At 44.8% G+C, this 66,331-nt stretch overlaps 1 protein-coding gene and 1 long non-coding RNA gene across 2 annotated transcripts; both read left to right on the top strand.

Moving 5' to 3' along the window:
- Positions 1–6,594: 6,594 nt before the first annotated feature.
- LOC134759339 (uncharacterized) lies at positions 6,595–38,938 on the top strand. The gene is made up of 3 exons (XR_010135477.1): positions 6,595–6,869; positions 36,575–36,857; positions 38,601–38,938. It is a non-coding gene; the product is annotated as an uncharacterized lncRNA (long non-coding RNA).
- A 9,998-nt stretch (positions 38,939–48,936) lies between these two features.
- Positions 48,937–52,663, top strand: APLNR (apelin receptor). Its single transcript, XM_055355366.2, has 2 exons — positions 48,937–50,457; positions 52,392–52,663. Exon 1 carries the CDS (start codon positions 49,245–49,247, stop codon positions 50,385–50,387), a length of 1,143 nt encoding a protein of 380 aa, XP_055211341.1. The 5' UTR covers positions 48,937–49,244; the 3' UTR covers positions 50,388–50,457; positions 52,392–52,663.
- The last annotated feature ends 13,668 nt before the right edge of the window (positions 52,664–66,331 follow it).

Raw genomic sequence — 66,331 nt, 5'->3', positions numbered from 1 at the left:
CTCTTTTGCATATGCCCTTGAGCTTGGCTCCTTCCTGGAAGGCAGGGTGTGAAGGCTTTAAAACATGGCCTCCAAATTCCTTAATTCCTTGACATTCCTCTGCCTTAGTAGCTGGAATACTGGTGCTTGGAGCACTGGGCCACTAAGTAGGAAGTCTCAGTACTCTAAGGCCATCATGCATTGAAGAAGCCAAGCTGCAGGGAGAGACCACATGTAGGTGCTCTGTTGTTAATCCCAGCCTTTGAGTCTCCCATCATATGAGCAAAATGGCCCCAGATAACTACAACCCTAGCCATCAAATCATTCCTTGCCTTTGGGTCTTTCTGGTTGAGGCCCCAGATTATGGAACAGAGACAAGTCATCCCTCTGGTCATCTTGTTCACCCCATGCCCTGCCCAAGTTCCTGACCCACAGAATAAAGGTGCATAATAAAAATGGTTATTTTAAGATGCTAAATTGTGGGGTAATTTGTTATGTCACAGTAGTAACTGGAACACAGGGTGAGAAGTGGCTGGACTTGGGAAGGGTAAGTTTAGCCTTCTCACTGGGTGGCTGTTCCACAGTAAGTCTACTGGCTGATGTACAGCCCTGCCTTGGCCTCATCCTCTGGTCCTGTCTTCAGAGCTTCTCTTATTCACTTTAGGCCAGTTGTAAATTGTCTGCCCCATTTCCCTCTAAAGCAAAAGGCATCTTCTAGTAAGGCTGTGATTTTTCCTGTAGACTGTTGCCTTCCTATCAGAGTCTCCTGACGAGGTGGGCACATGGAATATTTGGGCAGGACAGATAGTTTCTGGCATGTGCAAGTAAATTGCTTAACACAGTCCCAAGCACACAGTCCTCAAGAGACGTGCCTACCAAAGGCATTATCCTTCCCTTCCATATAGTCTGTTCTTTCATCACTAAAAAGAAATACCTGAAGCTAGGTAATTTATGAAGAAAAGAGGTTTAATTGGCTCATGGTTCTGTAAGCTGCAGAGGAAGCATGGCACTGGCATCTGCTCCTGGTGAGGGCCTCAGGAAGCTTACAATCATGGAGGAAAGCAAAGGGGGAGCAGGTGCGTCACAGAGCAAAAGCAAGAGCAAGAACGAGAGAAGAGGGAAGTCGTAGACTCTTTTAAACAATAAACAATCAGATCTGGCAGGGCATGGTGGCTCACCCCTGTAATCCCAGCACTTTGGGAGGCCGAGGTGCGTGGATCATGAGATCAGGAGTTCAAGACCAGCCTGGCCAAGATGGTGAAATCCTGTCTCTACTAAAAATACAAAAATTAGCTGGGTGTGATGGTGGGCACCTGTAATCCCAGCTACTCGGGAGGCTGAGGCAGAGAACTGCTTGAACCTGGGAGGCGGAGGTTGCAGTGAGCTGAGATTGCGCCATTGCACTCCAGTCTGGGAGACAGAGCAAGACTCTGTCTCAAAAAAAAAAAAAAAAAAAAAAATCAGATCTCGCATGAACTGGTGGAGAGAGAACTCACTCATTACCAAGGGGATAATGCTGCGTCATTCATGAGGAATTCACCCCCCATAATCCAGTTGCCTCCCACCAGGCACCATCTCCAACATTGGAAGTCACATTTCAACATGAGATTTGGAAGGGACAAACATCCAAACCATATCATTCCGCCCCTGGCCCTCTAAATCTCATGTTCTTCTCACATTGCAAGATACAATCATTCCTTCGCAACAGTCTTCCAAAGTGTTAACTCGTTCCAGCATCAAGTCCAAAGTTTTAAGTTTTATCTAAGACTCACTCTTTCTACCTATCAGCCTATAAAATCAAAACAAGTTATTTACTTTCAAGATACAATGGTGGTACCAGCATTGGGTAAATATTCTCATTCCAAAAGGGAAAAATCAGCCAGAAGAAAGGGGCAGTAGGCCCCACACAAATCTGAAACCCAGCAGGTCAGTTATTAAATCTTAAAGCTACAAAATAGTCTCCTTTGATACCATGTCCCACATCCAGAGCACACTTATGGAAGGGTGGGACTCTAAGGCCTTTGGAAAGTCTGCCCTTGTGGTTTTGCAGGGTGCAACCCCCATGGCCACTCTCAGGGATTGGAGTTGAGTGCCTGAGGCTTTTTGAGGCTCAGGATGCAAGCTGCTGTTGGCTGTACCATTGTGGGGTCTGAAGAGTGGTGGCCCCTTTCTTACAGCTCCACTAGATAGTGCTCTAGTGGGGACTTCGTGCGGAGGCTCCAACCCCGCACTTTCCCTTTGCACTGCCCTAGTAGAACATCTCTGTGGTGGGGTCCACCCCTGCAGGAGGCTTCTGCCTGGGCTCCTAAGCCTTTCCATGCATTCTCTGAAATATAGGTGGAGCTACCAAGCCTCCTTCACTCTTGCATTCTGCACACCTACAGGCTTAACATTATGTGGAAGCCACTAAGGCTTACAGCTTGAGCCCTCTAGAGTGGCAGATTGAGCTGTACCTGGGCCCCTTTGAGCCAAGGCCATAGCCAGAGTAGGCCTGAATCAGGAAACAGTGTCCTGAGGCTGTGCAGGGCAGCAGGTGCCCTGGGAGTGGCTCCTGAAACTGTTCTTTCCTCCTAGATTTCTGGGCCTGTGATGGGAGGGGCTACCTAGAAGATTTCTAAAATGCCTTCAAGGCCCTTTTTCCCATTGTCTTGCTTATTAGCACTTGGATCCTTTTTTAGTCACACTAATCTCTCTAGCAAGTGGTTGCTTTGCAGCCGGCTTGTATTCCTCCTCTGAAAATGCTTTTTCTTTCTTTACCACATGGCCAGGCTGCAAATTTTCCAAATTTTTGTGCTCTGCTTCCCTTTTTAAATACAAGTTCCAAACATAAGTCATTTCTTTGTCTCTGTATTTGATCGTAGGTTATTAGAAGCAGCCATACCACATCTTGAATGCTTTGCTGCTTAGAAATTTCTTCTGCCAGATACCCTAAGTCATCACTCTGAAGTTCAAACTCCCACAGATCCCTAGGGCCTGAACACAAAGCAGCCAAGCTCTTTGCTAAGGTGTAACATGGGTGACCTTTGTTGACCTGCACTCTCCAATAAGTTCCTCATTTTTATCTGAGACCTCATCAGCCTGGACTTCATTGTCCATATTTCTATCAGCATTCTGGTCACAACCCTTTAACCAGTTTCTAAGAAGTTTCAAACTTTCCCTCATCTTCCTGTCTTCTTCTGAACTCTCCAAACTCTTCTAACCTCTAACTGTTACCCAGTTCCAAATCTACTTCCACATCTTCAGATACCTTTATAGCAATGCCCCACTCCTTGGTACCAATTTTTTTTATTAGTCTGTTTTTGCGTTGCTATCAAAGAATAAGTATTCCTTGAGACCGGGTAATTTATAAAGACAAGAGGTTTAGTTGGCTCACAGTTCTGCAGGCTGTACAGGAAGCATGGCACTGGCATCTGCTCCTGGTGAGGGCCTCAGGAAGCTTACAATCATGGAGAAAGGCAAAGGGGGCACAGGTGTGTCACATGGTGAGAGTGGAAGAGAGAAGAGGGAGGTCTCAGACTCTTAAACAACCAGATCTTGTTGCAGGAGGTCAGGGACCCCAAACGGAGGGACTGGCAGAAGAACGTGGATTGTGAAGATTTCACAGACATTTATTAGTTCCCCAAATTAATACTTTTATAATTTCTTATGCCTGTCTTTACTGCAGTCTCTAAATTGTGAAGATTTCATAGACACTTATCACTTCCCCAATCAATACCCTTGGGATTTCCTATGCCTGTCTTTACTTTAGTCTCTTAATCCTGTCATCTCGTAAGCTGAGGAGGATGTATGTCGCCTCAGGACCCTGTGATAATTGTGTTAACTGCATAAGTTGTAGAGCATGTGTGTTTAAACAATATGAAATCTGGGCACCTTGAAAAAAGAACAGGATAACAGCAATGTTTAGGGAACAAGAGAGATAACCTTAAACTCTGACTGCCAGTGAGCTGGGCAGAACAGAGCCATATTTCTCTTCTTTCAAAAGCAAAGGGGAGAAATATTGCTGAATTCTTTTTCTCAGCAAGGAACATCCCTGGGAAAGAGAATACACGCCTGAGGGTGGGTCTCTGAAATGGACCCCTTGGGTGTGGCCGTCTTCTATGGTCAAGACTGTAGGGATGAAATAAACCCCAGTCTCCCATAGCGCTCCCAGGCTTATTAGGAAGAGGAAATTCCCACCTAATAAATTTTGGTCGGACCGGCTGCTCTCAAACCCTGTCTCCTGATAAGATGTTATCAATGACAATGGTGCCCGAAACTCCATTAGCAATTTTAATTTCACCCCGTCCTGTGGTCCTGTGATCTCGCCCTACCTCCATTTGCCTTGTGGTATTCTATTACCTTGTGAAGTACGTGATCTTTGTGACCCACACCCTATTCGTACACTCCCTCCCCTTTTGAAAGTCCCTAATAAAAACTTGCTGGTTTTGCGGCTTGTGGGGCATCATGGAACCTACTGACATGTGATGTCTCCCCCTGACACCCAGCTTTAAAATTTCTCTGTTTTGTACTCTGTCCCTTTATTTCTCAAACCGGCCGACGCTTAGGGAAAATAGAAAAGAACCTACGTGACTATCAGGGCAGGTTCCCGATAAGATCTCACGTGAACTAACTGAGAGAGAATTCACTCATCACCAAGGGGATGGCACTAAGCCATTCATGAGGGATTCATCCCCATGTTGCAATGCCTCCTGTTAGGCTCTACCTCCAATATTGGAGGTCACATTTCTTTTTTGTTTCATTTTGTTTTATTCTTACTGCTTGTATAACTGCAGAATGGAGGTCACATTTCAACATGAGATTTGGCTTGGAGGGAACAAACATCCAAGCCATGTCACCTTCACATGCCAGGTGTCCTGTCTGTGGCCTCTGGATAGGGACACCACTCAGGGGGAATGATTTTGGTACCCTGGTGATATGGTTTGGCTGTGCCTCCACCCAAATCTCATCTTGAATTGTAATCCCCATGTGTCTAGGGAGAGACCTGGTGGGAGGTGATTGGATCACGGGGGTGGTTTCACCCATACTTTTCTAGTGATAGTGAGTTCTCACGAGATGTGATAGTTTTATAAGGGGTTCTTCCCCCTTTGCTCACACTGTCTCCTGCCTGCATGTGAAGAAGGTCCTTGCTTTCCCTTCACCTTCTGCCATGGTTGTAAGTTTCCTGAGGTCTCCCCAGTCATACAGAATTGTGAGTCAATTAAACCTCTTTCCTTTATAAATTACCCAGTCTCGGGTATTTCTTTATAGCAGTGTGGGGACAGACTGATACACCTGGCTCTCAGGACTCTTTTCTGAGGGCCCAACTCTGTGTCAAGCTCTTTATCTACTTATGAAATGTCACTCTTGCTATATGGATAGAGTACAGTATGACACTTAAAATGATGACTTGGGCATAGTGGCTTTGCCACTTGCTAGCTTTGTGACAATGGAGAAGTTGTCTGACTTCTCTGAACCTCTGTTCCCTCATATCTAAAAATGGCATAATAGGAAATCATTCTGGATTTGTCCAGGATTGCAGTGAAGACTAACAGAGATATTAATGCCTGTACAGCATTTGCTTAGTACCTAGTAAGCCTTCAATAAATGTTAGCCCAACAAAAGAAAATAAACTGGGGAGGGGAAGAGTGAGGGCAGCTTACATGATAGGCATTATTATTGAATTTTTTAAAAGATGAGTATATGAGGTCATAGAACTGATAGATAGAAGGGACGTGGTGCCAATTTGGGTCTGTCTGTTGCCAAAGCTCATGTTGCTTCTGTTCTGTCTCTGTCTTTAGAGCAGGTGTCTGTGGGTCTGGAGCCCATGTGTGACCTGGCAGAGTTTATGCCACACCCGGCCTTACAGCCATACCTGGTGGTAGTAGGGCTGTGTTACTCTCTTTGGTACGTGGTGTCAGCCGGTTACAGTGTATCCTCCAGCTTCAATGGGCCTGGCCATGCTGGCCACTAGCAATGAGCTGCTGCCAGGACTGAAGAGCCCTCTGGGCACTGAGGGTCGCAGTACAACACAACTCTCCTGCCTCCAGCCTCCAGAGGTCCTGATTTTGTTTTCCTTCTGTGATTCATACTGTTGGGAATACAGGGGCTTGGAAACAGCCCTTGCCTCAAGCATGTGTACAAAGAAGAGCTTGGTTTATTTTACTTTTTTAACAGATTTATTGATAAATAATTTACCTGCCATATAAGTCACCCATTTAAAGTGTACAATCCAATGGCATTTAGTATATTCAGAGTTGCGCAACCATCATCACAAGCAACTTAAGAACATTTTTATCAGCCCATAAAGACCCCTTGTACCCCTTAGCCATAATTGTCTACCCCCACCCCCAGCCTCACACCTGCACCAGCCCTAGGCAACTGCAAATCTACTTTCTGTCGCTATAGACTTGCCTATTCTGGACATTTCATTTCATTTCATATAAGGAGAATTATGAAATATGCGGTTCTTTGTGACTGCTTCTTTCACTTAGCATAATGTTTTCAAGGTTCCTCCATGTTATAGCATGTGTTGGTTCTTCATTCCTTTTTATTGCCAAATAACATTCCATTGTATGACTATAGACATTTTTTTTTTTTTTTTTTTTTTTTTGAGACAGAGTCTCCTTCTGTTGCCCAGGCTGGAGTGCAGTGGTGCAATCTCAGCTCACTGCAACATCTGCCTCCCAGGTTAAATTGATTCTCCTGCCTCAGCCTCCTGAGAGCTGGGATTACAGGCTTGCGCCACCATGCCTGGTAATTTTTTTGTATTTTTAGTAGAGAAGAGTTTCACCATGTTGGCCAGGCTGGTCTTGAACTCCTGACCTCAAATGACCAGCCCGCCTCCGCCTCTCAAAGTGCTGGAATTACAGGCGTGAGACACCGTGCCCTGCCGACTATAGACATCTTATTTGGTGCGTATTTGGGTTGTTTTCACTTCTTGGCTGTTACGAATGACGCTTTTATGGGAACTTGTGTACATTTTTTTGTGTGGATATATGTTTTCATCTCTTGGATATATATAACTAGGAGTGGAATTGTTGAGTCATACTGTAACTCTATAACTTTTGGGAAGCCTCCAGGCTGTTTTTCAAGAAGTTGCATCCATTTTCCATTCTCCCCACCACCCCCTGGAAGTGTGTGAGGGTTCTGGTTTCTTCACATCCTCACCAACACCTGTCTTTTTGATTTTAGCTCACCTTGTGTGTATGAGGTCGCATCTTTATCATTTTGCTTTGCATGTCCCTGATGGCTGATCATGTTGATCACCTTTCCATGTGCTTATTGGTTTTTAAAAAATGTCTATTTGGACCTGATATGGTTTGGATCTGTGCTCCTACCAAATGTCATATAGAATTGTAATCCCCAGTGTTGGAGGTGGGGCCTGGTGGGAGGTAATTGAATCATGGGGCCAAATTCTCATGAATGGGTTAGCACCATTCCCTCGGTGCTGTTCTCCTGATCGTGAGTGAGTTATCGTGAGATCTTTTTTAAATGTGTGTAGGACCTCCCCACTCTCTCTCTTCCTCCTGCTCTGGCCATATGAGTTGTTTGCTCCCCCTTTGCCTTCTGCCATCATTGAAAGCTCCCTGAGGCTTCCCCAGAAGCTGCTATGCTTCCTGTGTAGCTGGGAGAACCATGAGCCAATTAAGCCTCTTTTCTTTATAAATTATCCTGTCTCAGGTATTTCTTTATAGCAATGTGAGAATGGACTAATACAAAACCTTTTGCTGATTTGTCTTTTGATTATTAGGTTGTAAAAGTTCTTTTTATTTATTTATTTATTTATTTATTTTTTGTAGAGATGAGGTCTCACTATGTTGCCCAGGTGGGTCTTGAATTCCTGGGCTCAGGTGATCCTCCTACCTTGTCCTCCCAAAGTACTGAGATTACAGGCATGAGCCACAGTGCTCTGCCAGGTTGCAAGGATTCTTTACATATTCTCCATACTAGTCCCTTTGGCTGGGGTATTTTTAAGGATCTTTAGAAAGGTCATGTCATAACTTCCTTGTTCCTGTGTTTACTGGCTGAAGAATTGCATCAGAAACAAATCACTGGCTCTCATTCCACGAGGTGGAGCTGACACCCCTTGGAAGCACCAGCTGACATGCATTCCTAGTGCTGGTGAAGACACACAGGATCCTTTTGACTCCCTTTCCCCTTTTCTCTCTTTTCGGCTTCACTGAAATCAGACAACCTCAAGTGCATAGAGTGGAGGGCACGCCAGGATCCCCTGCGGGATTGTTTCAATCCCCACAGTCTCGCCTGCCTCCAAGAGTTGGATATGTTTTCCTTTTCCTCCCCTGCCCCCACGTCCCACTTTCTTTTGAAAACCACTGTCCCAAGGAATACTTTGGAGAGTCATCCTGGCATGGCATGAAATGGCCTCTGGGTGGCAGCAAATCTGAGACGAAGACCTGGGATTGGCGGCAGTGACCAGTGCCGAATCTCAGACAAAGAAAAGAACATTCTCTTCTCGCTGGCAGTTGCACCTGAAGCCGGGTTAGGTGGTCAGTTTGTTCTCCAGCTGAAGCCAAGAGTGTCATGTAGTGAGACACGATCATGCCCTGAGGGAGGAAGGAAGGAATAGTGGCATCTTTTTGTCTCCCAGAAAGATCTTGGCAGCATCATTCAGTGTTTATTAAGTTCTAATGTTGAGCCAGGCATTGTGCTACGCATTTTATATTCCTTGTCTCATTAATCCTCACCATAATCTTATGGGTTAGGTACAGTGGATCGTTATTTTCCAAATAAGGAAAGTGAGCGCAGGTAGATTAACTTGCCAGCTATCACCCAGCTAGCAGGTGGCAGAACTGGGATTAAAACCCAGGCCATCTGACTTCAACACCTGTATGCTTAAACAACTCCCTCTTGGTGCACAGAGCACCCAAGCTTTTGAATTCAAATCCTATGGATGTTCATTTTCACATTGTCGATTTCCATAGAAATTTGCATGAGACACAGCTGAACTGTAGAAGAAAGAGCCCCTAGCATGTATTAGAAAACCGGCACTGAGATGTATTGCAGCACGCACAGGTTTTGAGCGACTTCGGTCAATTACATCATCCTTCTCTAAATTTCCTTATTGCACAACAGACGTAGAGATAGCATACCCACGTCATAGGGTTATTGTGAGGGTCAAATGAGATGATTGCTGTATGATTTGGAAAATCTAAAGTTTGAAAAGTCAGGGATTGTTATTCTTACTGCATTGTTCAGTTAATTCAGGTCAAATCCTGTAATTAACAGCCATAAACTTAGATAACAAGAGTTCTGAGTCTTAGCCAAGAAGCTTAGGGTTGTCTTACTTGTGAGCAATATTCAAGACAATAGACATGGGGTACCACCCAAGTGTTGGGTGCTTTGTACCTGGTTAATTCTGGAATCCTATCTATCTCTCTCCACTCCCCAGTCACCAGCTTGAATCTTGGCTCTTTTTTCCTCCCCCCACCCTCCGAATTTGTACTGACTGGGCTGGCTGAGCCTTTATCTTCTGCATGACCCCTGGCAGGAGTGTATGGTTCTTTGCGGCAGAGATGGGATATGTTCGCCAAATGTCCACACACTAATTGGTTGGGTGAGTGAAATGTGAGCAGGAGTGACATGTGTTCCCTTTAGGCTGAGGCAGCAAAGAGCCAGTGCTCCTCTTCCACCTCTCCCTTCCCCTGTTGGAGGCCTGCTATCAGATGGAAGAGGGCCACTTGCCCCACATTAGTCCATAACATGAGCAGGACATAAATCTTGGTTGTGATAAGCTACTGAAATTTGAGGGTTTATTTGTTCAGAGTGTAGCTTAGTGTTACTTTGATGAATGTATTCCTTGATATGAGTCTACAAAGAGGTGAGGAGGAAGACCTTATTCCATGAATCAAGATATGACATGTTCAAGGGAGAAGGAGAAAATTGGTGTAGACAGGGCTGAGGTTCGTGTTCATAGGGCCCTAGAAGATAGTGGCTAAGGTCACACACTTTGAGTTGTGGCTCTGCCATTGACTGGCTGTGTGCCTTGGACAAGTTCCTGTCTCTGAGCCTTGGTTTCCTTCACTGTAAACTGTAGACAATAACAGCATCCAGACAATGGAATTGTGGAGACTGAATGAATACTTAGCTCAGGGTAAGTGCCTGGATAAGAATTAACCATGTTAAATATCAGTCATTGTTATAATAACAGAGGGCTGGGAAACTGATTTCAGGACAAGAAAAAGGGCTTTCTATATTTACAGTAATCTGGAGCCTAGGGTGGTAAATATGAGAAGATGAGAAGATAGAGTGTTCTGAGGGCACTCAGAACCAATTCATCCACCTTTCATTGCACTCCTCCATCTGTCTATCCACTCATCTATCCATCCATCCATCCATCCGTCCGTCCATCTGTCCATCTGTCCGTATATCCATCCATCTATCCCTCCATCCATCCAACAAACAAAACAATTAATAAATTGTTAATTTATTAATCTGTCAGTGAGTCTAACCAACAGGGAGATAGAGCCTGAAACACTAGCTTATGGGATAAATCTTTTATGGACCTGTTGCCTCTTTAACAGGAGGTAGAAAAAAATAGAAAAGTCAGGAAGGGAGCCAAGGCCAATGACGTCTCAATGGGAAGGGCAGCGACAGGAAACCAGCATCAAGGCTAAGTGCTTTTTCTTGGTGTGGGTTCTCTCTGGAGGAGGAGCGGGTGAGGGGAATCTCCAACCCAGGGCACCTTAGTCATGGAGTCTCTGGCTTTCACTCCACCAGGCTTCTGGGCTGGTGGAAGGAGAGCAGGATGATGGAAAGCCAGGCTATGCTCCACTCAAGTGAAATCTTAGAGCCACAGTGAGTGGGAAATGTTACCATGCGCAGCCTGTCATGGCCTCTGCAGCAACATCCCTTGCAGACTCTTCGGTGTGTTTGGACCTCCAGTGAACAGAGCTGTAAAGTCTGGGCAGAGTGAATGTGGTGGACTTTATGTGCTCTGTGTCCATTGCCCTGTCTCCTGGTTGCTGAGCCCACTTTAAACCCATAGGTTCAGTGGGACTGATTCTATTTCCAGCTCCAGGAATGGGCAAGTGATGTATGTTTGATAAATTACAGTGTTGATTCTTGAAGGCCACAGTGATTGGCCCAGGGGTGGGCATGTGACCAAACTGGTCCCATGAAATTCTATTGGTAAGCCTTTTTTTTTTTTTTTTTTTTTACTATAATAATTTTGGCATCTATTGGTGAACTTTTATTTGAACTATTGGGGAATAGAATCTCTCTTAATAGACTCATAGTTAGAAGGATATGACCTAGAGCTTTTGGAAGTTAGTAAGTATAGATAAAGCCTGCCTGAGAGTGAGGCTAACACAGCAAAGCATAGTGTTGAGAGAAAGACAGAGGCCACATCCTGCAGCCATTACATGTGAGACCCTGGATCCCACCATACCTGAAGGCAGCTGACTTTTTCAGTTATTTGAGAGTTCTGACTGGTACACTGGCATGGTTTTCTAAAGAACATCTTTGGCTTTCTGAACATGATGAGATGGAGAATCTCACCACTAGCATGCATATCCACATTCCATCTTTCCAAGCTTCCACATTTTACAATGGACAAATTAGTCTGCACCAGTTTCGGAGCTGTGCTCCTGGGATAGAAAAACAAACAGGACCTGGGCCTTATCACAGTCACAGTTTAGAAGGGGTGACAAACATAACCAGAACAGTTCAGCATAAGATGATAAGAGATAAAAACTAAGTGTCCTGGGAACTAAGAAGAGAAAGAAAGCCTGAATCTCAGAGGGAGAGGAGTGTCAATTAAAGCTATTTAGAGGAGATAATATTTATTCATTCATTCAATAGGTATTTACTGAGCATCTACTGTGTGCCACAAACTGTTCTAGGCACTGGTGTTATAGTGGTGATCACAGACAGATATGGTCCCTGACCTAAAGGAACTGATAGTCTATGAGAACAGGAGCATCAGATTTCTCAGAATAACCCTGGGGGCAGGGCAGGAATATGGTGCTATGAGAATAAATAACAAGGGAACCAGACTTGACTTTGGGATCTATGGGAGGCTTCCCTGAAGATGAAATGCTTCAGCTGATAGTTGAAGGAGAAGCAGGAATTAACTAGGCCAAGTGGAATGAGTGTGGAGGTGGGGAAGCATCCTTAGCAGAGGAAACATCACCTCCAAAGGTTCTGTAGAAGGAAGGAGCAAAAGGTGCAAGGGAAGGAGCAAAAGGTGCAAATAACTATTATAATAAGACCCATGTGTCTGGAGCACAGAGCGAGGAGAGGGTAAGAGATGAAGCTGGAGAAATAGACAAGAGTCAGACTCTAAGGGCCTTAAAACCCATTGCCTTCCTATGGGTTTTTGGTCTGTCTTTGATACTGGATCTGGAAGGATAAATGAGCAAATGGCACACCAGGAGGAAGAAATGGCATGTGCAAAGGCAAAGCTGTGTGAGGCTTAGAGATCACCCCATAGCTATGTGTGCTTGAAGTGCCAGGGAGCATCATGGGGCCAGACTGTAAAAGACCTTGTCTGCCCAGCTAAGGCTCATGATATTCTCTTGCTGGTTCTTGTCTTGACCTGCCCTCCCTACTCCCTGCCTGTTGATGACATATCTTTTTTCTAACATACCTCCATAGCTCCTCTCCCTCCGAGTAGTATTTCAACTAACTCTTGATGCAAAATAAGCTATCCCTAGATTTAATGGCTTAAAACAACAATGACTTATGCTTTCTCATTATTCTTTGGGTCAGGAATTTGGGCAGGGTTCAGCTGGGTGGTTCTTCTGCTCTAGTTACTCACTCAGTTGCATTTATCTGGAAGCTGGGCCTGGGATGGGAAGCTTAAGAAGGCTTCAGGCATGTATCTGGTACCTTGGTACTCTTCCACTTGGCTTCCCTCTCTCTCCATGTGTCCCTGTCCATAGCTACCTTGGGCTTCCTTGCAGCATGGTGGACCCAAGGTAACTAGACTTTTACATGGTGGCTAGCTTTCAAGAAAGAGGTAGCAGAGCTGCTAGTCCTCTTTGGTCTGGGTTCAGAATGGTCACAGTGTCACTTCTGTCATATTTCAGTCACTAGAGCAAATCAAAAGGCCACCCCAAGTTGAAGAGGAGGAAAAAAAGACCTAACTTCTTGATGTGAGGAGTTGTGAGCAAGAGCAGAGAGGGAAGGAATCTATGGCACCATTTTTATATACTACTGACCACACCCAGAACCTTTCAAACTCCATCTCTACACCCACTAAGCAGTGTGACTGCTGAGCCTACTCATTCCAGAACTCTGCTCTAAGATCTCTGGGGTAGTGGGATCTTTTTCCAGTTACCCCTTCTGCATGCTAATGTTGAAAAAACATGGATGCATCAGCACCAGCTCTGCCATATGCTAGGTGGTGACTTTTGATGAGTTACTTCATTTCACTTTGCATAGGTTCAGCATGAATGAAATACCCTTTTGTGTGTGTGTGTGTGCGTGTGTCGGAGACGTTTTTGGGTATAGCAATAGTTTTTGTTTATTTTCATACTCAGAGTAAAGCTTTGTTATTAATTTTACATAATCACCAAACAAATAGAATGAATTATCTGGCTTTTTTTTTTTTTGAGATGGAGCCTTGCTCTGTCATCCAGGCTGGAGTGCAGTGGTGCTATCTGGGCTCACTGCAACCTCTGACTCTTGGGTTCAAGCAATTCTCCTGCCTCAGACTCCTTAGTAGCTGGGATTACAGGTGTGCACCACCACGCCCAGCTAGTTTTTTGTATTTTTAGCAGAGACAGGGTTTCACCATGTTGGCTAGGCTGGTCTCAAACTCCTGATCTCAAGTGATCTATCCACCTTTGCCTCCCAAAGTGCTGGGATTACAGGCGTGAGTCACTGTGCCCAGCCTGATCTGGCTCTTATCCTGAGAAGTTAGGACCCATGATCCTTAGCTCCATGGCTTCCTTAACCCAGATGTTTTAAAAATCACTCTGAGTATCATTTTTCTTAACTATAAATGGGATAATAACACCAATTTGTTATCACAGGCCTGTTGTGGGGATGCAATGAGAAGGTAGTCAGTAAATTTCAGTGAATTAAAAAAAAAATCTTTAGAGACAGGGTCTAGCTCTGTTGCCCAGGCTGGAGTGCAGTGGCACAATCATAGCTCACTGTAAACTCAAATTCCTGAGCTCAAGTTATCCTCCTGCCTCTGCCTTCTGAGTAGCTAGGACTACAGGCACACGCCACCACACCCGGCAATTTTTATTTTTATTTTTGTAGAGACAGGATCTTGCTATGTTGCTCAGGCTAATTGCAATGATTAATAATGCTTCCCTTCCCCACAGGCCCATCCCCATCATCTCAGTGGACAGTGGTTTAGGCTGTCATTTGGTCTCCAGAGTTCCCACTTTCATCAACACTCCTTTCCACTCATCAGCTCCTTACAGTTCTGCCCCCAGAACCTCGCTCCCACTGACATCTCCAGGTGGCCAAGAAATGACTTGAGCAAGAAGGATGGAGGCAGACAGAGGGTGTTATGGGATGAACTGTTCCCTATGCCCCCCAATTCACATATTGAGGTTCTAACTCCCAGTACCTCACACTGAGACTGTATTTAGAGATAGAGTCTTTAAAGAGGTCATTGAATTAAAATGATATCATTAGGGTGGGCCCTGATCCAGTACTATCGGGGTCCTCCTAAGATGAGATTTGGATATAGACCTGTACAGAGGGAAGAGGATGTGAAGACATGGGAAGACTGAGGCCATCTACAAGCCAACAAAATGGGCCTGGGACAGATCTTTCCCTCATGGCCCTAAGAAAGAATCAACTTTGCTGACATCTTGATCTGGGACTTCTGGCCTCCAGAACTGTGAGAAAATAAATTTATATTGTTTAAGCCCTCTGTTCTGTGTTGCTTTTTTATGGCAGCACTAGCAAAGGAATACAGGGTGATAGTAAGAGGCACAGAAAGGCACCTGTGTCCCCCAGCAATCCCCTGAGGCTGGGAGAGGGGCTGTACTCTCCTGTCCTTGGATGCGGGTGAGAGAAGGAGATAAATAGGCCCTGGGAACAAAGAGCTCTGCCCTCCTGCTTCCTGCATCTGTCCTGGGATGTGGGCAGGTTAATGGTGACATCTCTGAAGCCAGGCTGGAGTCAGACTTCCTGGGCTCTGATGTCCTGACTCCACTACCTCCTGGCTGTGTGAGTTTGGGAAAGTTGCTTACCCTCTGTGTGCTTTACCTTCATCATCACTAAAATGGGAATCATATGTGTACCTACCCTACTGAGTTGTGGAGATTACAGGAGAGTGCCTGGCATACAGGTAAGACCAAAGAGGACTAGCAGCTTCACCACCTCTTTCTTGGAAGCCAGCCACCATGTAAAACTCTACTTACCCTGGGTTCACCATGCTGTAAGAAAGCCCAAGGTAGCAATGGACAAGGAACATGGAGAGAGAGGGAGGCCAAGTGCAAGAGCACCAAGGGCTGTGCTATGTAAGGGCTAGTGAGCGTTGGGATTACTCCCATCGCAGAACCTCACTCTTAACATGGGAGGCACATTCCTGGCCTCCTTAGATTATGCTAAATCTGAAATGAGACATGAGGTGTAAAGGAGTCTACAGATGTTAGTTCTTGAATTATTCCCTTAGTTCAAGTCCTAGTTCTTAGTTCTGCCTTTCAGGCAGTCAGGTAACCTATGGATTTTAGTTTGCCTTCTTGCATTAATAAAAGGGCTCAGCCGACTCCTTGTGCCACCGCCTGCCCCATGGAACCCTTGTGAAATTCAAATGAGATAGTGATTTTGAAACTGCTTCATAGAACTGTAAAGCCCTGTAACAGAATGAATTTATACATACTCCTCAAAAAACGTTACTAAGAGCTAATATTTATAGTGTGATTACCATTATTGGCATTCTTCCAAGTATCTTACACACATTTCTCATTTAGTCTTTACAAAAACTCTGGGCTGGATCCTGTTATTTCCCATTTTATAGATGAGGAAACTGAGGATGAGGAGGTTCAGTAACTTGCCCAGGGTCACCAGTAAGCGGTGGAGCTGGGATTGCAGCCTTTAGTCGAATCAGGGTTCACACCCTCAATCACAGGGCCAGTGCTGTCCCGTGGAACATCTTGTGATGATGGAGATGCTCTGTAGCTGCCCTGTCCAATACAGTAGGCTTGCTGAGCACTTGAAATTGCCTAGTGTGACAGAGAAATGGAATTTTTAATCTAATTTAATTTTAATTGATTGAAATTGAAATTTAAACTGCTCCATGTGTCTTGTAGCTACTGTATTGGATAGGCACAGCACTAGGTACCCTGTCTACACATTTTTGTGCAAAAGCTAAATTTCAGAGAGCATGCAGGTGAGAAAACAGAAGATTGTCCAGGTCCTCACAGCTACCAGCCACAAAGCTGGGACCTCAACTTTGCTCTTGGCATTGATTCCAGGCTTCAAGCCAGACCCGACTCTTCCTTGATGAACCAGTAAAGAACAGGCTGTAACTTCCCATACCTGAGAGGCTACAAAAGTCGGGATTTTTCCCGTGGCAAGGATCAGAACTTCTGCATTCCCATGGGGAAGTGGCCACAGTGGTTGAGGGCCCCTCCCTTGCTCTGCTGCTCTCCTTGCTCCCTCCATCCCCAGGCCCTGAGCTCTGCTCCCCCTGCAAGGCAGACAGAGGCTGGAAGGGAAGCTGAGGCCACGCATGCCTGCATTTCCTCTCTGAGCTGGAAGCTGAGCTGGCGGGCATTCAAGGTTTAATTAGCTGAAATAACTGCACATAATAATCTTTAAAATGATAGTGGTTAGAGTTCAGGCCTCACTGCTTCTGATTATTCAGTTGCCCTGCATGAGTGTCCTGTTGCCAGCTCAGCCGTGCCAATGAAGCTACCAGGCTGAGTGGGATGATTCTGGCATGCCCTGTTGAAGCAATCCTCCTGCCATTCATTTGTCGTGTGATGGGAGAGGAAAGGCTCAATGTCTTCGGGGCTCACCTCTGCATCTGTGTGAGGGAGATTGTACCAGTCAAGCAGGTGGGTACAAGAGGAGTCAGCTCAGGCTTCACAAAACCATCAAATACTCCCAAATAACCAGCTGTGTGAATGTCACAGATAAGGGGACACTGGCTTTCACTGCTCAGTGACCGTGAGCACGACACGTCATGTCTGTAAGCCTGTTTCCTTCTCTGGAAAATGGGAAGTGCTCACTTTTCAAGATTGTCCTGGAGGATCAATAGGCATATATATATGCAACACTTAGTCTAAGGGCCTGGCACATAGTAAATGCTCAACAATTAGTACCTTCTTCTTTTTTGGTTTTCTCTGTTCTTTCTGCTGTATCTTTGTAAACTTTCCTACTGCAGAATGAGAGCGGAGGACTTGGTCAGCAGGTTGAAAGGGGCTGATGCCCCAGAAACAGTTATTTCCCCAATGCCTGCCAACACTTTCTCTAAGGGACAGAGATTTTAGCAAGTGTTGGGGCCTGTGGGTGGGACCCCTGTGAGGACAGGTCGTGTGTGTTCTTCCCTAGAAACCCCTAGCAAGGGAGAGGACTCCAAAGCTAACAGATTACTTTTTGTAGTAGAATTATTAGGTTGAACCATAGGAAATTACCTTTTTTTCCCCACCATTTTATTTATTTATTTTTTAACATTTATTTTGCATTCAGGGGAACGTGTGCAGGATGTGCATGTTTGTGACGCAGGCAAACTTGTGTCATGGGGGTTGTTGTACACATTATTTCATCACCCAGGTATTAAGCCTAGTATCCATTAGTTATTTTTCCCAGTCCTCTCCCTCTTCTTACCCTCCATCCTCTGAAAGGTCACAGTGCGCATTATTCCCCTCTATGTGTCCATGTGTTCTCATCATCTAGTTCCCATTTACAAGCGAGAACATAAATGGTATTTGGTTTTCTGTTCCTGCATTAGTTTGCTAAGGATAATGGCTGCCAGCTCCATCCATGTTCCTGCAAAGAACATTATCTCATTCTTTTTTATGGCTGCATAGTATTCCATGATGTATATGTGCCACATTTTCTTTATCCAGTCTATCATTGATGGACATGTAGGTTGATTCCATGTCTTTGCTATTGTGAATAGTGCTGCAATGAACATACACATGCATGTCTCTTTATAATAGAACCATTTATATTTCTTTGAGTATATACCCAGTAATTGGATTGCTGGGTTGAATTGTTATTGGTAGGAGGGTGTTCAGGTTCTTGGCATTTTGAACAAAGAATTGGACAAAATGCAAAAACAAGGCAAGGAAAGAATGAAGCAACAAAAGCAGTGATTTACTGCAAATGAAAACACACTCCATGGGGTGGGAGCAGGCCCAAGCAAGTGGCTCAAGGGCCCCAGTTACAGAATTTTCTGGGGTTTCAATACCTTCTAGAGGTTTCCCATTTGTTACTTGGTGTATGTCCTATGTAAATGAAGAGGATGAAGTTAAGTTGCAAAGTCATTTACTGGTTGTATGCCCTATGTAAATGAAGATGATATTTCTTGTCATAGCTCAAGGGTTTCCATTTGATTTAGTTCTAGGAAGTTCTTAGGTTCCCTGCATCCAGGCCCTATTCTATTACCTCATTTCCCACCTGAAAGATGTGATCCCCATAAATCTTTATGGGAGGCAGAGGGACTGATGGTCTTTCCTCTGTAACTGCTTCATGTTGGCTTGGGATGTAGTCCCTACCTATTGGGAATCACAGAACTCTTGCCCTACTCTGTCTAGTGGAGACAGGGTAGATTCTTGATGGCAGGGTGTAGTGCCTTCACTTGGAACTTGCTGGAAACCTTGTCACATGATCATCTGAAGCTTGATGGTCTCTAGGCAAGAGGATGTGAATTTGGTTAAAAGATCGAATGGGAATATCGGGTGGATACCGATGCTGTCAAGAATGTTTATTATAGAGATGAATTGAAACATTCTGCTTAATTACTACAGAGGAAGTAATTCCATCTGTTTGGAAGGGGGCAATATAAAAATGGCCACTATTATCCAGAGCAGGTGATCTCTCCTTCCATGTTTTAACAAGTACCTTATCTCCTGGCCTGATTTTGGGTTGCTGGGATTGGCCAAGATTCAGCTATTGTTACATGTGCATATTCCTAAGTTAGGTTACAGTTTGCTCACAAGTTCTCAAATATAGAAGTACAGAGTCCTTCTCAGGCCATGGAATGCACAACCTTTAATAACAAGAGCTTTTAGGACTCAGGAAGGACAGGCAGCCATTCTGGTTCTCCATGAGTCCGTGCTTAACGTTGAACTTACGTCCTCTTGAATACCATTTGTTTCTCCAGTTTAGATGCATAGCACTGATAACTCATGGGTTATCATTGGTAATTTGACTTAGCCCATGGAGTTCATTCAAATTGTATGTCTAAACAATTTCAGTATCAGCTGATTTAGCATGCAAATCTGGCAATGTATTTTCTTGGTATTCATTTAGTTTTGGGTTAGTAGTTTTATACAAGGAAATTTGATTATTTCTGTGGTCTACAGTAACTTAACATAATAAACATTATAACTGATAGTATATACTCAGACATATTTAGAATTTTAGAAATCCCATACAATTTTGTAACATATATTAATATTCACTAAAATATAACCTGAAAAGGATTAAACATTTTTTTTTTTATTTTGACAGTGCTTCCCATGTAACTAAACATGTCAGATAATCCTGTTTACCTCTCTTTCAGATGCTTCAGGGGCCCTCTGTAGCATCCCAAAGTTAGATGTCAGAAATGACAATTTTAAAGCTGAAGTTTGATTTTGGGAAGTCTATTAAAGATGTTAAAGGTTTACAAAATTTACATTCCTATTTCTTCTTATAATCTTTTACCATTCATTCAACCAGTTTGCACAGAGAGATGGGGCAGAAGTCTGACTGGTAAGAAATTCTTACCTTATTGGTGGCATGTCAGGTTCAGGGTTCTCTTTCCCTGAGTGGCCCTAGCAACCCTGCTCAACTGTATGCAAACAAATGCATTGCCATGAATTAAGAATATTCACAAATAATTTACAAATTTTGGAGAAATTAGGCAGAGAGAGAAATATGACTCAAATGCTATTTACGAATGTATACTCAACGCACTTAAAGTATCAGGAAGCCTAATATCCAAAAAGTTAGTTTAAGGTTTAAGAAAAAGCTGTTGTGCTCCATCAGTTCTTGCAGGCTGGACAAAGGTAGTCTAGGAATTCCAGATAAATGAAATAAATGATTACTTGCTAGAAATGCATAGGAAACAAAGTAACTATTCACAGAACCAAATAAAATCCTTCTGCTAGAAAATAAAAAAGCGTCATGGCTAGCTGGGCATGGTAGCTCATGCCTGTAATCCCAGCACTTTGGGAGGCTGAGGTGGGTGGATCACCTGAGGTCAGGAGTTCGAGACCAGCCTGGGCAACATAGTGAAACCACGTCTCCACTAAAAGTACAAAAAATTAGCTGGGCATGGTGGCAAATGCCTGTAATCCCAGCTACTAGGGAGGCTGAGGCAGGAGAATCACTTGAACCTGGGAGGCAGAGGTTGCAGTGAGTCGAGATTGCACTATTGCACTCCAGCCTGAGCAACAAGTGTGAAACTCTGTCTCAAAAAAAAAAAAAAAAAAAAAAAGAAAGCATCATGGCTTTATAGATCTCCACACATAAGCAAAGCCCAGAGGAGAATAAATAGCAAACAAAAGAAAATTAGAAGCAAAAACAAATAAACAGAAAACCAACCATAAATTTTTCCTACTCAGTCTACCCTGGAGGCTACATTGTTACCCAGATGCCCTAAAAACCCACATAATGAATATTTTATTCCTGATACACAATTTAATATCCTTAAGTCCACTAATATCAACATACGTCCTGTGCAATCAAGAAATTTACTCTAGGCACATGACCAGTAAGTATTCCAGTGCCAGCACTATCCATGAAAAACAGTAAACATAGTGTGAAGCAAGCAGGTATGTGAAATTTGGCTCCACACTAAATCCAGCTCCATTCTTAATTATATTAAAAAAAGAATTGCCAAACAGCCAATACATTTCTTTACAATATTTCTTATTTTTCTTTAATCAAGATTAAGAGCTTTAACTATGAAAATGTTAATTAGTCAAATGTCTCCTATTCTCTATGAGGTTTTAAGGAATATTTTATTATCTAAACTTTTCCCCCAATTTTAGAAACATATTTCCCCATATCGCAACCCCTTCTTAATTGGAAATAACCCAGATATTCAATGAGCATCAAAAATAATTTTAAGATTTTAATTTACACAAAAGTTTACCTAAAATATTTATCTTATTTACTGTACTCAATTCTTTCATTTTTAATAGTTTATCTAGATTACTTCTGTAAACTGAGATATTAGACAGTATCACTGTTTTGAATAGCCAGGGAACATCAGGTGCTCACCTAAACCTAAGTAAAAGCCTCAAAGTTAAATACACAGGTATTTTTGCCAATAACTCAGAAGATTTAGCTACCAACATTAAATTACTCTCATTTGTCAGAAAAAGGCATGCAAACCAAGATCATTTTGTTTTGGCTTATAGCTTTATAACCTTCTATGCCAAAGCCTGACACCTCAAAATATCTAGCAGAGACAAATATAAAATCCAGACAGAAATGTATGCTGATAATTCTTTTTTTGAGATGAAGTTTCACTCTTGTTGCCTACGCTGGAGTGCAATGGTGCGATCTTGGCTCACTGCAACCTCCATCCCCCCAAGTTCAAGCGATTCTCCTGCCTCAGCCTCCCATGTAGTTGGGATTACAGGCATGTGCCACCACACCTGGCTAATTTTGTATTTTTAGTAGAGATGGGGTTTCTCCATGTTGGTCAGGCTTGAACTCCTGACCTCAGGTGATCTGCCTGCCTCGGCCTCCCAAAGTGCTGGGATTACAGGCATGAGCCACTGCCCCTGACCATGTGTTGACAATTCTGAAGGGATTTCTATTTTTATTTTACCAATAATTTTAAAACCAGCTTGTTTAGTAAAGTTATACTTAAATCATGTGCACTCGAAAATTGCTTAGACTTAATTTATAAGTGCTCTTTTACTTATAAGCCAATTTAGTAAACACAATATACAACAATAAGTGTGCATACAAATAAACACATCTAGACATGTGTACACACACATAAATGAAGATCCAATAGCTTTTATTTTGGAACCCTAGCCATGAGATAGCAATACAAACTCACCAGTTTTACTTTGTTTGCCCCAATAGGTAATCCAATGAAGGCTGTGAACCAAAATTTTGGGTACAGCAGTTTCCATGGCTGTTTGATTTTTAAAGGCCAAACCTCCCCAGACTCCAAAGAACACTGGGGTCAGACAGCACCACGGGAGAACATCATGTAATAACCAGGCCTGTTCCTGCTTAGAACAGCAGCACAAAAGCCTAGCTATTACAACTCCAACCTACTTTCCCATTCAACAGCAAACTCCAGATTCCAAACAATATTGGGGCCAAACGGTATTGCAGCTGTGAGAGAAAATTCTAAGGAGGGCTTAGTACTAGGCCTCAGAACCTCTGCCGAGGGCATCCCCTTTGGAGAGCTTGAGGTCCAGGGGATCCCCTGGGGTGTCCCCCCTTTGGTGTCCAATCTTAGAGTTTCAGACATCTCTGACCTTAGGTGGGCACTGGTGCCGCTTTGCATATTTTCCCTCCAGAGGCGATGGCCTACTGTGAACTTTGCTTTTGTCCCTAGATGAAGACCTCGACTTCCGGTGTCCTTATTATTTGATATGGCCACACTTTCCCATGCTTCCCGTTCCATGAACTTTCATGTTAGGAACTGGAGGCTGGGTGCGTTTCTTTTGTCCCTAGCCAGTTGAGTAGAGGAAGGGAAGAATTTAGCATGAGAAAAGAAGGTTTAAGTGGCCTGAAACGTATGTGAATTTGCCCGAATGATCTGAGCCACATGTAGGAATCAGGGACCACAACCAAAAAAGATAGAAAAGAGTCCTTCCCTCTCCAGGCAGGGCAACTATCCCCATTCACTCCTTGGCCTTCAGGTAACACCCGAGAGTGGCCCTGGCCGGTTGCCCTCAATTGCCAAGGAGCTGCTAGGAAGTGACCACTGAAAGACTGAAAAAGAAAAAGGAAAAAAGGGAAAAAGACCCAGGTCTCTTACTTGAACCAGGTGATGGCAGTCAGGAGCCTCCATACGGAAACTCCTTAGTTTCACCAGAGAGTGGCCGTGGCCAGAAACCTGCAGTTACCTCTGTGTTTAGGAACTGCCCACCAAGGGTCCTGAGTTGGAAAGAAAAAGAGAGAGAGAGAAAAAAAGAGATTCCTCTGTATGGAGTAGAAAGGAAAAGAGAAAGGAGAAAAATAAATCCCAAACTTTGGGCTTACCTCCTGGCTTGTTGGCAAAAATATGTTACCGGTGGATGGTGTCCAGATTCTTGGCATTTTGAACAAAGAATTGGACAAAAGGCACAAACAAAGCAAGGAAAGAATGAAATAACAAAGGCAGAGATTTTTTGCAAATGAAAGCACACTCCATAGGGTGGGAGCAGACCCTGAGCAAGTGGCTCAAGGGTCCTGGTTACAAAATTTTCTGGGGTTTCAATACCCTGTAGAGGTTTCCCATTGGTTACTTGGTGTATGCCCTATGTAAATAACAAGGATGAAGTAGGCTGGGCATGGTGGCTCACGCCTGTAATCCTAGCACTTTGGGAGACAGAGGCGGGTGGATCACAAGGTCAAGAGATTGAGACCATCCTGGCCAACATGGTGAAACCCTGTCTCTACTAAAAAATACAAAAATTAGCTGGGTGTGGTGGCGTGCACCTGTAGTCCCAGCTACTTGGGAGGCTGAGGCAGGAGAATCGCTTGAACCCAGGAGGTGGACATTGCAATGAGCAGAGATCATGCCACTGCACTCCAGCCTGACGAAAGAGCAAGACTTCATCTCAAAAACAAAACCAAACAAAAAAAACCCAAGAGGATGAAGTGAAGTTACAAAGTCATGTGTACACCTTATGTAAATGAAAAGCATAAAGTTACAAAGTAATTTACTGGGTGTATGCCCTATGTAAATGAAGAGAGTGTTTTCTGTCATAGCTGAATGGGTCTCTGATTTAGTTCTAGGAAGCTCTCAGGTTTCCTGGCTCCAGGTCCTATTCTTCAGAATGGCATGTGTATCTTTAGGTCTTTGAGGAATCACCTCACTGTCTTCCACAATGGCTGAACTAATTTACACTCCCACCAACAGCATAAAAGTGTTCCTTTTCTCCGCAACCTTGCCAGCATCTGTTATTTTTTGACTTTTTAATTATCACCATTCTGGCTGGTGTGAGATGGTATCTCATTGTGGTTTTGATTTGCATTTCTGTAATGATCAGTGATGTTGAGCTTTTTTTCATATGATTATTGGGAAAGTGCCATTTTTCTAGGTCAAAGTTGGTTGAATGTAGACAAGTCTTCTAATGTAAATAAAGGTACTACACTTGGTTTTAATTAATTAGTTCAGCCTGCATTAGGGTATGTGCTGCTTCTATGGACCTATTTAAGAACATGAGAAAAAGGTATACATATTTTAATAATGAGATTTCAATAGTCGTTCAAAACACAATAGGAGAGAGACTATCAGGCAGGATGTAACTAATTGCCACGTAATCAATAAGAAAATGATTGGTGTAGGAGTTGAGAGGAAGGAGAGGGTGCGCCAGAGTAAGTGGGGTGATGAGTTAGTGGAAGGAGGCACGGTTTGAGTTGTGTGTAGAAGGAGGGCTAGCAGCTTAGACAGGCAGAGAAGAGTCAGAACAATGCTTTTGGCAGAGAGAAACTGCAAGACCAAGGTCTGGGAACTAAACCACCAGGGCAGGGAGACCGTGTCTGTGTAAACAATTCTGCATCACACACACTTCCTGTCACAGAGCAGGCACCAGTACATATTGGATAAAAGAGTACATGAATGAATAAATGAACAAATGAAAAGCGTGTGCAGGTGAGTGAGCAAATTGGTCGTTTGTGGGGTAGTGGGAGGCAAGGCTGAAATGACTGGCCATGGAGGGTTGTGAGTGCAGATGAAGGAGTCTGGATCTGACTCAGAGGGAATAGGAGTTCCCATTTATGAATTTAACAAATATATATTCTGTGTAAAGTCAGATTCTAGAGGTTAGAGAAGGGCCATCTAGGATCTCAAAATCTGCTGATTTTAAGTTGATGTGATCCTGGAAAATGAGGCCATTCTGTATAAGTTGGGATAAGTTAGATTATGTTGCAATCACAAATAACTCTTGAATTCCAGCGGCTTAAAGCAACCAAATGTATCTCTTGCTCCCTCTGCATCTCCACCCAGGTCAGCTGTAGCACTACCCCATGACATCTTGGCTGATCAGTAGCCTATATGTGGGGCATTACTGGGTTTTGTTTTGTTTTGAGACAAAGTCTTGCTCTGTTGTCCAGGCTGGAGAGCAGTGACACCATCATGGCACTGCAACCTTGACCTCCAGGCTCAAGTTATCCTCCCAGCTCAGTCTCCCAGCTAGCTGGGGCTACAGGTGCACACCACCATGCCTAGATAATTTTGTATTTTTTTGTAAAGACAGGGTCTCACTATGTTGCCTAGGCTGGTCTTGAATTCCTGGGCTCAAGCAATCCCAGCTTTGGCCTCCTAAAGTGCTGGGATTGCAGGTGTGAGCCATCGTGCCCAGCTACCCATTACTGGTTTTGTAACAGAAGGAAAATAAAACACGGTAAACATGCGCAGGGTCTGCTTCTGCTTAGAAGTGAGGCATTTTCTTGGCTAAAGCAAATCATATGACCAAGCCAGATGTCAGTGGGGTGAAGAAGCATAATCCCCCCCTCCTCAGGGAGTGGCAACGAATACCTTTAAACACCATTGTTCCTCACTGGAATTTTGTGGAAAGTAAGAGTAACTAGGCTATGGAAGACAAATGATCTGGGGTTTTATTCTTGGGTCAATCCAGGTCTGAGCTTTGTAATTTTTTTCCTAGCTGTAGAGAAGACATTCTTGTCCATGTTCTGGATAGACAAGTGTTCTTTATAGGGCAGGATGGGTTACATTGCCTGTGAAAAATAAAAATGTGCACTTCCTTATTTAAAACTTGTTAAGAATTTTAGGCTGGGCATGGTGGCCCATGCTTGTAATCCTAGCACTTTGGGAGGCCGAGGTGGGCAGATTGCTTGAGCTCAGGAGATCAAGACCAGCCTGGGCAACATGGTGAAACCCCATCTCGATACAAAAAAATTAGCCAGGTGTGGTGGCATGTGCCTGCAGTCCCAGCTACTTGGGGGAATGAGGCAGGAGGATTGCTTGAACCTGAGAGGTCAAGGCTGCAGTGAGCAGAGATGGCACCACTGCACTCCAGCCTGGGCAACAGAGCAAGATGCTGTCTAAACAAAACAAAACAAAACAAAAAACTCAACTTGTTAAGAATTTCAAGGCAGTGAGAGCAGAATGTGAAACCACAGGGAGCCACTTCCGCCATGGAGTTCTGTGCAATGGCACATGGTGTGTGCTCCTGAGATGGCCCTGCTGAAAGGTTTAGAAAAGTCCAGGGTGGAGCTGGAGGTTCCCTCTCCTCTCCCCTTCCATTTTGACTTCCTCCTCTTTTGCACTTTCTCTCTGTCATTGTTCTCCAGATCTGAATAAGGTTATCAATTTCTCATTGTCCTGGCAACCATTTCCCTCACTCTGACCCCCAGTGAGCACTTTTGTTTGAGAAGCCCTTTATGAATTGCATGGAGGGCCAAAGGGAGAAGTGGGAAGAGGGCGCCAGTGGGCAGGAGTGTGAGGCAACATCAGTACTGCAGGACTCCCAGCGACTACCATCTCACCTCCACAACTATTTCATTTCTTCTTCATTCTCTTCAAACTTCAAGGCTGCTACCCTCTGTCTACCTGTTCAGCCATCAGATGAGAACAGTCATACTCTCAAATCCAAATCTTCAAACCTATAACACCTGCATTCATCCCAGTGCCCTGGGTAGGAGGTTTCTGTCCTCCTGCCTAAGGCTAGCCCTTCCACATGTCCTTGAATTCCTCCCCTGGGTAGCTATCATTATCTCTTTTTGCTTTCACCTAATTGTTAACTGGATTCTTTTCATTTTAAAATGATAACAGCTATATTAAGATATAACTCATCTACCATGCAATTCACCTATTTAAAGTGTACAATTCTTTTTAAAAATTGTATTTATTTTTATTCATTTTTTTAACTTTTTTTGTTTTTTTTTTTTTGAGATGGAGTCTCACTCTGTCACCCAGGCTGGAGTGCAGTGGCACGATCTCGACTCACTGCAACCTCTGCCTGTGAGTTCAAGCAATTCTGCCTCAGCCTCCTGAGTAGCTGGGACTATAGGTGGGTGCCACCATGCCCGGCTAATTTTTGTATTTTTAGTAGAGATGGAGTTTCACCATGTTGGCCAGGCTGGTCTCAAACTCCTGACCTCAAGTGATCCACCCACTTCGGCCTCCCAAAGTGCTGGGATTACAGGCGTGAGCCACCATGCCCGGCCTATTTTTTAACTTTTATTTTAGGCTCAGGGATACAGGTGCAGGTTTGTTATATAGATAAACTGTATGTCATGGGGGTTTGGCGTACAGATAATTTCGTTACCTGGGTAATAAGCATAGTACTAGGTAGGTGTTTTTTCTGATCCTCTCCCTCCTCCCACCCAGTGTCTGTCATTCCCCTCCTAGTATCCATGTGTTCTCCTTGTTTAGCTCCCACTTACCAGTGAGAACATGTGGTGTTTGATTTTCTGTTCCTGTGGTAGTTTGCTTAGGGTAGTGACCTCCAGCTCCGTCCATGTTGCTGCAAAGGACATGATCTCATTCTTATTTATGGTTGTATAGTATTCCATGGTATAGATGTACCACATTTTCTTTTTCCAGCCTACTGTTGAAGGGCATTTGGGTTTATTCCATGTCTTTGCTATTGTGAGTAGCTGCAATGAATATACGCACATACGTGTTTTTATGATAGAATGATTTATGTTCCCTTGGGTACATACCCAATAATTCTGTTTTAAGTTTTCTGAGAAGTCATCACACTGCTTTTCACAATGGCTGAAAAAATGCTCAGCATCACTAGTCATTAAAGAAATGCAAATCAAAACCACAATGAGATATCATCTCATACCAGTCAGAATTAAAAAGTAAAAAAACAGCAGATGCTGGGAAGATTGCTGAGAAAAGGGAATGCTTATCCACTGTTGGTGGGAGTGTAAAGTGTACAATTCAATTTTTTTAAAGAATACTCAGAGGTATGCACTCATCACTGTAATAAATTTTAGAGCATTTTTATCACTCTGCAAAAATAACCCCATACCCATTAGCAGTCACTGCCCTTTTCACCTCCCCTTCTTCCTGCCCAGCCCTAGGCAACCACTAATATACTTTTTAAAAATAGATTTGTCTATTATGGACATTTCCTATAAATTGAATCATACAATATGTGGTTCTTTGTGACTGGCTAATTTCACCTAGCACAATGTTTTCAAGGATCATCCATGTTGTAGCAGGTTATTTGTACTTCATTCCTTGTTATTGCCAAATAATATTCCACTGTGTGGAGGTACCACATTTTTGTTGATAGGCCTTTGAGTTGTTTCACCCTTTTGACTACTATGAATAATGCTTCTATGAACAAGAATGTACAAATTTTTGTCTGAACACGTGTTTTCGTTTTTCTTGGTGTCATAGTCTGTTGGGCTGCTATAACAAAAATACTATAGGCTAGGTGGCTTATAAGCAGAAAACATTTATTTGCCACAGTTCTGGGGGCTTCAAAGTCCAGGATCAAGGGAACTGGCAGATTTGGTGTGTGCTGAGGGCTTGTTCCTCACAGATGGTGTCACTTGCTATGTCCTTTTACAGTGGAAGGGGCAAGGCAGCTCTCTGGGGCTTATTTTGTAAGAGTACTAATCCCATTAACAAGAGCTCCTACCTCATGATCTAATCACCTCCCAAAGGCCCCACCTCCTAATACTATCATCTTAGGGGTTAGGATTTCAACATATGAATTTTGAGGGGACATAAACATCCAGATAATAGCAGTTGGGTATATACCTAGGAGAGGAATTGCTGGGTCATATGGTAACTCATTTGGGGGAACTGCCAGATTGTTTTCCAAAGCAACTGCACCATTGTATGTTTCCATGAGCAGTGTTATGAGGGTTCGTTTTTCTCCATCCTCACCAACACTTCTTATTGTCTGTAGTTCTGATTATAGTCATCCCACTGGGTATGAAATAGTATCTCACTGTGGTTTTGCTTTGCATTTTCCTGATAGCTAAGGATGTTGAGCCTCTTTTCACATGCTTATTGGCTATTTGCATATCTTCTTTGGATAAAAGTCTTTTCAGATCCTTTGCCCATTTAAAAGTTGGCTTGTTAGTCTTTTTTTACTGTTTTTGCTGGATATAGGATTCTTAGTTGACCATTTTTTTTTCTTTTAGCACTTTGTATGTAATCCTACTGCATTCTGGTACCTATTGTGTCTAATAGTTGACTGTTAATGTTATTAGGGTTGTCTTCTAGCTGACAAGTCATTTTTCTTTTGCTGCTTTCAAATTTTATCTTTATCTCTGGCTTTCAGCATTTTTACCATGATGTGTTTGGATGTGGATTGCTGTGTATTTATCTTATTTGGAGTTAATTGAGCTTCTTGGATGGTATTTTTTCATTAAATTTAAAAATATTTTGCTGGGTGTGGTGGCTCATGTCTGTAATTCCAGTGACTCAGGAGGCTGAAACAGGAGGATAGCTTGAGGTCACACATTCAAGACCAGCCTGGGCAACATAGTGAGACTTCATCTCGAAAAAAATTAAAAAAATTAGTTGGGCATTGTGGTGCACATCTACCTGGGAGGCTGAGAGGGGAAGATCACTTGAACCCAGAAGTTCAAGGCGTTCTCAAAAATAAATAAATAAATAAATAAGAACTTTTCCACCATTTTTTGAGTATTTTTTCTGCTCATTTCTTTTTGTCATTTCTTTCTAGCAATCTCATTATGCATATTTTGCTGTGTTTAATGGTATCTCACATTTCTGTGTTCTATTTTGTTTATTTTCTCATTTTTTTCCCTATCTTTGTCCTTTGTATTGCATAATCATTATTGACCCATCTTCAAGCTCACTGATTTTTTTCTTCTGTCAGGTAAAATCTATTGTTGAGTTCCTTCAGTGAGTTTTTCATATCAACTATATATTTTTAACTTCAGGATTTCCATTCAGTTCTTTTTAAAATAATCACTGTTTCTTTATTTTTATTCTCATTTTGATAAGACATTGTCATCATACCTTCATTTACTTCTTTAAATATAATTCCCTTTAGTTCTTTGAAAGCATTTATCATGGCCGCTTTGACATCTTTAAAATCTACATCTGTGCCATCTCACAGGCATTTTCTGTTGTCTACTACCCCCCCAGGTATGGGGCACATTTTACCATTTCTTTGCATGTCTTTGCATTTTTTCATTGTTGAAACCCAGACATTTTAGGTCATATATTTTAGGAATGCTGGAGAGTGAGTCTATCTTCCTTCCATGGTTTGTTCTTGTTGTTCTTTGTGTGTTTATTTGTCTAGTGACTTGGCTGAACTATTTTAGTGAAGCCTATTTCCCCTTTAATATGAAGCCTCTAATGTTACTCCTCAGAGAGTTTAGCCATGGGCATGCATACAGTCATCCTGCATGACTAGTCTCAGCTGGACTGTCTTTGACTGTCTCTTTCTTAGATCTCTTTGTTAAACTGTTTGACTGCTAGTATAACATAGAGATTTTACCCTTCACTAATTGTCATCTGATTTCTCTATTGTTTTTAACAATGCACTGGAACATAAATTGCTTTGCAGTTTGATCAAATTAAATGTAGGACTTTTGCGGAGGTAGTTTTAAAGGCAAGACTTTGCAGGAACTCAACAATAGATTTTACCTGACTCCAGGAAGCCTCTTCTTAGTTCACTCTTACTGTAATTATCTCTGGTAAATGATCTGGACTTTGGTTTATCTTGCTGCCCTAATGCCCTTGCTTACTACCAAAATCTCCACTGTTATTGAGAGCACCCTTAGGCTTGAACTTCCCTACACTCTGTTTCAAATAAAGTCAGTTCATCTTGAGAGAGCTTTGGAGCTCTTTGTTCTTATTAACTGCCTCTCCTACTGGCCAAAGTCTTTGAACCTTTTCTCTAGATCTGGGAACAGGGATAGTGACCCACTTCTCTTAGAGTGATACCCAGATACTAGAGCAGGGCACTGAGTGATAATGGTTAACTCTTCCTCTTCTCAGCTTGCCTCCTCCAGTGTGGAACCTCTGCCTTAAAACTAAAGGTAATCAAAACCCCCGTATTCTCAGTCTGCTGTGCCTGGGGTGAATCTCTGCTCCATGAATGAGAACTAGCTGGAGAAAGTAAGCTCCTGATAGTTTGCCCACAATTCCCAGGAGTTTATCCTCTGCATTTTGGAGTTTGGGGAAATGAGAAATGCTGATGGTCTGTCTTTCCCAGTGAAATATTATGTCCCTTGTCTGGGAACTTAGGGAAGAAGGAGTCACATTTTTTGACCACACCCATTCAGACTGAGGCCTCTATTGTCTGTCTGGAACAAGAATGTAGGACTAGGGGAAAGAGAGAGAGTGAGCGAGAGAGTGAGCACACATGTCATTGCTCAAGTTCCACAGACTCTTGCTGTTTTATTGAACTTTAGTTTTTGAGTAAATGTTTCACTTGCTATATACCCTTAGGATATTTTCTAGAGACTTTAAATGGTTGGGTTTTCCAGGGCTATCAGTCCTGAGATATTGGCTTCTGTCCTAAGGTCACCAGTGACTTCTGCATCTCAATGTCCATCAGGTATTCTTCTCTCATCTTATTTGATCTGTCAGCAGCATCTCAACACTCTTGACTATTCCCTCCTTATTGACCAGTCCTATTCTCTTGGATTCTATGACTTGGTGCTATGATTTGGATGTTTGTCCCCTCCGACACTCATGTTGAAGTTTGATCTCCAGTGTTGGAGGTGGGGCCCAATGGATGTGTTTTTGTCATGAGGGAAGATTTCTCATGAATACATTAATGCCCTTTCTCAGAGGTGAGTGGCTTCTCAGTCAATTAATTCCCGTAAGAGCTGGTTGCTAAAAAAAAAGGCCTGGTATCCCACCCCTTTCTCTTTTGCTTCCTCTCTTGCCAAGTGATCTCTGCACAAGCTGGCTCCCCTTCACCTTCTGCCATGAGTGGAAGAAGCCTGAGACCCTCACCAGATGCAGAGGCCAAATCTTAAACATTCCAGCCATTAAATGATGAGTCAACCCCTTTTTCTTTATAAAGTATTCAGCCTCAGGCATTCCTTTATAGCAGCACAAAATTGATAAAGACATTTGGCACTCACCTGGATTGCCCTGATGTATAAGGTTCTAGGCTCATTCTCCTCTACCAGCTACTAAACGACGGGGTCCTCCGGGCTCTTGCATGGGCTCTGTCTTAGTTATTAATTGCCGAGAAGCACATCCTCCTCAAACTTAGTAGCTTAGAACAACAGGCACTTTTTATCTTGCAGTTTCTCTGGGTCAGGAGCCTGGCTGTGGCTTAGCTAGATGTTTCTGACTTAGAATCTCATACAGCTGCAGTCAAGGTGTTGCAAGGTGTTAGCTGGGGCTCAGTCATCTGAAAGCTTGAGAGGGATTGTAGAATCTGCTTCCAAGCTCTTTCACAGGTCGTTGGCAGAATTCCTTTCTTTACAAGATGTTGGACTAAGGGCCTCAATCCCTCACTGGCTGTTGGGTGGAAGCCTTCCTCAGGCCTTTGCTACATAGATCTGTCCCCAGGGCAGCTAACAATATGAAGTTGACTTCTCTCAAAAAAAGTGACTGAGAGAGGGGGCACTCAAGATGGAAGCCAGTGTTTTTATCATCTAGTCTTGGATGTGACATCCCATTACTTTTGCCATATTATATATTTTTGAAATGAGTCACTAGGTTCAGCCCACATTCCAGTGGAGAGGATTGCAAATGGACAAAAATACCAGGAGGTGCAGATAATTGGGGTCACCTTGGAAGCTGCCTACCACAGGCATCCTTCTCTTCTCACTCTCTTCCTTCTCCGTAGACCATCTCACACACACAGAGATTTTAATTACCAACCACACGTGAAAGAGAGACTATTCACAAACTTGTATTTTCAGTCCAGACCTCTCCTCCGATATCTGGACTTGTGCCTAACTGATCAATTGATATTTCACTTACATTTCTCAAAACCTTCTCAAATGCAACATGCCCCAAACTGCATTTAAGCCTGGTCTTGTTCCACTGTTCCCTAAGTGTGAGTTATGGTACAAGTTAAGATATGAGGCAGAGAGACAGGGCTTTAAAAATAGTCATTTTTCTTTCTATTAATAAGCCAGAGGTAGACAGGTGGCTCAGCTCTCCTGCACACAGTGTCTCGTTGCTCTGTTGCCCTGCTTCCCTTTGGATGTTGTCTTCATCTGTGTGGTCAAAGCTGGCTTGCTATCCCACACATCCATGTTCCACCATATAAGAAAGGAGAAAGAAAGGATATAAAGAGTAAGCAATTTCCTTTTTTAAAGAATGTGACCCAGAAGAAGCACACATTACTTTGTTCATATCACTTTGATAAGGCTTCAGGTAGTTGTAAGGGGAGGTGGAACATCTAGTCTATAGCTGGGTAGTGTGTTCCCAGCTAAAACTTGGATATTATGTTAGTACCTTAGTCTAGTGTCCTAGTTTGTTTTGTGTTGTTAAAACAGAATGACATGGACTGGGTATTGTATATGAATAGAAATTTATTGGCTCATGGCTATGGAGACTGAGAAGTCCAGTGTCAAAGTGGTAGCAACTGGCCAGGGACATCTTGCTGTGTCATCCCATGGCAGAAGGTGGAAGGGCAAGAGAACACAAGAGAGCAAGAGAAACGAAGGGGGCTGAACTTACTCTTTTATTGGAAACCCACTGCCATGATGACTAACCCACTTTGAGGTCATGGAATTAATCCATTTATGAGCATTGGTCTATCCAACGGTATTAATCCATCCATTAATCCATTCATGAGCCCTAATGACCTAATCACTTCTTAAAGTTCCCACTTCTCAACACTGTAGCATCGGGGATTAAGTTTCCAACGCATAAATTTTGCGGGACACATTTAAACCATACCACTGGGTTTCCTGGAAAGCGAGTCTGGAGCTGAAAGTTTACAAATCGGAGTAACTAACAAGGAGAGTGAAGAAGAAAAGAGAGACAACTAATATGAGGGTCCATGTTAATTGACCAATCTATAGAAACAAGACACCAAGAAGTTGTATCAACTGTTCCTGAGGACCAGACCTCCGGGAGAGAATGCAGGAAGAATATCTCCAGTGGCTCTTCTCATTGGTCAAAACATTTTTCCGTGGAGTGCCGACTCTTTTGCTTTTCTGAGTTTCCATGCAAAACATGGGCACCATGCCAAGTCCAGTGAAATCAGCAAAAGCCCATGTGGGAGGTGAGAAAGGCATAGCAGGGACCAGAGGGGAGGGAGCTATCAGACTGTGCCTGCTTTGGGTTCATCAGAACCCTCCCAGAGCTGATAAAAAAGGTAAATGAGCCTGAGAAGATCGGAAGTTGGCATGTAAGAAGACTCTGGTGCAATCACTAAAGGAAAAAGGAGAAAGTAGATACTGGGGCTTGCTCACCAGTTCAGCCACACCATGTTCACTTAGTTCCAGCAAGTGAGAAACCTGAGACGTCCTGAAAGCTCCCTTTTCTTTACACCCATACCCAATCCAACATATTGCTCAAGTCTACTTACTTCTCTCCATTTTATCTACCACACTCTTAATCCAGGCTCCTATCATCTCTCCTGGGGATTAATGTCTCCTTATTGGACTCTTGTCCTCTTGCTCTTTCTCTTGCTCTCTTGTGTTCTCTTGCCCTTCCACCTTCTGCTATGGGATGACACAGCAAGGAGTCCCTGGCCAGATGCTACCACTTTGACACTGGACTTCCCAGTCTCCAGAACCATGAACCAATACATTTCTATTGATATAAAATACCCATTCCATGCCATTCTGTTATAGCAACACGAAACAAACTAGGACAGTAGGCTAAGGTGCTTGTCTTCTTGCCAATCCACTTTCGGCATACAGCCAGTGTGGCTTTTCTGTAACACCAACTGGATCATGTCACCATGCCCTGCCAATTAAAACCCTTCAACAGCTTTCCATTGCTTGGAGGATAAAGGCAAAACTCCTCAAGGTGTCCCACAAAGCCCGGTGTGGTCTGGCTCCTTGTCTTCTCTTACAACACAGTCCTCATTGTCCTCTGTTCCAGCCTCTCCCACCTTCTTTCAGCCTCTGCTATCTCAAGCTCCCAGCTTCTGCAGGAAGTACACGATCTGCCCAGTGCTTGCTGTAATTGTTCGTCATGGTTTTCACCTTTCTGCTTCTTATCCTGTAGCTCTCAGTACTGTTACCATTTTCTTAGGAAAGTCTTTCCAAATTTTCCTGACTAGGTCAAACTCCTATTATATATGTATCCACTCTTGGATTCCCCAACAGTCTGGCTAAACATCTCTTTCAGGCATTAGAGAAACAGGGTCACTCCCAATTTTTCATAACATGCTATTTGATTCCTTTTAGCATAAAATACTTTCAAAGATGTCATTATGGGAAAAATAAGGCTTTTGGGGATTTCTTTACACCTATCTTTAAATTGTTCGTTTTCATTTAAAATAGATTATGGAGGGGGCCATGATATTTTCAGTCCTTTGAAGTCTCTAAAAGTCAGACTCTAAAAATCCTGTTTGTGGACATAGCTTTCCCTGTGATACTTTGCACAGTTACAGCTTTACTTTTTTACATCATTCTTTAGTAGATGCCTGTCTCCCTGACAAGGCTCTATCTTTCGAGGGCAGAATCCTGGGTGGTGTTTTGATTTACCATTGAGCTTAGCATAGGGCCCCCTACAGAGGAAGGACTTAGTGGACATTTTTTGAGTGAATCACAGAGCCCTGAAGCCCCAGCTCTGGCTCGGTCACTAATTAGCTGTGTCACCCACAACCTGTCTGTGCTGAAGTTCCCCTGTCTTAACAGAGTGGCTGCTGCCTGAGAAACAGGAAAACGTATTTCCAGAAAGAGAAAGAGGGAAAGGAAAATATACACACATATTTTAAGAGATTTGTCTAATTAAATCTGTGAGTGACCTTCAGGGTCCCAGGGCTGACATTGGAATAACTGGGAGGGCTCATGGATAAAGAATATCTCCATAGACACCTTCTTATGTGGGCCAACTCAACTGTGTAGCCACCCTTTTTCCCATGCTAAAATTAGTGAGTGTATCGAAAGAGATTTCAGTGCAAAGTTCATTGAGATAAAAGATTCAGATAAGAGGCTCAGCAGAGAAACAGGTGAAAGGGAACGTAAGAAATGCTCAATAAATGTTTTTAGTGGTGGGTAGAGAAATGAGTGGAAGCTGGAATCGCTATCCTGCGAGCAGCCACAAGGTGGCGCTGGGTGCTCAGCAATGAGATTCCTGCCTCCAGGGACTTGGCTCAACTTTTCTCTTATCAATGTCAGCTTATCAAAAAAAAAAAAAAAAAAAAAAAAAGGAGTCTTTTTCTAGTCCATAATTTTCCTTAATAAAACAGAGTAACATTTTCCCTTTCATATGTTGTCTTTACAGAGTGACATGCTTGAGGAAGAGTGATGAATAATACTGAGGATGATTCAACGTCTCTTGGTTTTACTTCTGCACCACCCAAACAGAAAATAATTAGACAAGAACATTTCTTTTTCTATATCAGTGTCATAATATGTATTATTACAGTGCGGTGTAACCACATGTCAGAAGAGAATGTGTAGCTCAAAACACTGAACTAGGTGGAGAGGCCGAGGCCTTAATTCTCCAAGAGATTGGGACCTGTGCTGGGTTCCAGCGCCTGTTCAGCGTCAGAATCATCAGCTGGGTAAGTTCCTTTTGCTAAGGGTTCTTCTAGCCCCTGAGCCATAAGGTTCCAGGGTAGACAATTCCAGATACCACAGGGCCCTGGAATAAGGAGAGAGGTTGGGCTTAGGTGCGCCCTCTGGGGTCTCAGGCTGCTGGGTCTGCATCCCGGTGGCGGGGCTGGAAGCCAGTGCTGGGACTCCTGGTGCTCAGGGGGAGGTCAAAGCTGAGTAGCAGCTCATCTCCACCAGAGGTCAGCATCACCGAGCCATCAGAGGCACAGCAGCCAAACAGCCAGGCTCAGGAGGCAGCTCTGTGCTTGAGCTGGCTCACCCATGTCAAGTTCTTCTTTCCACCTCCCCAACCATCCTTAGGCCCCGAGCAGTCCTAAGAGTGGGAGATGCTGTAGCACTAGTGTTGTGCCTTCTTGGCAAGGGTAGATTGCCGCTGGATACCTGTGGGACCCGTGGGACTGATGGGTCATTCATCAGCAGAGCCCCGTAGCATCTGGGGCAGCTACCTCTCTCTGTGCTCACACAAAGCTGTTGACTATCCCACTGGCTTCTGTCAAAGCCTCGGGCAGGCAGGGCAGGCACGTTCCACACTTCAAGGAACTAAGATGGAAAGTATCATTAAAGAAGAAGAAGAAGAAAAAAATATGACTTTACAAACTGTTTAAGATTAAGAACTGTCTACCATGGTAGCTAAGACTGCAGATCCTCAAATCAGCCCTCCTAGGTCTGAATCCCATCTCCAATACTGAGAAATGGAGGGGCTTAGACAAGTTTCTTATTGTTTCGCATCTCAGTTTCTGCATCTGTAAACTGGGAATATTATCATTCCCGTTTATCACTGTTGATCCTCTCTACCCATTGGGTTATTGTGGGGATTAAATGAGATGATTGTAACAGAAAATATTACCTGAGCATTCGCCCTGTGCCAGGCATGGACCTAAGTCTGGTATCTAAGCCTATTATCTCATAATTCTGACAATGCTGTATACAGTTACCCCTATTTTATAGTTGATGAAACTGAGGCTTCATATACTAGCAGAACTAGTATTTGAAACCAGCTATTTTTGCTTCCAGGGTTTACTTTTTAAATCATGGTCCTTCACTAGAACAGTGCCTGCTGACATGGCGTAAGCACTTAATAAATAAGAGCCATTATTATTATTATTATTAATTTTGTTTTAAGTTCTGGGATACATGTGAGGAACATGCAGGTTTGTTACATAGGTATACATGTGACATGGTGGTTTGCTGCACCTATCAACCCATCATCAAGGTTTGAAGCTCTGCATACATTAGGTATTTGTCCTAATGCTCTCCCACCCCTTGCCCTCCATCCCCCACCAGGCCCCAGTGTGTGATGTTCCCCTCCCTCTGTCCATGTGTCCTCATTGTTCAACTCCCACTTATGAGTGAGAACATGCTGTGTTTGGTTTTCTCTTCCTGTGTTAGTTTGCTGAGAATGAGGGTTTTCAGCTTCATTCATGTCCCTGCAAAGGACATGAACTCATTCTTTTTTATGGCTGCATAGTATTCCATGGTGCATATGTGCCACATTTTCTTTATCCAGTCTATCATTGATGGGCATTTGGGTTGGTTCCAAGTCTTTGCTATTGTAAATAGTTACTAGCATTATTCACTAGTATTGTTATTGCTGTTATTGTGGAGTTATTCATAGCTTGATCTTTATGTCTACGGGTCAATGAGTAATTACAAACATGCTGGTTTTACAAATTATCTTTTTATCATCATAGCTGTGAGCCTACGTGAATTTTTCTCCACTCAATCTCATCATCCTTCAGACAGGCGGAGAGAGCAGGATCCATCTGTGAGATTTCTCTGCCATCCCCCTTCACTGAAGCAACAGCAGGTCATATCTGAATGCAGAAGCATGGCCTTGTGCTGGGAAAACACATCCTGGCTGTAGAGCTCTCAGGCTTCTAGAGTCAAAGCCAAGGGTTCAAATCCTCTCTGTCTTACTCAGAAGCCACATGGTCCTGAGACAGTGAAGTAACTCTGTGAACCTCAGTTTACCAATCTGTAAGATGGGGATCATAATGTAAAAGATGGCATTAAAACTTACATTGGGAAAAAGCATTTGAGTGTGCTTATAGAGTGCCTGGTAATAAACTTTACCTATTAGGATGCAATACACTACCTGTTACTACGGGAGTAATAGTAAGAGATGACTACCTAAGTCTGGTATCTAAGCCTAGTATCTCGTAGTTCTGACAATGCTATATACGGTTACCCCTATTTTAAGGTTGATGAAACTGAGGCTTCGTATACTAGCAGAACCAGGATTTAAAACCAGGCATTTTTGCTTTCAGAGTTCACTTTTTAAAATCATGGTCCTTCACTAGAACAGTGCCTGCTGACATGGAGTAAGCACTTAATAAATAAGAGCCATTACTATTATTATTATTATTTTTTGTTTGTTGGTGACAAACTACCTGTAATTGAAAAATTGGAATTGGAGTCTTCTCCTTAATGCGGGCCTTTGGTCTGAAAAACTGCACCTGTTTCCTAATGAGCCTAACCCATTCTAACCCATCCTCAAAGATGCCTCCAGAGTGAGCATCCTAAGGCTTAGATATGATCCTTCAGCTCAGCACTATCCAATAGGACTATAACAGAAGTTACATATGTGATTTTAATTTTCCTAGTAGACACATTAAAAAAGTAAAAGAGGCTGGGCATGGAGGCTCACTCCTGTAATCCCAGCACTTTGGGAGGCCGATGTGGGCATATCACATGATGTCAGGATTTTGAGACCAGCCTGGTTAGTATGGCAAAACCCCATCTCTACCAAAAATACAAAAATTTTCCAGGCATGATGGCACATACCTGTAATCCTAGCTACTAGGGAGGCTGAGGCGGGAGAATCACTTGAACCCGGGAGACAGAGGTTGCAATGAGCTGAAATCCCGCCGCTGAAATCCCGCCACTGCACTCCAGCCTGGGTGACAGAGCAAGACTCTGTCTCAAAAAAAAAAAAAAAAGTAAAAGAAACAAAAGAAGTAGACTTCATTTTAACAATGTACTTACTTTAATATATCCAAATGTTATCATTTTGACATGCAATCAATAGAAAAAAATTACTAATGAGATATATTACATTCTTTTTTCATACTAAGTCTTTGAAACCCAGTGTGCGTTCCATACCTGCAGTGCCCCTCCATCTGCCTGGCCACATTTCCAGCCCTCCATAGCCACACGTGGCAAGTGGCTCGCCCACTGCACAGTGCAGTGTTAGCTCTTCAGCAGCAAAATGGCATTTGCTAATTTTCTTAGCCTTATGTCACTTTAGTCCTAGGACATTTTAAATTCTTTCTTTCTTTTCTTCTTTTTTTTTTTTGAGATGGAGTCTCACTTTGTTGCACAGGCTGGTTGAAGTGGTGCGATCTCGGCTCACTGCAACCTCTGCCTCCCAGGTTTAAGCAATTCTCTGCCTCAGCCTCCAAAGTGGCTGGGATTACAGGCGCCCGCCACCACACCCATCTAATTTTTGTATTTTTAGTAGAGGTGGGGTTTTACCATCTTGGCTAGGCTAGTCTTGAACTCCTGACCTTGTGATCTGCCCGCCTTGGCCTCCCAAATGCTGGGATTACAGGCGTGAGCCACCACACCCAGCCTTAAATTCTTCCTTTTGCATCTTTGCACCTTGGCCTGCATCTTTCTGTCCACATGGCATTCTTTGCATGCTGTCTCCTTTACCTTGCTGAATCCTTATACCAGCCCTGGGGCAGTAGATATTCTATTGACTCCCATTTTACAGATGAGAAAACCAAGACTTGAAATGATCACACTCCTTGGTGCTCCATGGCAAAGTGACTTGTAAGTAGCTACCTGACTCCAGCCTCTATGCTCTGAACCACTCTTCTCTCCTGAAGGTTGAATGGGTAGGGATGCCAAGACTGGAATGGGAATGGGCTGCTGGGGGCAGAATTGAGTGTCTGGTCAACAGAGGTATTCAAGAGATCCCTGGATGGTCCTCAGAGTGGGTGCAGTAGAGGAGATTTCTGCACTGAATTGGGGTCAGGGATGCAGGTTGAAGATGCTCGTTGCAGGTCCAGGAATCTGGGATGTTTTCTGTTCCCCGGGGGAGGTTTCTGGGGCATTGTGGTCTCCAGTGCCTGTTTGGGCCCCAGGGTGGAAGGCCTGATTTCTTCCTTTAGCTGTGCAAGGCTGGCCTTCCCCAAGGCTTCCCACAAGGCTGGCTTTGCCTTTGTGCAGCCTCTGGGCTAATTGCGTTGGTCTTCTACCCTGGAGGGCCTGGCCCAGCATCCTCCCATTGTCAGTGCTGATATATATCTCATTAATGTAGACTCACTGTAAATATTTTTAGAAATACCATGTTGCTCTCCTGAAGGCTGGCAGGGCTGGGTGTGAGCCGGCCTTGTCCTGTCAGCCTCTTCCTGACCTCCTTCCTGCCTCTGCTGTACTTCCTGTCTTCACGGCCTCCTGCCCAAGTCCCTCCTCTCAGCCAAACAAAGACTTCCTCTGCACCCAACCTTTGGGGGTGGGAGGAGAAGACAGGGTGGCATAGGGACACCTGGACAAAACCCTTTCGCTCTCCCTCCCTCGCTTTCCCCATGGGTAAGGTCAAGTTTGTGGAGTAGATCGCAGCCACAACCTTTCAGCATCAAAGACTGTCTCGCTTGCTCTCCTGTTCTCCCCACAGTGAATCCTTTTTAAGGAAGGAGTCTGTTATTCTAACCCACCTTGTTTATGAAGTCGTAATGAATTCATCTGCTCAGTTTTTATTCATCAAAGGCGTGATGAGCAGCATGGAGTAGCCAGAGTCCCCACACTACTTTATTAAAGTCTAAGCTCGTGGTGCTGGTGCTTGACATTTAAAGAGGGTTGTCTTGTGATAGGGTGAGAAGAATGTGCCATTTCCACAAGATTTCATGAAATGCTGATGCTGGCCCAAGCTACTGCCTCTCTCCCCGTTTCTATCATCAAGGGTCTCTGATGTCAGCATGGGAATCAATGGGCTAATAAAATTTTAGGCATCTTTCCTGTTCTAAGTCATGGGAACCCAGTGCCCCATCCAGATTGTCCTAAGAAAGTTCTTTCTTTCTTTTCTTTTCTTTTTTTTTTGAGACAGAGTTTTACTCTTGTTGCCCAGGCTGGAGTGCAATGCTGTGATCTTGGCTCGTAGCAAATTCTCCTGTCTTAGTCTCCTGAGTAGCTGGGATTACAGGTGCCCACCATCACGCCCAGTTAATTTTTTGTATTTTTAGTAGAGACAGAGTTTCACCATGTTGGCCAGGCTGGTATCGAACTCCTGATCTCAGGTGATCCACCTGCCTCGGCCTCCCAAAGTGCTGGGTTACAGGGGTGAGTCACTGGGCCCAGCCCCTAAGAAAGTTCTGATTACTCCAGAGGTTATAGAAATGCGGGTCCCACAATTCCAGTGCATATATTAGAGGGCACTATGTATGGGGCGCTGTGCCAAGTAATGGGGGGATGGGTGGGTAATGGTAGGTAAAAGGGTGACATGAGGTGGGTGGGAGATAAGGAAAGGCTTCCAGACCCCTGATTCTCACAGTCTAACAAATAGCCCATCAAAGTGGGCTTGGTGCTGTAGTGGGGAGAATGGATTCTCATGTGATCTTGCCATTCATCAACAAGAAGTTCAGTTTGTCTCCCACTTTTGATCTTTTTGGCAAGAAACCCACTTCTCCAATCACATCTGGAAGCCATAGCCATCATTCCCAGAATCACAGAAAGCTAAACCCGGCTGGCCCAATGTCCTCATGTACAGATAGGGAAACTGCCCCGCAGAGAGGGGCAAAAGCCTTGCCCAGGGTACAAAGCAAGCTAGTTATTGGGGTTCAGGTAAGATATCAGTGACTCTTAAGAAACCTCCCCGATCTATACTATCTGAAAATGCCAGTTTCCATTTACTCGCTGCATCACTCTCCAGTTTATCTTTCCTTGTAGTGCTTATCATTACCTGAGTTCACTGCATTTATCTAACTTTCATCATTTTGTCTCTCTTCCACCTCTAGAATGAAAGTGCAGGAAACCGAGGGCATAGTTTGAATTGCTCACACTGTATGGCAAGTGCCTCAAATAGAGCCTGGCACATAGTAGTTGCTCAATTTTTTTTTTTTTTTTTTGAGATGGAGTCTCGCTCTTGTTGCCCAGGCAGGAGTGGCGCGATCTCGGCTCACTACAACGTCTGCCTCCTAGGTTCCAGCGATTCTCGTTATTCAGCCTCCCAGGTAGCTGGGATTACAGGTGTCCGCGACCACGCGCAGCTGATATTTGTATTTTTAGTAGAGACGGAGTTTCCCCATGTTGGCCAAGTTGGTCTCGAACTCCGTACCTCAGGTGATCCACCCACCTAGGCCTCCCAAAGTGCTGGGATTACAGGCGTGAGCCACCGTGCCCGGCCAGTAGTTGCTCAATATTTTCTGAGCGAATGAATTAGGATGGGATTAGAACAAGAGGGTCAGTTTGTCTCCCACTTTTGATCTTTTTGGCAAGAAACCCACTTCTCCAACCACATTTGGAAGCCATAGCCGTAATTCCCAGAATCACAGAAAGCTAGAACCGGGCCAGTGAGTGAGTTTTCTTGCTGTTCCCAGAGACCAGGGAGTTTTGGGAGTTTGCAGTATGGCCTTAGAGTTTGAAATAGCACCAAATGGTGGGGTTGGGGGTGGAGAGAGTTGCTGAGGGGGTTTCTGTTTTAATTATCAGAAAGCGGCTGACCATTTGTTTTTGGTCAGATAAGCTGCTAAAGTAGGGCGTGTGTGTGTGTGTGTGTGTGTGTGTGTGCGCGCGCACGTGCGCCTAAGGCAGGGGTTGGGGGTGTTGTGTCGCTAGAGAAAGGAGAGGTGAAATTCCTCAGTGTGGGCTGGGCAGTCAAGTTATATCCCTCCTGTGTCCCTGCCCTCCCTTCCCCTTTCCCTCAGATAACACCACCAGCTGTTAGGGACACAGCTGTGGCTGCCTCTCGGGAAGGAGAGAAAAAGGCCCTGTTGCCCTGGATGAGTTCCCAAGCTGTGGAGTTCAAAGCAGACCTGTGAAGTGAGGGGGCTGGAGTGGAGAGCTAGGAGGGAGGAGGTGAGAAGTCAGGAAGGGCACAGAAAGGCAGTACTTCCACTTTGATGTCCCCAGCCCACAGCTTTGGGTAGGGTCTGGGTGAGGTCCCAGCAGAAGGATTCAGCTTTCCCCCTTCATCCCAAACTCTTAGAGAGATCCAATTATGCACCCCTCCCTGTACTGCAAGCAGCGTGTTTATTCAGATCTCTGATCCCACTACACACAAGCAAGCACACTCTTCTACGCACCCGATGTACATTCCTTGGGTGAATGTGTGCATTCAATGCATGCTCATGCCTACAACACACAAACATGCATACTCTTCTATACACGTTAATGCATGAACCCAATGCACATCATAGCCCACTATGCACAAGCAAGCACACTGTTCTACATGCATGAATGCATGCACCCAATGCACATCCTACCTCACTATGCACAAGCAAGCACACTCTTCTACATCCATGAATGCATGCAACCAGTGCACACTCATATCCCCATGCACACACAAGTTCAGCCTGCTCACAAGCACCTACAGACTTCACATCCAAGTGGCCTCGTGGCACACAGAAAACTTGCATTCACAAAGCACACAGAGTCAGCATGTCCATGGGCACAGGCCAAGTCAGGCTCTGCTTTTTAGGCCAGGCACAAACCTGGTGGTGGGGTGGGTGAGGGATATTGAACCACTGACTCCAGAGGTCTCCCAGAAGTCTGGGCTCTCCTCAAAGGGCACTAGCAGGTCTGGAGTGCTTTTCTGCCAGGTGTCATTCATCTCGGTCTCATCACAATGCCCTGAAGAAATCACCCAGGAGAGAGAGGGAAGTTCCCCAGGAAACCTGTTCAGGCCTCTCCAGGGCAGGCCAGCTCTGGGCACCCTGGCCAACAGGCTTGCCTTAGCTATTGGTTTGCCAGATAGCTCAGAGTAGATTTTCCTGGATCACTTTAGCAAAAGTTGCCTTGTTAATGCAGTAGAGCAGCTCTGGGGTGAAGACCCAAGTCTTACACCCTTCTCCTGAGTGTGTTTCTATTGCTTTAATTCAACAGACTTTTACCAGGTGCCAAGTAGGGTGGGGGGCAGAAATGAAAAGAAGATATCTGTCCCAGGCCTTGTCTAGTCTGTGAGGCCCAGGACCCATATACTTCTGATCCCCGGGACACACAAGGTTCATCTTCAGCTACTGGTCCTATTTTCCAGTCTTTCTTCTGTGTGGAATGGTGCAGTGCGGAACAGGGACAGATCAGATCAGGCAGGATAAGGAGTGAGCTGGCTAATTCTGCTCAGTTCAGGCTGTCATTGCAGGGGGCACTCAGGCCATCTGGCTACAGCTGGCTCCTGGTTGGAGGCCGGATCTTATCAGCACTCTACCCTCTCTGGTCCCAAACGGTGGCCTCTTCCCATCCCTGGCCCCCAATTCCCTCCCCTCTCAATGAGTCTGGTAACTCTAGTGAGATTAACTGCTCTTTACTCCTTCTAGGGCAGAGATCCTGGAGGTCGGCAGATGAAAGCGATGGATCCATATCCTTTCCCACAGGGGTCTCCAGGCTCCTGTCTGGCTCAGCATTCCAGTGGGAACAGCTGAGGGGAGGGAGACGGGGACCTGATTTCAGGGACGCTCCAAGCTTGCTAGCTCCCTTCTCTCTGTATTTCTAGCTGCAAAGGGCACAGATATCTGCATCTTTCTGGGAGAATCATGGGAGAACTGGGATCACTAGGTGTCTCAAACTTGGTCTTTATCCTGGAATGTCCCAAGCAGTAATGTTTACTTGTAAAAGGGCCATCTATTATGACCTGACCTGAGCCACGCTGGTCCCTGCACAACTCCAAGGTCCCCTTTGATAGGTAAAGATAGCTTACCACTGAAGAAATCTGAGGTAGCCAAAGGTTAGCTATTTCCACCCAGGATATAATGTCAGGATATAATGAAACTATTATATCAGGATATGATGAATGAATCATGATATGATGAATTAATGTCAGGATATAATGAAAACCATTCTGCCATCTGCGCAGAACTTCTATTAGCCAAAAATGCAGGAGCAAGAGGCCCCAAGCAATTCCTACCCTGTGTACTGTGAGATGGATGGAGCCCCAGCTCTGGATCCTATTGGGTGTCCCAGCCCCCACTGTACAGAATGCCAAGATTCCAGGGGCAGAGAGTCCTGTTAGCTTTCTAGCTGGCACCAGGCAACCGGGAATTCTCTTTGGCAATGGCTAGAGCGAGGGTGGTTTCTGGATCAAGTCTATGGTGCTAACCCTAAGTGTACAGATTATTGCCTGGCAGGATTCTTATACCCTGTCTAATCAATGTGAGGTGTGTCTCTAAATAGTCAATCTATTTAAAATCTCACCCGGTAGAGCTTATTTTAAGGTAAATTACAGGTATCCTAGCATCGCCCTACATTTCTCTAATGCTTAACAGATGACACACCCCTCAGTTTAAAAAGGATTGGGCGTTTTTCTTTGGGAGCATAGTGGTTTAGTCCATGGGCTCGAGACAGCTTTGGTTCAAATTCTGGCTCCGACAATTACTGCTGGTTGATCTTGCCTAAACTGCTTCACCTCTGTGTGCCTCAGTTTCCTCATCTGTAAATTGAGGCTAATGAGAGCACCTGCCTCCTAATGTCATTTTGATGATTAAAAGAGACACTAATAAATATATGTAGAATGTATAAAATGTTTAGAAGACTGCCTGGCACACAGTAAGTGGGCAACATGTAGTCCTCATGAGAAACACCAACATATTCATTACTCCACATTGCGTTTAGGTGAAGGTCATGGGATCTTTCTAATCTCTCTCTGCAGCCTTCTCTCCTGTATCTCCCCACTGCACTCTAAGGCTTTTTCTATCTTTGCATTTTTTGTTTCCTCCTCCTGGCCCATCCTCTTGGTTCTTCTCCTGCCTTCTATTCTTGGCAAGCTCCTGTTTAAAGAACACAAACTCCGGGGCCAAAGACATGTTTTACTTATCATGGTCTGTGCTTTTTTTTGAAATGAAAATTGATTTCCAAAATTTACAAATATGAAAATTTCTTACAAAAATCCATAATTTGAAATTATCTTGGAAACATCCTAAGACACAGTCATGCTGGAGTCCAGCTTTCTGCATGGCAACCAGAGACTAGAGCTGAAGAGGCCTCCCTATGATGGAATGGGCACCCTCCAGTTTGCCACAGTCTTTACCATTCTCTGTTGTCTCAAACTACACTCTTGGCCTGTTTTTTTTTTTGCAGGTATTTGAGTTTGAGTTCCTTGATCTCTGCATATGATTTTCTGATCCACTCTCCCTCCAGAAAATGGATTCCAGCTTTTGTAGTAACTTAAGACAAATATATATCGTGAGACAGGGTCTTGGCTGTGTTGTTCAGGCTAGTCTTGAACTCCTGGGCTCAAGCAGTCTTCCTGCCTTGGCCTCCCAAAGTGCTGGGATTATAGGCATGAGCCACCTTGCCTGGCCAATTCCAGCTTTTGTAAGTCTTTTGCCTTGGAAGTGGCTAAGGCTCAGCTCCTGCTTTTGTTCCATCTCACTATTACCCAACGTCACGTGGCTTCCCCAACTCTTCAAGGTTGTGGAAAGGGTGCGTATTTTTTTAAAAAAATCTTACGTCGTTCATCTTCCTTCCTTCCTAGAGGTCCTGGAGAGGTGATGAGATGGGGCAAAGTGAGCGTCTACAGAACTTTCCCCACAGTATCCTCCAGTGACTGCATCTTTCTCTAGAGACCCCCCTCCTCTAGCTCAACTTCCTGACGCCCTGTGGTCTTACAGAAACCTCTTGGTCCACGGAGGATAGTAAAAACCTGAGAACTGAAATGTATCCGTGTTCTCACCACGTAGTAATTCATACACTCATTCTTCCATCTATGGATTGCCCTTTTCACTCACCTCCTACGTCATCCATCCACTTACTCACTCAACAGCCATTCACCTGGCTGGGCGTGATGGCTCGTGCCTGTAATTCCAGCACTTTGGGAGGCCGAGGTGGGTGGATCATCTGAGGTCAGGAGTTTGAGACTAGCCTGGTCAATCCCCATCTCTACTAAAAATACAAAAAAATTAGCCTGCAATCCTAGCTACTAGGGAGTCTGAGGCGGGAGAATCGCTTGAACCCAGGAGGCAGAGGTTGCAGTGAGCTGAGACCAGCCTGGGCAACAAGAGTGAAACTCTGTCTCAACAAACAAACAAACAAACAAACAAAACAGCCATTCACCTACGACATGCCAGGTACTGTGTTATGTTTATGTTTGGAGAAGAAGAAAAGCAAACAATCAACTGTAGCATAATTCACTTTATTACCTTGGGCAAAACATTGACCTTGTTGGGCCTTTGTTTCCTACAGATTTAATGACTTATTTAGAGATAATTTTGTCCTGGGTTTCTTCCGTCCTGTGACTGCCCTCAACCTTCTAAAGCATCCTGTGCCATCCGCAAACTGCAAACGGCAGTCTACACTAGTGTAGGGGTATTTCTCTAGAAACCACAAAAGTTCTCAGAGGGAGGGTCAAAGCCAAGGGGTAGAGAAAGATGAAGTGAGAGGCAAAGTGGGAGAAGACCCTCCTGTGACACCTGGTCTGGGTGGGGGCTGGGGGTGCAGGAAGGGAGCCGAGGGGGCCAGACCTGCCTGCCAGGAGGACCTGCCAGATGCCCTGCCCATCCTGCGAAATCTTACACCCTCCTTGCTCCCTACCAGCCCTGGCTCCAGCTTAAGCTGTATTGCAATCTGCATAATGTGTCCCATTTAGATTGGATGGGAGGGGGTGAGAACAGGAGGGCGGAGAGCACTGAGGAGGGAGTGCCCTAAAGGGCAGGCAGGAAGTGGTGGCCAGAGGAAAGTGGAGGGATAGGGGCTGGGGTGAAGGTGGGTGGCAGCCAGAAAGGAGAGGCGGGGCCAAGAGAGCCGACTTGCAAAACCACAGATAATGTTCAGCCCAGCACAGTAGGGGTCAATTTGGTCCACTTGCTCAGTGACAAAAAGAAAAAAAAAGTGGGCTGTCACTAAAGATTTTGACTCACAAGAGAGGGGCTGGTCTGGAGGTGGGAGGAGGGAGTGACGAGTCAAGGAGGAGACAGGGACGCAGGAGGGTGCAAGGAAGTGTCTTAACTGAGACGGGGGTAAGGCAGGAGAGGGTGGAGGAAATTCTGCAGGAGACAGGCTTCCTCCAGGGTCTGGAGAACCCAGAGGCAGCTCCTCCTGAGTGCTGGGAAGGACTCTGGGCATCTTCAGCCTTTCTTACTCTCTGAGGCTCAAGCCAGAAATTCAGGCTGCTTGCAGAGTGGGTGACAGAGCCACGGAGCTGGTGTCCCTGGGACCCCCTGCCCGTCTTCTCTCCACTCCCCAGCATGGAGGAAGGTGGTGATTTTGACAACTACTATGGGGCAGACAACCAGTCTGAGTGTGAGTACACAGACTGGAAATCCTCGGGGGCCCTCATCCCTGCCATCTACATGTTGGTCTTCCTCCTGGGCACCACGGGCAACGGTCTGGTGCTCTGGACCGTGTTTCGGAGCAGCCGGGAGAAGAGGCGCTCAGCTGATATCTTCATTGCTAGCCTGGCGGTGGCTGACCTGACCTTTGTGGTGACGCTGCCCCTGTGGGCTACCTACACGTACCGGGACTATGACTGGCCCTTTGGGACCTTCTTCTGCAAGCTCAGCAGCTACCTCATCTTCGTCAACATGTACGCCAGCGTCTTCTGCCTCACCGGCCTCAGCTTCGACCGCTACCTGGCCATCGTGAGGCCAGTGGCCAATGCTCGGCTGAGGCTGCGGGTCAGCGGGGCCGTGGCCACGGCAGTTCTGTGGGTGCTGGCCGCCCTCCTGGCCATGCCTGTCATGGTGTTACGCACCACCGGGGACTTGGAGAACACCACTAAGGTGCAGTGCTACATGGACTACTCCATGGTGGCCACTGTGAGCTCAGAGTGGGCCTGGGAGGTGGGCCTTGGGGTCTCGTCCACCACCGTGGGCTTTGTGGTGCCCTTCACCATCATGCTGACCTGTTACTTCTTCATCGCCCAAACCATCGCTGGCCACTTCCGCAAGGAACGCATCGAGGGCCTGCGGAAGCGGCGCCGGCTACTCAGCATCATCGTGGTGCTGGTGGTGACCTTTGCCCTGTGCTGGATGCCCTACCACCTGGTGAAGACGCTGTACATGCTGGGCAGCCTGCTGCACTGGCCCTGTGACTTTGACCTCTTCCTCATGAACATCTTCCCCTACTGCACCTGCATCAGCTACGTCAACAGCTGCCTCAACCCCTTCCTCTATGCCTTTTTCGACCCCCGCTTCCGCCAGGCCTGCACCTCCATGCTCTGCTGTGGCCAGAGCAGGTGCGCAGGCACCTCCCACAGCAGCAGTGGGGAGAAGTCAGCCAGCTACTCTTCGGGGCACAGCCAGGGGCCCGGCCCCAACATGGGCAAGGGTGGAGAACAGATGCACGAGAAATCCATCCCCTACAGCCAGGAGACCCTTGTGGTTGACTAGGGCTGGGAGCAGAGAGAAGCCTGGTGCCCTCGGCCCTCCCCAGCCTTTGCCCTTGCTTTCTGAAAATCAGGTAGTGTGGCTACTCCTTCTCCTATGCACATCCTTTAACTGTCCCCTGATTCTGCCCTGCCCTGTACTCCTCTACTGCTTTATTCTTTCTCAGAGGTTTGTGGTTTAGGGGAAAGAGACTGGGCTCTACAGACCTGACCCTGCACAAGCCATTTAATCTCACTCAGCCTCAGTTTCTCCATTGGTATGAAATGCGGGAAAGTCATATTGATCCTAAAATGTTGAAGCCTGAGTCTGGATGCAATAAAAGCTTGTTTCCCTCTGCTGCTTTCTTAGATCTGCAATCGTCTTTCCTCCCTCCTTTCCTTGTAGTTTTTTCCCCCACCACTCTCTGCAGCTGTCGCTCCTCATCCCTGCCTTCTGGCACCAATCCCCTCCTACAGCTCGTCCCGCTCCCTCCATCCATCCTTCTCCCCTGTCTATTTTCTTGTTCTGAAGGGCTACTAAGGGTTAAGGATCCCAAAGCTTGCAGAGACTGACCCTGTTTAAGCTTTCTATCCTGTTTTCTGAGTGTGAGGCAGGGAATGGTCTGGGGCCGGGGGTGGGCTGTGTGTCAGCAGATAATTAGTGCTCCAGCCCTTAGATCTGGGAGCTCCAGAGCTTGCCCTAAAATTGGATCACTTCCCTGTCATTTTGGGCATTGGGGCTAGTGTGATTCCTGCAGTTCCCCCATGGCACCATGACACTGACTAGATATGCTTTCTCCAAATTGTCCGCAGACCCTTTCATCCTTCCTCTATTTTCTATGGGAATTGGAAGGCAGCAGGGCTGATGAATGGATGTACTCCTTGGTTTCATTATGTGAGTGGGGAGTTGGGAAGGGCAACTAGAGAGAGAGGATGGAGGGGTGTCTGCATTTAGTCCAGACACTACTTGGCTCGCTCCCCGAGTCCTCCTGTCTCTGACTTCCTGCATAACTGCGAGCTGAAGGGTTTCCTCATCTCCCCATCTTACCCCATCATACTGATTTCTTTCTTGGGCACTGGTGCTACTTGGTGCCAAGAATCATGTTGTTTGGGATGGAGATGCCTGCCTCTTGTCTGTGTGTGTTGTACTTACATGTCTATATGGGTGAGCCTGGCATGAACAGCAGTGTGCCTGGGTCATTTGGACAAATCTCCTCCCACCCCCCAATCCACTGCAACTCTGCTGTTCACACATTACCCTTGGCAGGGGGTGGTGGGGGGCAGGGACACACTGAGGCAATGAAAAATGTAGAATAAAAATGAGTCCACCCCCTACTGGATTTGGGGGCTCCAACGGCTGGTCCGTGCTTTAGGAGAGAAGTTAATGTTTGCACCAGGCTTCCTGTAGGGAGGTCCCTCCCCAAAGCAGCTGGCGCCAAGGCTTGGGGGCGTCCTACTGAGCTGGGTTCCTGCTCCTTCTTGGGCTCCATGAAGGAAGTAAGAGGCTAGTTGAGAGCCTCCCTTGGCCCCTTTCCGGTGCCTCCCCGCCTAGCTTCAAATTTATGAGCATTGCCCTCATCGTCCTTTCTTGTTCCAGGGTCAGTGGCCCTCTTCCTAAGGAGGCCTCCTGCTTGCCATGGGCCAAAAGGCACGGGGTGGGTTTTTTCTCTCCCTACCCTCAGGATTGGACCTCTTGGCTTCTGCTGGATTGGGGATCTGGGAATAGGGACTGGAGCAAGTGTGCAGATAGCATGATGTCTACACTGCCAGAGAGACCGTGAGGATGAAATTAATAGTGGGGCCTTTGTGAGCTAGAGGCTGGGAGTGTCTATTCCGGGTTTTGTTCTTGGAGGACTATGAAAGTGAAGGACAAGACATGAGTGATGGAGATAAGAAAAGCCCAGCTTGATGTGAATGGACATCTTGACCCTCCCTGGAATGACGCCAGCTCTGGGGGCAGAGGGAGGAGGAGAGGGGAAGGGGCTCCTCACAGCCTAGTCTCCCCATCTTAAGACAGCATCTTTCACAGAGTCACCTCCTCTGCCCAGAGCTGTCCTCAAAGCATCCGGTGAACACTGGAAGAGGCTTCTAGAAGGGAAGAAGTTGTCCCTCTGAGGCCGCCGTGGGTCACCTGCAGAGACTTCCTGCCTGGAACTCATCTGTGAACTGGGACAGAAGCAGAGGAGGCTGCCTGCTGTGATACCCCCTTACCTCCCCCAGTGCCTTCTTCAGAATATCTGCACTGTCTTCTGACCCTGTTAGTCACTGTGGTTCATCAAATAAAACTGTCTGTGCAACTGTTGTGTCCAAAGCCTCTTCTCATGAAAGTGTCTTGGGATAACCTCCAGCTTGCAAATGTTTCAGCACGGTGAGGGGGAAGCCGTAAAGAGAAGTGGGAGTTAAAAGGAGGGGGTGAAGTGAGGAGGGAGAGAGGATGGAGGAAATAGGCATCAGGAAAGGGAAAGGATGGGACTTAGGTGCAGAGAAGAAAAGGAAGAAAAGAAATAGGGGAGCAGCTAAGTGTTGTGCTCTGAAAAGCCACAGAACAAAAGGACACACATTATGGAGGCCAGAGCATAGGTCTGGGGAAAAATACCAGCATTTCTTCCCATGGAGGTAGACCTATTACTCATCTATCCATCCATCCATCCATCCATCCATCCATCCATCCATCCATCCATCCACCAATCCATCTACTCATTTATGCCTTTATTCATTTACCATCTCCTATTGATTGATTCACTTAATATCACTTGAGTAGCCACTGACTTTAGACCAGAAGCTTGAATCCCTGTTCTCCAATCAGAGTTGCTCTGGATGCTTTTGAAAATACCCAGTTCCTGGGTATCACCCCAGACCTATGGAGTCAGACTCTCCTTGATTCACCCCAGATATTTACAATTACTAAAAACTCAGATAATTTTTTGGGAAAGTCAGGCTTAGGGAATCTCTATCCAGATGGATTTTGCCCAAATTAAAGTGGGCGTAGAAGACCAGAGGGTCAGAACCACAGCCAACTGGGCTTTGGTGGTCATCTATTTGGAGGAGCGGGGAAGGGGCTGAAATGATCCTGGGGTCAGCGTGGTGGTGGGGCTATTCAGTCCAGAGGTATTTGTCATCTTCAATAATGATCTCCTGGGTATTAATAATGTTTGCAGACAATGCAAAAAACAATAATCATAGTAGAACTGATAGTAACAAGAGAGCTCGCATTTATGGAATTCTGCCACTGTGCTAAGCATTTCCCAAGCATTATCTCATTTAATCCTTGCAGCCATCCTTTGAGAGGGGGCATTTTCACCTCATTTTGCTCATAAGGAAGCTGAGACTCGGAGAGGTTAGTTAGACCTCTTGACCAAGATCACAGACTAGTAAGTGGAAGAGCTGGGCTTGGAACCAGCTGAATCTGTCTGGCTCCCAAGCCCAAAGCCCACATTCTTGACCATGGTAAGGGGATGTTTCTCCCAAAGTACAAATGAGGCAACACTCGGTGTCTGGGAAGGAAAGTGAGAACTTCTGTGTGAGATACCTGGCACACAGTGGAGAGTGAAAGGGGAAGGGGAGGGAAATGATGGAGAGTACCCGAAAGACAGAGACAGGGCAGAGAGGAGAAAGCAGAGGGACAGAGAAAGAAGAGAGAGAGGCGAGATAGTGAAGAGAAAGATAGAGACAAGGGGAGAGAGAGGGGGGAGAGAGAAAGAGAGAGAGAGAGAGAGAGAGAGAAATGAAGTGTGGGGAGAGAGAAACAGAGGCAGAGATAGTGAAAGAGAGAGATATAGAAGCAGGGAGAGAGGAATTGAGAGAGAGAAAAGACACAGGGAGAGGGAAGAGAGAGTGAATCAGGTAGACAGTGAAAGAGAAAGATAGAGACAAAGGAGGGAGAGAGAGGAGAGACAGGGAGAAAGAGAGAGATTGAGAAGAGAGAGAAACAGAGCAGAGATGGTGAAAGAGATAGAGACAGAGGCAGAGGGAGGGAGAGAGAAGAGAGAAACAGGCAAAGATAGTGTAAGAGACAGAGATGGAGGGAGAGAAAGAGAAAAGACAGAAAGAGGAAAGAGAAACAGAGGCAGAAATAGTGAAAGAAAAAGACAGAAAGAGGGAGAGGGAGAGGAGAGAGGAGAGAGAGAGAGATTGAGAGAGACGGAAGAGAGAGAAACAGGCAGAGAGAGTGAAAGAGAGAGAGAGAGACAGGGACAGTGGGGAGAGAAAGAAACAGAGACAAAGACAGAGACAGAGACCGTGAAAGAGAGGCAGAGTGAGGAGAGAGAAACAGAGACAGAGAGAGACAGAGAGTGAGAACATAGGTGGGAAGAAGAAACGGGGAGGCAGGGAGGGAGACTGAGGGCAGAGAATCAGTGCCTGCTCTCCCTCTTCTGAAACACACCAGGGAAAGCCCTTTGGGAATTTACAACGGCAACAACAGGCTATTGGAGCTACTATTATCATTATTTTTACAGATGCTGTAAAAAACCTCAGCAATTCTCCTGGGAAATCTGAGGTAAGCTTTCCAAAACATGATACGGTTTTAGCCTTCCCTTGGTTGTGACAGCACTTACTAATTCACTGGTTCACACATGCCTTCATTTATTCACCCATTCATTCATCTGTTTGTTCCACAAGTCCTTATTTATCACGTACGTGCCAAACACTATGCTGGACGCAGGACCAAATGGTGAGCGGCCTCCAGTGGGCTCGCAGTCGGCTGGTGGAGGCAGACAGTGAAATGGGCGATTACAGCCCAGGGTGGTGAGTTCTAAGGGAATGTGTGAAGTGTTCGAGAGCCTGTCTTGGAGACAATGGAAGGAGTCAGGCAGGATGTCAGGGGAGACTTTACAGCCACGGTGCCTGCCTGGAGCCTGCTCTGAAGCATGGAGTGTGAGTGGTTAGTGGGGAAAATGTTCTGGGCAGAGGAATTGCCCACGGAGAGAACACAGCCCCTCTGAGGAACTGGAACGAACACTCATCCTTGTTTTTACTCACCCCCACCCCAACTCTGGGAGGTTGGCCAGTTAGAGGCACAGAGAAAATCTTGCCCAGTTCTCATGGAGTGGATGCCGAGAATACTGGGGGCTGGGACTAAAATCCAGGAATCCAGGTCTCTAGACAATCGGGGTTGTGCAGGGCTTTTTTTTCCCTTTTTTTCTTTTCTTTTCTTTTTTATTTTTTTGTCACTTCCAGTTTCTTCCCTCCCTGGGTTTGAGCTATCTTCCTCCAAGTTATCTGCCAGGGTCTCCTAACCAGGGGCTGGGAGGCCCAGGCCCTTTCACTCTGAGCTTGTTAAAAAGAGGCAGAGAGATTCCGTGGGAAGATCCTCCCCAACTTCAGAAGCCAGGATGACCCCCAGCGCAATAAGCTTTAGATGTGACACACCTCCCTACCGTCTCAGCAGACACCACTGTCTGCATTCCAAGGAGTTCAACACTTGCAGGGCCTGATCTGGGAGGGCCAGCTCTTCTCAATCATTGCACAAAAGCTTATAAAGTCTCCATGCACGACGTTGGAGACAGACACAAAGATGTGACCCAGGGAGCTTGAAATCAAATACACAAGAAAGGAGGTTCTGAGATGCTGAGCTCACTCTAGAAGTTTCCATTTCTAGTTAGAGTGTTGGAGTATCAGAGCAATGCTCATTTATTTATTCATTGAATCCTTTTTTGTTTTTCAGTGTCTGTCTTGTGCCTGGGACTGTCTTAGAAGCTGGAGATGCTGCCGTGAATGAGACACACCATCCCTGCCTTCATGGACCAACTAGAAGCACCTTCTAGTCTTACTTTCTCATTGAACAGAGGGGTAAACTGAGGCTCATGGTTGGGGGGAAAATGATTGACACATGGTCATATAGTGGGATGGTGGCAGAAGTGGGACTAGATCTCAGGTTCCTCACTGCCAGGCAAGAGCGTATTCTGTGACTCTAGGCTTAGAAAGGAGAGGAAGTCTCTTATTGAGAACACACAGGGCAAGTGGAGAGTCAGATCCATGATGAGCCACCAACTGGGAAGTAGGAGGGCACAAAGGTGCTTGAGGATCATTTGAGGTTTTGTTAATAAACCTTTTGTTTCAGAAGAGTTTTAGATTTACAGAAAAGTTGCTGATAGAATACAGAGAGTCCTCATATATTCCACACCCAGTTTCCTTTATTATTAGCATTTTAGATTAGCAGGACATGCTTGCCACAATTAATGAACCCTATTGATACCTCACTATGAACTGAAGTCCACTATGAACTGAAGTCCAACCCTACTGATACCTCACTATGAACTGAAGTTCAGACTTCCTTACTTTTTAGCTCATGTTCTTTCTCTGTTCCAGGATCTCATGCAGAATACCACATCACATTTAGTCATCATGTCTCAGACTTCTCTTGGCTGTGACAGTTTCACAGGCTTTGTTTTTGTTGACCTTGACGGTTTGGAGGAACATTGCTCAGGTATTTTGTCCCATGTAGAAATATCTTTCTATGCCCATATATCAGGCACATGCTTGGTGATGAGAAGAAGCAATACAAGATATACATGTGATTCCTGCTCTTTTGGAGTTTAACAATCAATAATAAAGTGCAGTAAGCATATTGCGGAGGAAGTACAGGATGCAGTGGGGACAAACACCCATATTCCGGTCTGCACCACAGAGGCGTCCCAAGACAGGGCTAGTGCGCTGGCTCAATGCACAGGCCCACGTTCAATTCCGCAGGGGTGTAAATGTCTGACATTCTCCTACTTCCAAAGCCACCTTAGGGTGCATTTTCTTGCCTAAATAACTAGAAACCTGAGGACATGAGATAAAGGACTATTTGTGCTCAGTGAGCATCTCCCCCAATATTGTTCTGTACTTTATTATTTAGTTATATGGCACATCTCTTGCTACTTGAGGCAGCTTCTTACATGGACAGTGGAGAATCAGAAATGGATTCCCCAAACCTACTTGAAGTACCCCACTTGGCCAGCACCCTAGTACTCCCAGCCCCTTGTCCCCTGCGCACAGGGAACAGGTCTCTAGAAAAGCCCAGATCTGGCCACTCTGTCTGGGCTCTGCATTCCTTCTCATCTCTTCTGCTCTCTGGGCAGCTCCTCTAGACTAGGGCTACGTTTATGCATCTTTTTTGTTCCCAGTGCCTGGAATGTGGCAGATGCTTAAAGGATGTTTGCTTAAATAATCGAACAACTGAACAGAGAAAGTGCAGGAGAAAAGGTGAGAAAAGCTGGTTTTTGCTTACAGCAAACAAGTTGATTGCTTTTAAAATAGCCCAGAAAGATGAAGTTAGGACTGGTGCTACAAGAGACACACTGGGATTGATAAGTACTAAGATTATTAACCCCTGACCCAGTTAAACCAAATGTTCTGGCTCCTAAGAGCTGCCCTCTGGGGACCCAGTGACAGAACAAAGGACTGGCTGGACCATGGTACAGGGGCTCTTCTGATCTTCTCAGTAGAATTTCTCAAATTATGGCATTGTGGCAACCAGTTCAGTGTTCATACTGGAAACTAGGTCTTCAGGTCTCTTTGGATGGATGATGGTTTGCAAAGCTGGTTGGCTTCCTGGGGAAGTTATAGATGAGCCAAGTGGAGCCGACACTGCGTCAAACAGTTTCTGGGAATCCATGTCTGGACATCCACTGTTCATGGAGGAAGGACTTTTGTGGTGGGGGTGGGGGATGTACCGATTGAATAGAAAATAAGATCTTGGATTTCCCCCTGTATAAAAATACTCAAGGAAAACTTCTCTTCCGTTCCCTGAGAAAATCTGGGCCACTTTTAAGGGCATCCAGGAAGATTTGGCAGTCTTTCTTCTGGGTCTGGAATATGTCCCTAAGGTCACTAGGTCTTCCTGTATGATAGGGATGAAGCAGCCTCTGATGATAAGAGAGGGACCCAGGGAGGCAGAGATTGTAGTGAACCGAGATTGTGCGATTGCACTCCAGCTTGTGCGACACAGTGAGACTCAGTCTCAAAAAAATAGAAAGAGAGAGAAGGACCCAGGCTTTACTCTACGTGGACCGGGTCTGGTCTCTTTAGCAGCAAAAAAACTTTGGTAGCAGGGCCAGCCAGTGACCCAGAGTCTGAGGACTATCACTGCAACGTGCCAGGAATGAAGATAATGGATGCAACCCTTGCCCTTAGGAAAATAGATACACCAATATGGTGGTTAGTTGGCTTCCGGGATGAGACCTGGAAGCCCTTGAGATTCTTAGGATTCAGCTGGTTGCAAGCTCTGTACTGGGGCACTGTCAGGACCCCTGCAAGGTGGTGGTTATTTGCTGTGCAGATAATAAGCTATTTTTATGTTTGGAAAAAGCAACACAGCAATTACCAAAGGAATTGACTAAAGACAGACATTACAGGCTGGAGAAGGAAGTGATTTCTACTCTGATGGTTTCAGGAGCAGCTCAGTGGGCTGATGTGAGGAACGCCACATAATTGAGCTGCACAGAATTGTCCCTCCAGTCCCACTTCACTGGTAGAGAAAATGGGGCCCTGGGACACTGGGCCATTGCTAAGTAGTGGTTGATTTGGCTGGTTTGGTTCTCTTGATTTTCAGGCCTGTTTACTTTCCACATCACCAGGTTTCCTCCTTTCTACATTGTAGACAGCTTTGGAAGGGATGGTCATAGGACTAGACAGCTAATCAGATGTGCTGCTGATGTGTACTACTTATACCAGTGATGACTTAACCTGTCTCCTTCAAAACCATTATGTTTGTGTCTTGGGTGTCCATTCTGTTAAGGGTACAGTCAGGCAGACCTAATTTACTTATTTATTTCCATAGGTTTTTGGGGAACAGGTGATGTTTGGTTAAACGAGTAAGTTCTTTAGTGGTAATTTGTGAGATTTTGGTGCACCCACCACCCAGGCAGTATACACTGAACTTGATTTGTAGTCTTTTATCCCTCACCCCCTTCCCACCCTTTCCCTCTGAGTTCCCAAAGTCTGTTGTGTCGTTCTTATGCCTTTGTATCCGAATAGTTTATTTCCCACTTATAAGTGAGAACATACATCGTTTGGTTTTCCTTTCCTGAGTTACTTAACTTAGAATAGTAGTCTGCGATCCCATCCAGATTGCTGCAAATGCCATTAATTCATTCTTTTTTTATGGCTGAGTAGTGTTCCATTGTGTGTGTGTATATATATGTATATATGTTTTATATATATATGTATATATATGTGTATATATACACCCACGTATGTATGTATATGTGTATATACATATGTGTATGTGTATATGTATATATATCACAGTTTCTTTATCCACTCCTTGATTGATGGGCATTTGGGTTGGTTCCACATTTTTGCAATTGTGAATTGTGCTGCTATAAACATGTGTGTGCAAGTATCCTTGTCATACGATGACTTATTTTCCTCTGGGTAGATACCCAGTAGTGGGCTATCTGGATCAAATGGTAGTTCTACTTTTAGTTCTTTGAGGAATCTACACACTGTTTTCCATAGTGGTTGTACTAGTTTACATTCCCACCAGCAGGGTAGAAGTGTTCCCTTTTCACTGCATCCATGCCAACAGCTATTATTTTTTATTTTTTGATTGTGCCATTCTTGCAGGAGTAAGGTGGTATTGCATTGGGGTTTTGATTTCCATTTCCCTCATCATCAGTGATGTTGAGCATTTTTTTCATATGTTTGTTGGCCATTTGTATATCTTCTTTGGAGAATTGTCTATTCATGTCCTCAGCCCACTTTTTGATGAGATTGTTTGTTTTTTCTTGCTAGTTTGTTTGAGTTTGTTGTAGATTCTGGGTATTAGTCCTCAGACAGACCTAATTAGAATCCTAATTCATCTGTTATTTGGTTGTATTATCTAGACAATTGCTTCCAAAACTTGTGTGTGCAGAAGAATCATTAGGAGATGTTAAAATACAGATTTGGATTCAACAGATCTAGAGGGTGTCCTTAGTATCTTGTTTCTTAAAGCCCTCCAACAATGGTGGATGCTATTAGTTAATAGACTACATTCAGGGGAGCAAAGATCTAGGGGCATAACACCCATTAATGGGCTGTTTTCTCATCTGTCAAAATAAAATAGCTTTAAAAGCAGTTTCCTCAGAGAACTATTTTGAAGGTTACCTGAGATAATGTTTGCAAGGAACTCTCACAGTCTCCAGCACATAAGAAGTAATCTATAGGTTTTAATTTCCTCCCATTCTCCTGTTTGCCACTCCTGTTACAAAGAAAAGTGACTTGAGAAGCTCCTTTCCACTACAGAGGTCTTGGAGGATCTTTGCATTTAAAAGAAGGGTGCAAGGAAGAAGGGAATGTATAATTCCAGGAATGTGGTGGTTGGTAATTAATCTTGTATTTAAAATATTTTTGTCTTGGTAGTATCAAAACAAAACTAGAAAAAATTGACAGAAGTTTGCATATGAAATTAATCTGGTCAGAACTTTGTTGAAAAAGAAAGATAAAAAATAATATCTTGCATATATATATATAAAAAATTAAAAATTCACAATCTCAATCACCTTTCAAGTCTATGTGAGCCTCAGCTTCTCAGTCTGGGATGTAGAAAAGGTAGCCTGATATAATTCCACACTGGTGATGTAGAGATGGAAACTCTGTTCCCAGCACAGTCTCCTACTTAGTGTGTTCCCTGGGAAGTCATGCCACCTGCCTCAACCTCAGTTTTCCCATCTGTATCACGAGGAGCTTGAAAAAGATCGGGACAGTCATAACCTTCCTATTGTTATGGATGGCCTTTCTGGTATGATTGTGGTCCGAAAACTCATAATCCCTCTCCATGCAGCACTCTGGGCAATTGAAATGATAAATGCAATTTTGATCCACCGTCTGTAAGGCCTGACATTCTATAATTCTAAGAACGACTAATGGTGGAATCTCAGGCATTATAGTTGAAGATGGGCCTGAAAGGATAACTAGGATTTTGGTGACTTGAATGTGGAATGGGGGTGGTAGGAGGCATCCAGCCTAAGAAGACAGTGTGAAAGAGGGTAGGGAAGAGCATAGGAGGTCTGAGGAGCAAGTTGACTAGCTTGTGTGCAGGATATACATACAAAGGAATGTGGAATAAAGGAGGAAGGATTAGACTGGGGACAAATCATGATGACTCATTCATTCATCAAATACTTGTTGAACATTTACTGTGTGCCACTCACTCAGCTAGCCACTAGGATTATAGTGATGAGATAGACCTTATCTAGCTTAGCATTTTTGTAGGGAAAGATAGAAAATACACAGATACATAAACTGGCCATTTTATGAAATGGCCAGTTATGGAACATACTATGAAGGAAATAACATCTGAAGTGGAAAATAATATTAAGTACAACTTCAGAAAAGGTGCTTGGGGAAGGCCATCTTAGAAGCTGACCTTTCCGTTGACATCTGAAGAATAAGAATGAGCCTGCCCTGTGCAACGGAGGCTCAGAGAGTCCCAGATGCAGGAAACAGCAAATGCAGAGACTGTGAAGCAAGAAAGATCATAGTAGGTTCTGGGAAGGTTGTCAGGGCAACTGGAAGGCTAGTCCCAGGAAGCCAGGCAGGGGGTGGCCTGAGACAAAGAGAGACAAAAAGGGGCCAGGTCATGTAGGACCTTGAAGGCTGTGGTAAGGAGTGTGACTTTATTAAATGCAACGAGAAATCATCAGGAAAATGATACAATCTAATTTGCATTTAAAATTGTTCCTCAAGCTGTTGCATAGGGAATGAGTTGAAGGGGAGTAGGAGGGAAAGCAGAGAGACCGGTTAGGAAGCTACTTCAGAGGCCAAGATGAGGGATGTTGGTGGGTCACATTAGGGTGGTATCCACAGCGACTGAGAAGAGAGGCAGGTTTGAGCTATATTTTTGATGCAGAATGAATAGGACTTCTGATCGCCTGGGTTTGAGTGAGTGGGTGGATGAGGGGGTGAGAAAGAAGGAATTATCCAAAGTTTCTGACTTGAGCAACTGGGAAGAGGGTGATACCAATTAGTGAGATAGGGAAGGCTGGAGAAAGAATAGCTTAGGTTTTAGCTACATCACCATATCATCCCTGAGATGTTAATAAGACATTCAAGTGCAGATGTTGAGAAGGCAGTTTGATATGTAATGGAAGAGAGGTCTGGACTGATGATAAAAATCTGAGCATCATAGAGATGGAACTGTGAAGAATCCTACTGAGAGGTCAGATAGGAGGAAACCAGAAAACAATCCACTGGATTTGGTGACACAGAGGTCTTTGGTGACATAGGTCAGGGGTTACAGTGAATTGTGTTCATAGAAGATAGACTACAGGTTGTGTTTGTAGAAGACAGACAGTAGAAGACAGACTGCAGAGAGCTGACGAGTGGATAGGAGGATTGGAGAATGCTTGTAAAAACAACTCTTTTCAACAGTTTTGCTACTTTGGGAGGCCAAGGTAGACAGATCACTTGAGGTCAGGAGTTTGAAACCAGCCTGGCCAACATGGTTAAACCCCATCTCTACTAAAAATACAAAAATTAGGCGGGTGTGGTGGTGTGCACCTGTAATCCCAGCTACTCAGGAGGCTGAGGCAGGAGAATAGCTTGGACCCGGGAGGTGGAAATTGCAGTGAGCCAAGATTGTGTCACTACACTCCAGCCTGGGCGACACAGCTAGTTTCTGTTACAAACAAACAAACAAACAAACAAACAAACAAACAAACAAACATCCCAAAACAATAACAGTTTTGCTGGGAAGGTAAGGAGAGAAATGGGCAATAGCTAGAGAAGGGCTTTAAAAAATTAAAGATACAAGGGCATGTTTGTGTGCTAGTAACAATCTAAGAAAGACCAAAACTATAAGTGAGGGTGAGGGCAAGAATGAGCCACGAAGAGACTGATGCTTTTGTGGAGAAGAGATGACTGGAGGAGAAAAGCCTTCAAGAAAGACAGAAGGGATGCAGGCAGGAGCACATGTGGGAGGGTCAGCCTTTGCTAGGAAGAGAGGACATTTCATTCAGTGCACTAGAAAGGACGTAGGAGAGGATGGATTAAGAAGCAGATAAGTTGGTAGAGTTTGGTGGTGGGAAGATCAGGAAGTCCTGGCTTTGGGACCTCCCATTTCTATGTGAATTGTAAAATGAGATCATCTGCTGAGCATTGGGTAGGGAAAGGGGTCTAGAAAGTTTTAGGGGGATAAAATGTTATCTTGGGCAATGAAAAAACAAAAATTCCTAGGGAAGCTTCCAGCTCCAATTTTCCACTTGAGATCTGTGTCCATGAATTTAAAGTGAAATCACTTAGCCAGGTTGTGTGAAGTTCTCTGGCAACATTTAGATGCTGCAGCATAGGCACAGAGAAGGTAATAAGCACATGTTGGAGTTTTGCAAAGGGATTGTGACAGAGGAGAGAGGCTCCAGGGCGTTGGGATTGTTTGTGAGAGTAATTATAAAGAAAGACAATGGAATCTAATTTATGTAAGGAAGGAAACAAAGGCAGGAAGTGGCTGCTGGAGGGTGGGTGTGTGGTGGGATCAATGGGTTAGTGGTCAAGATAAGGGGCCAGAAGTATGGGGATGAAGGGTACCAGAGCAAATGAGCTAGAATTACTGGAAGTGAAGGCCAAATAGAAGGATTTGGAAATAGAGATTTCTGGCCATGTCATGGTCTATGGTGTGGCTGTTGAGTGGGTGGCTGCAGTGGAGTGAGGACAAAGGTTGGTGGGGTAGAAAACATCAAAGAACAAGACCAAGTGGCTCGTTGAGTTGCACATACAGATATTGAAGTTTTGAGAATTATTGTAGGAAGAGGGCAGTGAACATGATTGCAACCAGGACCTAAAGTCTTCAGTGAAGGAGGAAGGATGATTAAGAGGTGAGTAGAATGACCCCAGTGAGGAGGAGGGCAAGGGTATAAAATAGCTGAAATTGGGGCCATGGCTAGCTCATGTGATGCCTTTGTACAAATTAGGAAAAAATAGTCTTTCTCCAGTGGAAGCGGGCCCACCCAAGGGTGACGCCTGTGGGGATGTGGGCTGGATTCTACTTACCTCTCAGGTGGGCTTCCTTGGCCAGGACGCAACCTACTTGTATAACCTGTACAGCTGTGCCTGGACACCCTGGTTGAATGGCATAGGTGTCAAAGGAATCAGCGTTTTGAAGGAGAAAGAGCCTGAAAGAGGCAATGGGGAGCAAAGATCAACCTTCTCATTTTACAGACAGGGAAACTGAGGCCCAAAGAAGGAGAAAATAATTCAAACACACTGGAGGTTGGGGGCAGAACTGGAACTAAACTCTGCTCTCCTGAGACTCAGTGCTTTCTGTGACACCCTATAATGGAAGTGAAGTTTTAGCAAACACTCCAAAATTGCAAATTCAAAAATATGTTGTCCCTCAAAGTTGCTTCTGTGGGAGGTGAGAGACTTCTTTCTAGTGATGCTGCCATTGTTCCAACCATTTCTGGAAACTCCTTCCAAAAGAAGATTTTCAGAACCAGCTTGTGAGTCACAAAGACAGCCCACTGCACTGCAGAGACTTATTTAGCATATGGGATGGGAACTGTCCTTTTCCTTCTTCGGTGCAGGGTCTCAGAGTCCAAGATTCAACCTGTGAACAAGGAGTCTTGTGGCTTTTCTTCATTGTATTTCAGCACATATTTATTTTCTACTCAGCATGTTCAGCATGTTCCAGGCACATGAGATCCCAGTTTAGGTGGGGAGTCAGATATTGCTGTGAGGTCTATTCAGTCCGATGAGGTTTGATTTTGTTAGGCTTGTTAGGCTGGCAGGCATGAGGTTTGCATCCTTCGGGGATCTTAGATGTAAACAATACCCCTCTTTACAATACAAGATGTAAACAGTACCCCTCTCAGCTATTTATGCAGAAAACGAATTTGATAAAGGAACTCAAGGAGCTCACAGAATCTCTGGAGCATTGGGCTGCAGGAAGGAATCATCCGAGAATTATCTGTCTCTAGTAGGGACTTCTCTGCTTGCACCGTGAAGTTCTGTCTGGGACTGGATCTCCAGAACTCTCACTGCAGCTGTCTCTGAGACCTTGAAGATTCTCTGCTACTTTCCCTCCTTAGACAGAAAATCGGCTTCATGCAGCTCCTGGATCCTCAGGTGGTTTTCTTTCAAAGTGAATTTTCACACTTGGTGAATGGTGGAGCCCAGGTCAATGCTAGCATTAGTGGCAAAGGAATCTGGGAAAGTGAATTCTAGCTTCTAGCTTGGAAGGTGGTGCTCAGATTGTGGGAAGATCCTCAAACATAGTGAGTCTGCTTAAAAAAACCTTGTGTGCCACAGATGTGGCAAAGGTTGGCCACAAGGTTGTTGGTTTCCTTGGACCTTGGTTCCTAGAATTTGGGAAAGCTGCCCCAAGTTGCGCAGTCCTGGCTGAGCCGCGGTCCTTCCTGGTCCCATGGCCTATCTTTACGAAGTGTGATAGCCAGCTCAGAGATCAAGGTACACTTGGGCTTTTTGTATTAAAAATTTAGAGTTCCCTTTAAAATGAATGCAGTTAAAATATATACAGGAAATCTTTCTTCAAGCCCCTGAAAGTGGATGGTTGTCAAGGTTAAAGCCTCCCACCAGCGAACTGGTGTCCATGAAGAAAGCTGAGACATTCAACCTGGAAATGCTCTTCCTCAGTGATCCAGAATTCTTTCCATCCAGTCTCTATAATAAATAGACAGATGACCCAGCAGCTCCGTATGCATGCTGAAAGTTAGTAGGGCTTGCTAGGTGTCAGGGACTGGGCTTGAGCCTGAGCTGAGGGGGCCGTGAGGTTTCAGAGATGATGAAAATATGAACTCTGTTTACAGAAAACTCAGTCTAGTGTGGGAGACAGACAGGACCATGTCCATGTGTCCATGGAGTATAGTAAATAGGGGAAAGGGGCCTTGGAGCCTTTTGACCTCAGGATCATACGCTGGGCTCTGTGAACTAGTTTTCCTATCTGCAAAGTGGGGATAATAAGGCTTAACTCATGTGCTGGTTAGAGTCTGTGGAGTTGCTAGTGGCGCATAGTGGGCACTTAGCAAGTTGTGCACCTTGCCGCCACCC

The sequence above is a fragment of the Gorilla gorilla genome, chromosome 9 (genome assembly GCF_029281585.2).
Source record: "Gorilla gorilla gorilla isolate KB3781 chromosome 9, NHGRI_mGorGor1-v2.1_pri, whole genome shotgun sequence".
Lineage (NCBI taxonomy): Eukaryota > Metazoa > Chordata > Mammalia > Primates > Hominidae > Gorilla > Gorilla gorilla.
The sequence above is the reverse complement of the archived record's forward strand: the minus strand, read 5'-3'. Positions and strand labels throughout refer to the sequence as shown.

Coding starts and splice junctions, on each gene's coding strand:
- APLNR (XM_055355366.2), top strand. CDS start 49,245: ATGGAGGAAGGTGGTGATTTTGACAACTACTATGGGGCAGACAACCAG.